Raw genomic sequence first — 58,843 nt, forward strand, 5'->3', positions numbered from 1 at the left:
GGCCCCCAGACCCCCCCCCCCCCCCCGCCAGCTCTGCTTCCCGTCCCGCCCCCCTCCTGGCCAGCCCCACCCCCGTCCCAGCCGGTTTTTGGCGGGGTCTACCTGGCAACCCTAGCCACACACTTCTTCCTCGGGTGCTGGGGTGGTGTGAGTACAGCGGCCAGCTGTGAGCAGGCACTTGAAGCCTGCGCAGAGCAGCCCGGCCAGCCAGGAGCACGTGCTGGGGACCGTGAGCAGAGCAGCCCAGCTGGCCGCGAGCAGTTGCTGCGGTGCCGTGTGTAGAGCGGCTGACCGTGTGTGATCTGCACTTGGCCATGTGCTCCGAGCAGCCAGCAGGCCGCACTTTATCCTTTTATAAAATGTAGTGGTGGGCCACAAAAAACTTCGATCTGGCTGCATGTGGCCCTCCAGCCGCCTGTTTGACATGTCTGGTCTAGATGGTGTTGAGTCCGGCTGTGAGGGCAGGGGACTGGACTCGCTGTCCTCTCAAGCTCCCTTCCAGGCCTAGTGGTCTATGATTCTATGTCCATCCACGGGCATAGGGCCTGACTGTGAAATGCTGCAAGCGGAACTGTACTTGCGACCTCTGGAGCTTAGTGCATTAACCTCTAGCACAAGGGGGGGAGGCAATAATTTTTGGTGGGGCCAGGATGCTTCTGGGCTACCCCAGCCCCAGACCATGATTGGTCTCGGGGTGGGGGAACCCCTTTGCCCCCCTTCCCATTAGGCACCCATGCCCCTGGCAGGGCGGGAAGAGGCGTTGCATGCTCCCCCAACCCCAGGCCAATCAGAGCCTAGGGGTGGGGAAGTGTGCGAAGCTCCCTCCCACCCTGCGAGGAGTGCATGGCACTTTGAAGTGCTGCAGGACGAGGGGAGGGCAGAGGAAACTTTGCGCACTCCTCCCACCCCCAGGCCAAGCAGCACTTGGAGGCGGGGGAGCACGTGATGTCTCCTCCCACTCTGCAAGGAGCGCATGGTGCTTCAAAGCGCTGCATGGTCCTGCCAGGGTGGGAGGAAGCTTCGCATTTCCCCACACCCAGGTCCTAATTGGCCTGGGGGTGGGGGAAGCGGCAGGGCCTCCGTGGGCCAGATCAACCCACTCGGTGGGCCGGATCTGGCCCACGGAGGCCCTTTTGCCCACCCCCAGGAGTGGCCTGAGGCCGGCTGTGGCAGCTGGCGCCCTAGGCGGAAGGCGCGATCAGCGGCCCCGCCTGCACTGCCGTCAATGGCCGTGACGTAATCATGGGGCGCCCCGGCCAGCGTCGGTCTAGGCTATTGCCTAGTTTGCCTAGGTTCATGGGACGCCCCTGCCCTCCCCTGCTCTAGCACTTGAGCTAAAAGTCAGTTGGATCTCAGCTAAGGCTGTAGAGCAGACTCATTATTCTCTCTGCAAGTGGTCTCAGTGCCCCAGCTGGGACCATGCACTATACCCAGTCGGGGTGCAGCTACATACAGGGGAGGGAGCAGGCAGGCAAGGCTGACATCACACCCTAGGGAACATTATGGGGTACAGGCTGACCAGGATATGCGAGTTGCTCTCTGGCCCATGTTGGGATGTCGGATGGTTAGCCCTTCGAGGGGGGACTGCAGGCGGAAGCACTCGCCCTTTGCAGCAGGAGGCCCAGTGCAAGGGGTGGTGGTGCTGGGGGCCACAGCCAGCTGTTTTACTCCTATAGCTGCTGGGGGGTGGGGTTGCCCAAGTGTGCCAGGTCCTAAGGATGGGGGCTCCCTGCCCCTGCAGCCAATGCTGCCGCCGGCAGGGGGCGCAGCGAAGCACCCTCAGCGGCGCATGCGCAATTGCGCGGCAGCGCCCCTTGTGGCCGAGACCCGCAGCTGCAGCTCCGCTCCTGGCTCCCGCCTCCGTCTCTCGGCGACGTCAGTTTGCTGGGACGTGCCCCTTAGCGACCGCCGCGCAGCCTCCCTTCCTGCGCGCCGCAGACGGCGCTGCCTGATTGGCTGCGGGCGCTGTCGGTCGGGAGCGAGGGGGCGGGGCGCGGTGGCGCGGGGCGCGGCGATTGGCCGGCGCTCCCAGGGGCGGGGCGGCTCCGGTCCGCTCTGGTTGGGGGTGTCGGACGGTGGCGGGTGCAGCGTCCCGAGCGCCGCGGTCGCTGTCCCGGTGAGGCCCGTGAGCGCGCCCAGCCCCCCTCCCCCCCGCCCGGCTCCGGGGCGCGGAGCGGAGCCGCCGCGGGACCATGTCGACCAAGGACGAGCGGGCCAAGGAGATCCTGAGGGGATTCAAGCTGTATCCGCCGGGCGGGGGAGGGGCCGGTTCGGGGGGGGAGGGGCGGCGAGCAGGGCCCCCCCCCCCGGTGCTGTCACCGAGCCCGGCGCGTGCTGAGGAGCGGGGCGCAGATCCGCTGCCCCCCCCCCCCCGGCCAACTGCGGGGGGGCCCGCCAGGCTCCGTGCCGGGTTACACCTGTGGGGGGGGGGGGGGGCAGCGGCTGCGCCGTCCCGCGTCTCCCGCTGCGCGGCGGGACCCGCCGTCCCCCCGGACCCCCCATCCCTGCCGAGTTGATCCGCTCGCGGGAGCTGTCCAGGCGTGGCTGCTGCTGGACAGCAGGTAGGGCAGCTGGCGAGCAGCCGTGCCTGGTGCTCCAGGGTTGTGGTTTCATTTTTGCTCGGGAAGCAGAGCTTGGGCGAGGGAATGAAAAGTAGGCAGGTGTGTCTGTGTGGGCAAAGTCCTGAGACGCGGATGATCACTGCCTCTCACCGCAGTCCTATCCCTTCTTTCCCAGCCTTACGCTCTGAATAGTGGCTGCAACTTAAGGATCCACCTCTGCTTGGCAGGGAAACGCCTAACTTCAAAGTCCAAAAGAGGTGTAGATAAGTAGCTACCTTGTTCCTTTGGTTGACCCAAAAATCCCCCCCTCTTTTGCCTATCAGGCAGTGGGATGTGGTACAGCTTGCTATCTAGAGTGCTTGTTGTGTGTAATCACTAACATGGTATACATTGCCCTTCCATGGGGCCCGCTGATGCTCATCTTAAATTTGTATGTGCTTTGTTTAACTGAGCAAGAAGTGAAACCTAAGGCAAGAAGGAGAATTGAAATCCTGGATTCCTCGCCTACCCAGGATTTTAGTAAAGGGTGGAAAGATTCCATTAAAAAGGAGTACATGTGTGAAAGGAGTAGGAGAAATAGGGTAAGTTTATTTTAAAAGACCCAGCCTTTCATTTTTCAGTGTAATGAATGTAAAGTAGGAAGGTGCTGGTCTTGGTCTGGACGCTAGGGGAAACTGTAGTTACTGATCAAATTCAAGAGAGCAAAAGTAGTAGTGTCTACTGTGGTACTGTAGTATTTTTGGTTATTTTGCTTGCTGAGATTTTTGCTGCATCAGTTTGTATATAATCTCTAACAGCTGTGGAATGATGTTCTGAGCTGTTCTATGTAGGATTTAATCAACTAGCTACCATCTGAAAGTGTGAGCAGATGTTTCTCCCTGTGAAAGTATGGTATTTCCCCCCCCCTCTTTTTAGCAGTGATCCCCCTGTATCCAGTCAGTCTTAAAAATATTTTTTCTGGAGTAGCAGCATTGGAAGTTCTTCCTTGTACATGCAGCTGTCATGTTTCAGTTGTCAAGAATATTGTTACCAAGGCTGAGATGTTCAGGCTATTAGAGAAGATTAAACTTTTGACAAATTTAAGCTAACAAGCTAGAGTCTTCATTTCCCACTAGCTCAAGACCTCAGACGTGCACAGGGCATAAACTCCAGCTGCTAGTTTTTATTTGGCCCTCCAGCATTTGCGGGCTAGGAAACTTAAGCAGCAGCTATATTTCAGTGATGGATGGGACGGATACAATCCCTGTGTATAGTTGATTAAAATAATAAACTTTTTCAGTTTTAGCAAGGGAAGATGTTGTGCAAATGTAAGGGTGCATCTGTACAGCATTAAACACCTAGAACTAGTTTTACTTCAATGGTGAGAAGCAGCTTTTATCACTTATTTGTATTTTGCTCTGGCAATGTGAAGTGAGTGTAAAACTGCCATAGTGGAATAAAAGGGTATTGGTATAAACCAGACTCATGCTCAATGAGTTTGATGAACTATGCTCATTTACATGGAGGCCTTGTCTGTACTAACATGAGCCTTTGACCTAGGTTACGCAGGTTTTAACTTGAAATAAGGCTACACAAATTGAGCTATGTGTAGCATATTTTAAAATTGGGAGCATCTACATAGAACTTTTTCCTTCATGGAGAAGGTCTAGGTTGGATATTAAGAAAAACTATTTCACTAGGAGGGTGGTGAAGTGTACTGGAATGGATTACCTAGGGAAGTGGTGGAATCTCCATCCCTAGAGGTTTTTAAGTCTCAGCTTGACAAAGCCCTGGCTGGGTTGATTTAGTTGGGATTGTTCCTGCTTTGGGCAAGGGGCTGGACTCAATGACCTCCCGAGGTCTCTTCCTGTGATTCTGTGATTCTATTCCCTTATGCCTCGTACAATGAGGGTTACAGGAGTAGGAGTAAGAAACCCTTCAGTTTGACAGTATTTTGACATTCTTTTGAAATAACTGCCTGCTTGTGTAGATGCAGACTAAATTATTTCAAAATAGCACTGTCGTGTAGACTTACCCTCAGAGATAGTGTAGGCAAGGCAATATCTTTTATTGGAGCAACTTCTGTTGGTGAAAGAAGTTAATCCAATAAAAGTTATTACTTCACCCACCTTCACTCCCTCTAATTCCTAGGACTGACATAGCTATACTACCACTGCATATGCAAATGTGAAATTAAATAGTTTCCAGTAGACCAGTGTAGGACTAATGTAATTAATTTTAACACACATTATGGCCCATCTTAGTAGCTTAATGACAATGCTGAGCACCATCATTTGGGAGCAACATAAGTTCAGTTTCATTTGCTCCTTCAAAATGACAGGGTCTTGGAATAGTATAGAAATTGAGCCCTGATGGAGGAATTGACAAAAAGCAAGTATCACATGGAAAGTGATGTCTTTTGATTCATTAGAAAACATCATTTAAATACTTAAAGAAGCATGATTTAGACTTCATTTGTAAGGCTGCTGTCTGATGTAATAGCTAGATAGCAGGGAATAAAGATCATTCAGCGGATGTTGTGAAGACGAACTTTAACAGAAGTTCAAAAAAGTTCAAAAAAGAGCTAGATAGATTCATGGAGGTTAGGTCCATTAATGCCTGTTAGTCAGGATGGGTAGGAATGGTGTCCCTAGGCTCTGTTTGTCTGGAAATGGGTGACAGGAGAAGGATCACGTGAAGATTGCCTGTTGTGTTCCCTCCCTCTGGGACATCTGGTATTGGCCGCTGTTGGCAGACAGGATACTGGGGTAGATGGATCTTTGGTCTGACCCAATATGGCCCAGTACAGACATTCTTCATCTCTGAGGAAAATAATGAGGCATTGCTCCCTCCATACAGGAAAATACGATGTACAGAATGTGGTGGTCAAATAAAAATTAGGATTTTCTCTTTAAAAAGTGATCATATATTCTAGAAAACATTTAAAAGAAACACAAAGTTGCTGCTTACTCAGCAGCTATTTGCACACATCTTGTTTCCTTAATAGGAAGAGAAAGTTCTGAAAGTTTGTTCTCTAGGAGATGTGGCTGCATTTCCCCTTTCAGTGCTGGAGAGAGAAATGTTCAATTTCCTCAGCGTAATGGAAGTGTAAAGAACTTGTTCAGTTCAAGCTAGACCTGCTTTTAGCATGTGAAACTGATATGATGAGGCCTAAGATATTCTAGTTTCTTTGTGTCATGAGATGAATTTATAGAGTAGAGAACTTCATTGGCAAAGTAGGCGTCTTAAATTATTGCTTATTGTAACATAGAATAGACATGTTAACTAGAAGTCTAGTTCACCTTGGCTAGTTAAATGTTTCCTCAATTAGATTCTGTTTATCTATGGTTTTCGGGATAAGTCAAATGCAAGGTTTCCAACTGATTATAGATAGGATTCCATGGAGGTTAAATTATTATAGAAATCTACCCAAACTTGAATGGCTATGGCATGATTTCCTTCCTTTGTGACAATAGCACCAAAACATGCAATGGTTACAGTGTATAAAAACTCAAGCGAGAAGTTTCTGCTCCAGTTTCTTGCAGGCCTAAAGTTTGCTATTTTGTTTGCTTTCAAGTTTTTTAAAATATTGAATATTTAAGGCTCTCAGGTAAATTTGAGAATAGATGGGAGTAATCTCACCTGTGTGTCTTAAGTATTTATATAACAGCAGGTAGGCATTAATCTGCATTATCTGAGTATGATTTGTACAACTTGTAGGTTGGTACCAAGGAAGAGATGGAAAACCTTTAGCTAACAAGCAGCTTGATACCTTTTTTTCTCTTGCAAATGAAACCTGATTGATTTAACAGTTTAGTCTGTTTATAAATTCTTTGAAGATATTGCCCTATAGCAGCAACTCTATTACACTTAAAGTGTATCTGCAAGTTAGTTCTTCCTCAGGAAAGCAGCCTAGTTGCCTCATGCTGAACAGGACGTTAGTTCTAGGGGTACCTGAATTATGGTCCTTTTGGCAATATTAGCCAAGATCCCAGCTCTGCAAGTGTTTGTGTGCACAAGTAGTTTCGTTAACTCACATGTGTAAAGTTAAGCCTGTACTTAAGTATTTGCAGGATCAGTGCTTAGTGTCAAACTACAGAACACACTCTGAAGGTGCTAGTATATCTGGAGAGGAAAGAGCCTTATGGGCTACTTGAGTGCATCCTTCATGTTTATCTGAACCTCATTTGCTTTTGTCACAGAGTATCTGTCAATATTTGTTCTGTCACCTTATCTTTGGAACAAGTTTATACCGTTAAATTTCAATGTCTTTATTTAGCAGCCTTTCCCATACAGGAGTAGAGAACTGAAGGAAGACTCAGTTTCCTTGACTTATGTCCTGGTGATTGAATAGTTTCTCTAAACTGTTTTTTTATCATCCCTTGGTGATTTGGAATCTCTGTATGGGTTCCTTCCACATCTCTAGCTAATAATCAATTGCATGGGACAACTAAGAAAGGTTGATTATAGGCAAATTTGGTTCAAGTACAATAGACCTATTTTAGTGGCAGCATCTGTATTGTTAATCGGATATATTTGATCGCAGTTGGGGTGGTTGATATGTTTGACTCTTAATGCAGCATCTCCCAAATTGTGGATTCTGACTTGGTGTGTCCCACATTGTTCAGATGAGCTACCAACCTCCTGCCTTGGTGTTTTCATTTCCTCTGGGCAGCAGTGTACAGGATCTGGGCAGCAGTCTCTGGGGCATATGTGGACTGGGAACAAGCTGCTTCTTTCTTTGCATTGCTACTGCTGCCTGGATCCCAATTCTCATGACACTGCCTGCAACTCAGAGGCAGAGAGAGTGACATGGGTAACAACACAGAGGAAGTGTCTGGAGCCAGAGAGTAGACAGCAACCTGGTAGAGATTGTGGCCTGGACCTGGAGAGAGGGAGGCAGCTGGACTGTAGGAGGGGGCAGGTTTGGTAAGGGAAAGCAAGGGTGCTAGCGGGGAGCAGAGTAGTGCAGTTGGTGGGTTATCTTAGTAAGGAATTGGATAACCACTGTCTTAAGAGACTACAGTTCAGCTCCTAAGAAGCTGCTCTTAGTAATGTCTTACTCCAAAATACAAAACAAAGCTAGGGTTTTTACTATCTTAATGTTTCTAAATGAAACTATCCAAGATGCTTAATAGTAAGCAAATGCACTAAAGCTTCTTTTGTCCACATACAGCAGTATTTTTATTTTCTTGTACTTGGTGCTATGCAAACAGTTACCAGGGTGGAATAAAGGTATGCATGTGGGTTTGCATTTGAGGCAGTAGGTTGTCAGTGAATGGCCAGGCTCAGCCTCCAGACTTATGGAACAAATATTTGTTCTTTTTCATTTTATTTCAGGGACTCCGTGTATGTCCCTCTCCCGATTCTTCCCTCCACCACATGCTTGGGGGTTCTGTCAGCTAATATCTCCCCCATGGTAGGGGCTCAGTGCTCCCTTGTCCCCCTTCTTCCCGTTCATGGGTCTTCATCTTTCCCATACTCTGGGTTTGATGTACCTCCATTCCCAATATTGGGCCTCTCTATACTCTTCTCCCCCATGCCAAGAGCTATTTGTTCCCCCTTATCATTGTTCCTTCTTCCCACTCCATGTCAAGGGGAATGGAGAGCGAGAGAGACACAGACAGACAAATCCTATGCCTCTCATCAGTGTTTCTTTCTTGGAAAAAATCATTCAAGGCCTCAGCATGTTCAGTTGTATTGGGAGGATGGGCAGAGCTAAAGTGGAGGTATTATGCTGGAAGGTGTTAATGGCTTATTTGATCTGTAGACAATTACAGACCTCCATTTTCCCTCCTGCCTGTTTTTCAGATTTCACCAAAGTCAAGAGAGATGGGTCACTAGATTAAAGGAGGGGGAAGAGTACTAAGTAGCTAATTATGATTTCTGTAGTGCTCTGCCTTCCTCATTAAAGGTATTCCAACTAGATGAGCACATTCCAAAACTGTGCTGTACACTCTGGTCACTTTATTTTGGATTTTAGCACTTTTAAATCAATCTTCATGCCTCTCAAGTGGCAGGTATCATGGTTCCATCACTGATACCTAATCCACTAGGCCACTATCTCCCAGACTTACACATCTTTTGTCTTATTTATTTCAACTGAAACTTCTGGATAGTAGTTCTGCTTTTGCACTTATGTACCACTTTATCATCTGTGTCAAAGTACTTTACAGAGGTGAGCAAGTTATACTTAGGATACAGTTTGCCTAACTAAATGCAAGGGACCAAATTCTGTCCCATTCCAAGTAAATGGCAAAACTGTTATAAGATTTCAGAAGCCAGGATTTGACTCCGAAATTTTAGTCAATATGTACAAGCACTGTTTGGTAGATTTTGTATCTTACCTCTTTATAGGAGTCTCCTATTTCCAGCTCTGCCAGCAGTTTGTGGATAATCTGTTATTCGGCTCACAGAAAACAGAACTGTCCACATTTTGCACAATTATAGATCAAGGGGCATACTGATGAGCAGGGCTCGACAAATAATGTAATCTCCTTGCCCGTGGCGAATAGATTACAACCCGGAGGAGCCGGCGCAAAGCGAGTGGGGCTTGCCGCCGGTTAGCAAGTCCTGCTGATGAGGTATGCAGGAATAGCAATTTTACCGGATTCTAGGGTGTCCTTTCAGAGGAAACCTCTTAAATAGGGTGAAGCCTGGGCAAACTACCCCTTTTGCCCCACCCGTCTGAGAGAATAACTGACAATCTATTTGAATAGTGTTCTGTGTGATGTTGTCCCTATTTTACAGTAGTGTGGATGTTTGTTTGTTCATCCAGGCTCTGAGTAGTACTGTGAACATGTCCTTACATTTTAATCATAAATTGATGTGTGCAAGCTAAAGATAAACTACTGAATGGACAGTCAGCTTCTGAAACATCTTTTGGATGAAGTATAAAAGTTTTTTTTTTTTTTTTTTAAACTCTAGATTGGATAAAAGTCAAGAACACACACCCATCTGTGCAAATATCAAGGCAGGGTGGCAAAGATCCAGTCTGTGGGTGGTGAATCACAAAGTATGTTACTTCCCTGGTTTTACTAAGAGGAATATTTCTATTAATGCATTTGCCTGGACTGTTGATAGTTCCTCATAAGGATGGGGCTCTGAAGAGCCCACAACTTTCCAGAATGCAGCCAATCAGTTGAAAGAAGTTTGTGTAAATAGCTACAGGAGCAGACTGAATAGTTTGCAAGCCAAGATGGTAAAGTAGTTGTCACTTTTTGTGACACATAGGAAACTCTTCCATTGCAATTCATGTTGTTTAGGGATGTTAAAATGCATGTCATTAAGTAACCCTGTAACAGCAGAAAATTTCACAGAAGACCAGGTTCTTTCCCCTAAGTGGAATGTAACTGCCTGACCCCTGATTTCCCTGGTGTAATGTGGGCTGTGCACATTCCTGGGGGCCTGTGCATGCAGGTGGGGATTTTTTTAATCTCTTGACAGTCCTACTTAGAAAAGATGTTAATATATAAAAATCAGGCAGGAACCAAATGCAAATCCTTGTTGCCACACTCTACAACAGTAAACCTGAAAATTAGATTTACTCACAGTTCCAATGTTTTGCTGAAGCTGTTGTCCTAACTTTCTCTCTTCTGCAATGACCTTTCCAATCTGTAATAGACTCCATAAATTCTTATTGTAATTAACTTGTAAAGTGACTAATACAAAGCTGCAAATGTAGGTGTTTCTTGTACGTTATCACTGTAATTCTAAAAGTACAAATGCCTGACACCTGTACAGATGTAAAAGACACATGTACAAATGCCTGACACAAAGTACAAATGTAAAATGGACCTTTTTGTCCTTTGAACTCCCTGCTTGTCCCCTTCCCCTCTATGTACATTGTCTCTTCTTTTCCTCCTTCACTGTTCTCTGCTTCGTGTGCAGAGTAGGTATGTGAATGGTTAACTGGTAAGCATCACCCTTAATGGTTAACCGATGGAGGCTGGAGCAGCTCCCCACTTGCTGTGGGCAGAGGGCTGCTCCAGCCCCTCAGGGTCTGCCACGGACAGGGGTGCTTCAGCCCTACAGCAGCAGCCCATGTCCACAGCGTGCCTGCGTACATTAACTAGTTAAATATTACATTTAGCTGGTTAACCAATTTAAATGGGATTTTACATCCCCTAGTGCAGAGTTAGTTCCTTCATGCAGTTGTCATTCAGATCCCATCCTGGTATATTGTCAAATCTGCCTTTATTCCCCACTTAAATTTCAGACACCAAGACCATGTTTATGCGATTACAAACTACAAGGTCATAAATGTGGTGCCATAGCAATGCCGCTGTAAGCCTGTAGTGGAGATGCAGACTACAGGGACAGAAGGAGGTTTTTCTGTAGTTGTAGGAACGCCGCTTCCTCCTTGGTAGCTAGTTTACCTGAAACATTCTTCCATTAGTGTAGCTATGTCTACACCAGATGTCAGAATAGCTATGGTGCTCAGGGGGCGTGCATAACTGTGTTCACCTAAGCCTTAAGTGTAGACCAGTCCCCTGGCCTGTTCTTCACCAGAACAGGCAGAACGGTGCCCTGGCTTTCCTTGATGTTCTACAACTTGTAAGGCTTGATAGTGAGAGGCTGAGAATTGAGTCAGACTTTTATATTGTAGCGTGGAGCCCTTTCATTAGGCTACCCTGTTGCTTTAGTGTTAAATAACTTCTGTCTCACATTTTCCAGTGACTGATTTTATTTCCTGTATTTCCTAATACCACAGATACCAGAGTGACTTTTACTTCTTGTTCATGTAAGCAGCATCACATAATGCCTGTAAAATTGCGAGTAGATTTTGAGAATTAACTCATTGTGCCATGTCGACAGAGGAAGCATAAAAAAATGTTGTCATGTTTTTTGTAGATCCCAGAAAAGTAACCGTGCTTTCTGGGTCACCTTTTTTAAAGACGTTCAAATCTGAAGCCATACATTCTGGATACCGTCACACTAAGGCTATGTCTACGCTGCACGGCTACTTTGAAATAAGCTATTCCAGAAGGAAGCCTCAAAATTAGTCCAAAGCAGGCTTGTCTAATGTAGACGTGCTATCTTGATTTAGAGCCCCAGGAGGCAGTGAGGAGGGATAACTTAGAATGGCCCTGGTGAAGGCTATTTCGAAATAGCAGCATTGGAGCATCTACACATGCCTTATTTTGAAATAGCTATTGTTATTCCTCGTGGAATGAGGTTTACAGATTTCAGAATAAGCTGCCTGTTATTTTGAAATTATTTCAAAATAATGGAGTGGCTGTGTAGATGCTCACATTTTTATCTCCAAATAACGGTGCAGTGTAGACTCACCCCATGAACCTCAAACTCTAAATTGGAGGGTGGCCCTTTAAGTTAAGGGGGCTTCCCACTGTAGCGTATGTTGTTGTATTCTTAGTCAGAAGGACTCTAGGGTGGTGGTGCCACTCTTCATTAGGAATAGGCTTATGGAACAGTAAGCATGGTACAGTAAAACCTGCACTATCCAGAACTTAAGCATCTGGAACACTGTAGAAACCAGCAAATTTCTGACACCAGGAAAAGTAAAACAAAAAACAAAAAAAAGGAAACTGGCCCTTTAAGTGCTGGGCCGCTCCTCAGAGGAGCATGCAGCATGTACCTGGGGGAGGGGCGAATGGCAAGCATCTCGGCTCCTGGCACCCCCAGCAGGCCAGCCACCCGCCTGCCATCTCCAGCTCCCGCCCCCTGGCTTCCGCCCCCTCCATACCAAGCCACATTTCCTCCCCCCCCACCCCCCCGCAGGCCACATCCTGGCCCTCACATGGCTCCTGTGTGCCTCCTCCCCCCCCCCCCCCATAGGCCCACACAGCTCCCGCCTATTCCTTAGATAACCAGAATTTTTAGGTTACCGGCATGCCCTAATCCCCAAGCATGTCAGATAATGCAGGTTTTATTGTAATTGAAGTCCTGATTGCCTACATGCTTAGTCTGTCTTCTATGGCTGTTTTCTGTATGTCTGAAAGACACTTCTCCCTCATACACATTTGGCCTAACTTCTAGACCTGATGGACATCCACAGCTGTAGTGCAAGTCAGGCCAATACCCTATGGATAGTACATCAAAGGAGTAATTTACTATATCAGAAAAGGGTGGGGTTTTTTCTCTGCTGTGCTGCATCAGCAAATATATGACTTGTTTGTCAATGTAGACTTTACAGAAGTGCTTGCTTTAGCAGTTTCTCTAGTTGATTTGAATTTTTATTTTGTTTGTTAAATGCACAGTGCTACTGCCAGGGCTAAGTACATTTTCTGTAAAACCTCAATAAGATTAAGTCCGCTTGTGACTCTTTAATTATGTTTCAAGGATACTGAGTCCCCTTCTCCAGAACGGCCCACATTCTTTAGCATTCTCCCTGCTCACAGAATAACATATCTGATTGAAACGGTGGGAAGTGATGCAAGGTGAATAGGTGGGCAAACAAATGTACATAAATTCAAGGAAGCTAACTATCTTTAGCAGAATCAAATATCTGCTGGCATGGTTAACCATTGATTACAAATATATTGGAGGAGATATTTAACTATTGCTGTAGTCTTAAAAGACAATAGAGTTTTGCTCAGCCAATATGATTTCTCCTGGAGTAGTTAATTCACTACTGTTACAAACAAAAGTCCTTATGGACTAATTAACAACTGTATGCAGCAACACCATTCCCTTGAAGGCTTCAACTGGCATTTGCTGTGAAAGCAACTGAAATCTTGAGTTCTTAAAGGGGACTTTTCAGCATTTCATTTCAATCTGTAACTTGTTCACATTACTTACGATAGAAAAACACATGCCTGGAAAAATGTGGCTCTGATCATTTGGCATACTTTCCCAATTAGCTTGTAGAATTGTACTCTTGATTTTGGGGTGTATTCCCTTTCTTCATGCCAGTTTAGAAAACTGTTGAAGGGAAGACATGGGGCTAGTCAACACTAGGGAGTCTTGCAGATACTGCTGCAGAGCTCCAGAGTAAATGTTCAGAACTGATGGGAAGTGGAGGTTTGCATTGGTACCATTTTACCATACCAGTTCAACAATCCCTAATGGAGCTAATGCCCTACTTAACTCAGTTATTGAGGGGGAAATGTTTTTAAAAGCAAATGTAATGCTGATAGGAAGTTCTGGGAGACTCAAGTCCTCATTCCACAGAACAGGGAGAGTCTAGACCGTGTCACTGCATCTGGGAATGCAAGAGGAGTTCAGTCTTTGACCTTTCATTCCTTTCGCTCTCTGCTGAGACTGATAACAAAGATTACATACAGTTAGTGCCAATTTTAGAGGTGACTTCTGTGATCTGAACACCTGTCTACTAGGAACTGAATTAAGACTTGGCAACTCCTTTCTTTCAAGCCAGCAGTCTTCAGATGGCAGTGACTTAGATTATTACTGACCTGGGCTGGATTTGAAGTGCTCTCTTAGAGATGCAAAGTTTCATAGCCCAGTGAAAATTCATGTGAGTCGCTGTATTCCTTTCCACAAATCATTTTCTTCTTCTTTGAGGGCGTAGGGCATCTGTGGAGTCACACACGTGGTACTTTGTGCTACTGGTACTGAACTGCAGAGCTGCCATGCCCTTTGGAGGGGGATGTCTAGCACCGTACTGTATGTAAAGGAGTGTGCCCCCTGATTTCACCTCCTTCCCCCAGTTTCTTTGCTGTTTGAGGTGACAGTTAATGGAACTTGCCTTTGTGTCCTCAAGCTAGATCTTCCCTTAGTTTAGGTTATTATTATTTTTGAATAATTTGCATAGAGCAGGGTAGGATTGTTTAGCATATATAGCTTGCCCTTGTCCTGGAGCCTTTAGTCCCTCACCGGGACCATACTGCAATGGCTTCAATAAGTGTGTCTCCTGCCTGGCGCTCATTTGACACTGGTGACCACATCCAATGCCTCCTGGTTTTGAGCAAGACCCAGGCCATAATGCAGTGTAAAATTTTCTGCACCTTTACTCCTTGCACTAGATGGGCGATACCGATAGTCTGATACTCCCAATGGCCCCATCCAGGGTCTTGAGACCAGCTTCTGTGCCACAGTTAAAGACACAAGACCCAAGAAGTATCTTAGGCCAGAAGTTATATTACAACATTTTTCTTGATCTCAAAATCAGTGTTCCATGTACGGCTCTTTTTACACAGTAATTGGCCTCCCTGATGTTTTACAAAACAGCTTGTATTGTAAGACTCGCATGGTAAACAGGTAAACTCCTGTTCAGTAGCATATATTCAGTGGGAAACAAAAGGCTTAGAACAGCTGCGTGACTTAACTCTTTGTCCAACAGAAGTAAGTGCCAATTAGTGCATCTGTGATTGATTGCCTCCTGGCCAGACGGGGCAGAACTAGGTAAGGATCATTAGCACATGGTCTTATACAGAAGTGGAGGGAATTCTAGGGAAGGAAGTGAAGTGGAGATAGGAAAGAGAAACCTGTAGGAGCAGATCAAGCTCCAGGGAGAGCTCTGGGTTAGGGCCCAGGCAGGTAGCTAGTAAGAGGCTCCAAAGGGAACAGGTTAGGACCCCGTGGGACAGATCCTGAGCAAGTGTGTTCTCAAGATATGGGAACTAAGCAGATCCCACTTCCCGAAAGGTGACATCTCAGACCTGCTCCTTCTAGCCAGGAAATAATGTATTTTAAGAACACCCTTATCTCAGCTGCAACTTCACAAAAAATGGGCATGTCAAATAGGGATGTAAATGGTTAACTCACCTGGTGAGTCTTACCAGGTCAGGTTAATAGGTAGGGGATAAAGCAGCTCCCTACCTGCCCCAGATAAGGGGCTGCTCCAACTCTGGGGCCCACTGCAGGCAGGGGCAGGCCCAGACCAGTCCCCCACCTCAGATTACATGTTGGCTCCCTGGGAGCTGGCTTTGCTGTGGGCTCTGCAGTATGAAGCTTATATACAAGCTGTATACTGCAGAGCCTGCAGCACATGCAACCCTTTAACTGTTAGGATTTTTAGCAGTTACGCGGTTACGTTTTTACATCCCTATTGTCGAGGTAAGTGAGGAGTTCGAGTGTCCAAGATTCTCAAGCAACTGTAAATACTGAAGAGAGTCGACCACCTGAGTAGTGCACAATACTTTCGAGCCTACAGTTGGCTAAGCCTTTGGTGTTTTCTAAGCTGTTCACATTCAGCATCTCATTCATTGCACGTGTTGCAAGGAATACACCCATTGTCAGTTGTAACTGAGTATGGCATAAAGGCATTTTTGGCTCTACATAAAAGTACTAGGATTAGATATTCAAATAGCAATAGCTGCTTGACTGCTTAACTTAATGACCTCTCCAGGTGTGCATAAAGGGGAAGGTTGGGGGTGAATGTGATAGGGAGGACTTGAATGAGATGCAGAAATGGAAGCTCCTTCGATCCAGATGGCACTTGTCTCTTTTTGTAAAGCTTTTCCTTCAAGTAAAACTACTACATTGCCTCCCAGTTTTTCTTCAGGTGTTGAACAGTCCTTAATAATACAACCCATCATGTTTAATACCTGCAAATTTATTTTAATGGCATCTTTAGAGGTTGCATAGGTCATCTTGTTTTTTAATACACAATGTTCAAAGGAGATTGACTGTCCCTTCTCAGCTGCTCCACTTGTTTCGCTGGTGGGAGGTCAAAACCAATGTCTTCTAGGAGTATCCTTTTTTTCTCCTTTCCCATCACAATAGCCAGCTGTTCTGCCAGCCTTGGGTGACCATTATCTTGCCCTCCAAGAATACAGCTTATGAAACATGGGAGTCCAGATGCCAAGCATGATGGACCTCAGGGCATTGCAGTGAACCTTTAAGACCTTTCACCCATCGTTGTAGCCTCATGTAGTATAGGAGTTTACAGACACCCCATGAGCATAAACTACATCGACAAGCTGGGAGATGCACATTACCAGTTCTTGTAAGTGGAGGCAAGTGTGATGCCTCTAAAAACAAATCCACTAAGTAGTTCATTACTTTGCTAGGGCAGATTCACTATGGGCACGTTTAAACTACCTTCCTCTTTCGAAAGAGGAATGTAAATGAGGCAAATCAAAAGTGCAAATGAAGCTCAGATTTAAATATCCCATGCTTCATTTGCAAATTCATGTCCGAGTGCTTTTTCAAAAAAGGGTTTTTTGAAAGTGAAAGTGCCGTCTATATGGGGTTCTTTGGGGAGGGGGAGAAACCCTTTTTTTGAAAAAACTCGTACTCCTGAAAAAATGGGGAGTATGGGTTCTTTCAAAAAAGGTTGTGTTTTTTTTTTAAAGAACCCCGTCTAGACTGCACTTTCACTTTCAAAAAGCCCTTTTTCGAAAAAGCGCTCGGACATGGGATATTTAAATTCACGCTTCATTTGCACTTTTGATTTGCCTCATTTACATTCCACTTTCGAAAGAGGAATGTAGTTTAGACGTGCCCTTAGCGTAAGGGCTCAGGATCATTGCATAGGTGGTCCTTGAAATCCCCATGGCCAGCACACTATTTCACAGATGGGGCCACCCAGTAGTAGACCTCTTCAAATCCAAAGGACACAATAAGCACCAAGCATGATGCACAAGATCACACACAAAAGCTCTCTGTGATACAGTTCTACAAGATGGGAGCCACCGTCTTTAATCCAGTTTTCCTGATCCTTGGTCATAAGGAAGATGAGGTTATACAAAACAAACATTACAGTAGCTTCAGTGTGGTCTTATCAGGGTGGGCTGCTGGGGTTGGAGTAGCTCTCCACCTATGGCAGGCTGTGGGCAGGGGGCTGCTCCTGTGGAACTGGTTAACCATCACCCAGTAAGCATCACCCAGCAAGGTAATCAGTTAACCAGTCACCCGTTCACATCCCTAAGACATACCACATCTACCATTTATCCTATCCACAAGGCTTGTTTCACTGTCAAAGAGAGCTATGAGGTTGGTATGACATGATTTGCTTGTGACAAATCCATGCTAGTTGTTGCTTACCACCTTCTAGATGTTTGCAAATTGCTCAGTTATTTGCTCCCTTATTTTTCTGAGTATAGAATTTTTGCTGGCAGGTCTGTAATTTGATCTTATTTTCCTTTTTATAGATTGGCACTATATTTGCCCTTTTCCAGTCTTCTGGAACCTCTTCTCTATTCCAGGATTTTTCAAAGATAATTGTTAATGGCTCAGATATCGCCTCTGTCAGCTCCTTGAGTATTCTGTAGGATGCATTTCATCAGGCTGACATTTCATGTAGGTCAATGCAGGTGCTTTCATTGTGGTCTAGGTATAATGAGTGGCGGTCGCTTTGTTCTGTCCAACCACCATTAAGACAGAAGCAAAGCTTGTTCATTAGGAGCTATGGAAAACCTGCAGTTGGAAATCTGGAGGAAAATCTTTAGTCTGTTTTAGCAGTAGTAGTAATAAAAAAAATTCTCTGATGGAAGCTCTGTGAAGTGTTAAGGCTTTTGCATTTTGATCAGTGCCTCACTATCATTTTCTTACTATCTTAAGTAGATGAAACACATTATCATATTAATTTCTCTTTCTGGAGGACTCAGTATCAGACTGATTTCTCCTGTAAAGGCTAGGTATAAAATTCTCCATCCAAAACTTGTAGATAACACAGGATGACAAAAACCCTGGAAATTAATTTTAGTAATATTTAAGCTCAGCTGTGGTAAAAAAGAAATGGTCTAGTTCCAAGATCAGCTCCCTTTAGAACAGTTGCAGTATGTAAGTGATAGCAAAAACTGGATTGAGAAGCATGAATTATTTCATTTGCCATACTCGCAACATCAGTTGGTCATTTCAACCTCATTTGGTCAATTCTCTAAAGCAGAATTACAAAGAGATTAGGTTCTGAAGCAGGTATTCTTTTAAAGGTTTAGAATCTGGATGGCAAAGAAAGTTGTTTTTTTCAGTTGTGAACAATATTGGGGCTGAGCGACTGCAGAGAATACTGATCTCCCTGTCTGGATTTCCTCTGTCTCACTGACACCGTAATATCTTCCTCTGTGTTATGTGTCACTGGGGGGAATTTTCATCAAGGGAAGAGACTGTTGCTATAGTGAGTATCGTATTTCTCTTCCTCTTCTCTGTTCCCTCAATATACACATTGCTATGGGAACATGGTCATGGAGGGAATCTTTCCTAACTGTGTCCCTTTGAGGATACTTAAGAGGCTTACAATGCAGTCTAGAAAGACTATTTGTATGTGCCTCTTCATGCTTCTTGTGCTGCTTGTGGGTCACAGAATCATAGTAGAAATGTCAGGTTGGAAGGGAGATTGAGAAGTAATTAAATCCAATCCCTGCACAGTAACTGTAGGCCAGCCCTGACAGATCTTTGTCCGACCTGTTCTTAAAAACCTCCAGCGATGGGGATTGTACAGCCTGTCTTTGGAAAATTATAGCAGATCTTAACCGTTCTTATAGTTAAAAAGATTTTCGTAATATCTAATCTAGATCTCAGATTTGGCCCACTGCCTCTTGTCCTACCTCCACTGAACAGAGGGAACAGTTGGGCTCCTCTTCTCTTTATAAGGGCCCTTAAAATATTTGCAGATTCATCAGAGTCTCGCTCAGTCTTCTTTCCTCAAGAGACTGTGCCCAGCTTTTTAATCTTTCCTCATAGGTAAGGCTTTCTAAAGCTTTTATCAACAGTATCGGTTGCTGTCCTCTGGACTCTCTCCAATTTGTCCAGTTCCGGACCACTGCACTTTACGAAAGATTTGAACACAAGACTTCGGCTGAGGTGTCATCAGTGCTGAGCAGAGCAAGACCGTTATCTCTCTTGCGTAACATGCAACACTTTGGTTAATACACCCCAGACAACATTAGCTTTTTTTGCAACTATGAAGTTTCCAGGTACACATTTACCCCGTATCCCTTGCTCCTTGTATGGGAATGTGTTCCAATTGACATCGTCCCAATCTGCATATCCATTCTTTGCAACTTGCATGTGGATTGGGACGGACATGAATCAGAACATGTTTCCCTATTTAAGTGACGGACATGTAGTAGATGTGTAACCATGGGTGGGCCTGGGTGGGCAGTGGCCCGCCTGCTTATGATTCAGGCTCCCCCCCCCTCCCTGTTTGGTCCCAGATCTGTTCCTGCCCCAGTGCTTGCCCTGCACCACTTGTCTGATGCTTCAGCAGGAGGAGTAGAGTCAGAGCGTGGGGGCTTACCAAGCTGCAGAGTGGGGTTGGGAGCATGCCCTGCTCTACTTGCTAGGTCCTTCTGCACGGGGTCTTCCAAGCTCCTGACCCCCACTCCCTAGGTGGAGTACTGGAGTGGGGGCAATCCCACACTCCCTAGTCTCACTCCCCAGATGGAGCAGAATGAGCCCCTGTGCCCCAGTCACATTTGCCCGCAGGAGCACTGGGCAGACAGAACAGGACAAGCCCTGAGTGCCAGGCTGGGGGGCAGTACAGTTGAAGGTGTGGGGGTGCACATTTTTCCTGGAGCCCCCGGCCAGAGCATCTATGCCTCCCTCCACCTGCAAGGCCGGCTGGTGGGATGATCCTACCACTCTACGTGTCATTGTCCAGCCGCACAAGTGTCCCCTCCTGCCTAGCCACTACTGTACCAATGGGTCTCCAGTATTCGTTGTTTTGGTATCGCCCTGTTCAAGAACACAGCTGTGGTGTGCATCAGGGTCCCCGGTTCCTCGTATTGCTGACTGTTGCAAGATATTTTCATCAGGTATATCATAAAAAGACCACTCTGTGACAGTTGAATGAAGGAATGTGTCTCTGTGCCAAGGATGAGAATGTGTAGCCTTTTGCTAACCAATAGAGTTCAGCAAAATTTGTAAACATTCAATGTCCAGTATAAGTGATAACCTAGGTGATTAAACTGTTTTCTACTCTAATAACCTCTTGTGTTAATTATTCATAAACCACCATAAATCTACATGGTGCTTTACATGCATGGATGTCTGTATAGTACTTGTATTTGATTCATGTGATCTACTTTCAGCTGATCTTTGGCATGGGGGAAAATCTTAACCATTACCTGGAAGCAATCCTGTTTGGCAGCCTCTCGTGGGGGCTGGGGGAGGGTGGAAGCAGGGAAAGAGGGAGTGCTGCCGGCTCCAGCACTCAGGGGCTGGGAGTCAGTAGCCTTGCGTGGGATGGAAGCCTCTCCAGCCTTCCCCCAGTTATTTAGTTATTAACCTGTTAAACTTAATGTTTAACCGGTTAACTAATTAAACAGGATTTGACATCCCTAGTTCTCACAGTAAAGCACAGATCCATGAAATAAGAGGCAAAACATAACTTGGATGACAGCAGTAAAAAGGAAACAGAGCCTGATTTCTCTCCAAGTTCTTCTTACTCTTCTCTGCCTATTAACACTGATCCCAGTAGTCGGGATTTTCCCAATCAACTTGATGTGGAAACATCTACTCCTGAAGAGTTAATTCTGTAGTGGAATGTTGCTGGGCTACAGATGAGTTTGTGAAGTCCTTGCTTTGGTCATTTGACATTCATCTTGGAAGCATCATTGCGGTTAGAAGACATGAACTATGTTTAGTAATTTAACCAGGAGTTGGCATGTTCATGAATGCTACCATAGACTGATAATGCTGCAGCAGTGGTGTCGAGTGCCAAGATGGTGGTATAAATCTTGATTCCCAGAGCTGAAAGATTCATGTTTGCAAGTGCTGATGAAGTGATAATGCGAGACTATCTGGACATATTTATATAAATGACATTTAAATTGGTTCAACTCTTTACAAGTTCTTTTGAAAGTTTAATCGCTGAAAAGGGCTTACTCTGTACAGAATAGACTCGGGGCAGGTCTCTGCAAGAGGCCCTGAATGGTCATTCAGTAAGTGATCTGTCATCATTACCTATCCTACATTTAGAAGGAGAAAGATTAATAACTAACCAAGTTTTGCAAAGCTAGCACTACTGCTGTTCTAGCTGACAGTATGGAAGGCAGTTAGTCTAAGGAGTATATTTGGTATGACCTCATTCAGAATGCATTCCCTTTTACCGCTTAGGGTAAGGGAAGTGAACAGTTAACCAGTAAGCATCCTCCTTAATGAGTGATACTTACCACCTCCGGTGGGAGTGGAGCAACCCCTGTTCAGGCCACAGCCCCTGCCTTTGGCAGTGGGACCAATCCAGCTGGGCTGGAGGGGCCCCCTGCCTGCCTCCCTTAATTGACTATCTGGTTAAACATTATGTTTAACCAGTTAAATGGGATTTTACATCCCTGCTTGGGATGTATGCCTTATGTAAAAAGGAGCCATTGTGTGTTTTTAAAATGTATATATTGATAACTGAATTCCAGGGGCATCTCCTCTTGTCCTTAGGATGGGGAACCTATGTCTGGTCCCTGTTGCAAAAACAAAAGCTCTAAAAATTATGTGAAACGTGCCCAACTTACAGATTTTATTGAAGAGTCTGACTAAATCTGGATTTAGTAAAATGTTTGCGACACAAACTTCAGAAGGCAAAACTCTGAAGAGAAACTGAACACTTGAGTGTGGGAACTCCATTTTGATTAAGAAAACCGAATTGAAGAACAGTTACATGTTTTTGCATAATTTTCCAAATAAGAGCTGGGTGAAAGCATGAAGGGCTGTGTGAATACAACAGTACTAAGCTATGGATGTGCTTGGTATGTTTTGCTCACTTTTCTAGTTAGAAACATTTTGTTACTGTTGGAGCTGACAAATCACACTGTGTTCTGTTTTGTACCGCTTTAGATCAAATGGAAACCAGTCATCCTATTTCTTTCCCTTCACGCTCTCCACTCTTTTACTAGTGAATCAAAAATCCATCATCGCCTTTAAAAAAAAAAAAATGATAGTGAATGGAAACCAACAAAAGAAAGAGAAACATGACCTGAAGAAAGCCACTGGCATTACTTCTGTAGCATGATAGTAGCAATCTGTGCTACTGTACCAAACTTTCGAGTGAGTTAGTTTCCACTAGCTCAGGGACCACAATTACTGGATGTCTAGGGGGAGAGGCAGCATTGTTTAGTAATGAAACATGAGACTTGGAGCCAAGAACCTCCTGAATTCTAATTTCTGTTGTCTTTATTCACGGTGTGGCAGTGGGCAAGTCTCTTATTTACCAGTCTATAAAATGACAATGATTGCCTGTCTTGTAAGGTTGTGTTGAGGATTATTTAAAGTTTGTAAAGCACAACATAAGTGCTAAGTATTAGATGACATGGTTAGTGTATAAGTAGCTTGTTCACCATTTTAATTTTCTTTCTGGCAAATTAAAATGGCGAGGAGAGAAAATTTCGCTCCTGCCCTCATTAGCTGTGGGGGAGATTGCAATTAGGGTGTGGAATTGTACTAGTTGGTAGTATACATCATGCTGAGATTGTGCTGCCTTCCATGTCTTCATAAGAACTGCCTGCTCTGATTTTTGAATTAGATGTTGTATAATGAATTCCAATAAATTACACGTTCTTAAAAAAATCCTCTAATAAATCTGTGGACTGTCAAAAGTAGAGGAAGCCCATTAAATTAGTGTGCTAGGTGTGCTCTCACCTGAGTAGAGACTAGTTAAAGGGGGGAGGGATTAGTTACTCAGATAAGAAAGATGAATGGAACAAAAGGCATGTAGTCACAACATAAATATTGGTAGTTGGAAAGCATCTGGAGTGTTTGCTGCCAGGTTTTTTTTGTTTTTTTTTTAAAAACCAGAGGAACACATCCAGACTGAGTTGTTGCTTGGAGTTCAGTGGACGAATGAACTGAACAGCAGGGAAAACTGCTGCTGTTGCGCTATGCTATTTTCAGTAAGTAGCACCTCACTCAGGGTACGGCTAGTCTATAAGTTTTGGTCGGAAAAAGGTACGCAAAATGCGCTCCACATTTTGCGTACCTTTTTCCGATTCATTTGTTGAAAGAGGCTTTTCTGACATTTGGCCCATCTAGACTGGGCCAAATGTCAGAAAAAAACCCTCTTTCAAAAGCCCCCTTCTTCCTTTTAGAACGAGGACTACAGGAGCTTCCGAAGTAGCATGTTAGCTCTTCCGCCAAAAAAAAGCGGAAGAGCGAACGTGTTCCCTGTACGCTGCAGAATTTTTTCGGGATACCTCTGGTATTCTGAAAACCCTTCATAGTCTAGCCGTAACCTCAATAGAAAAATGATTTCAGGGGGCTTCCTGGTACAAAGAAATGGTCTGACCACAAACAGCACGATAAGAAGCATCGCTCTTTGGAAAACTTTGTAATTGTTTTCATATACGGCTTTAGGTCACTGAAGTGAGACTGTAAAAATTGCTGAAGCAGCCATGTTCAGCTTGTTGTTCTGTTAATAATAGTTTATACTCCTCAAGTCTATCCTCTGCTAGTAGGGGAAGTGTGAGGAATCACTCCAGATGTTAGTCAAATCCTACTGTTTAGTGCAGAAAACCAAAATGAAATCAAATCTCTTTTTTGGGGGATAGAGGGGGGTTAAGCCACCACCTAACCTCAAGATGATTCTTACCAACAACCACAGGACATACCACACTAATACCAACCCTGGTACCTTCCCTTGCAACAAACCCCGTTGCCAGCTTTGTCCACATATTCACTCTGCTGATACCATTATTGGACCTAACCAAGTGAGTTATAAGATCAAGAAGACATATTCCTGCGCATCCAGAAATATAATTTATGCTATCATGTGCTGAAAGTGTCCATCTGCTATGTACATTGGACAAACATCTCAGACACTTCGCCAAAGGATCAATGGCCACAAAACAGATATTAGACAGGATCACAAAGAAAAAACAGTTTCTTGCCATTTCAACCAGAAAGGACACTGTCTCAACGACTTAATTACCTGCATCCTGCTTCAAAAGCCTTTTAAAACTGCACTTGAAAGGGAATCCTCTGAACTGTTATTCATGCTAAAATTCGACACTTTACGCCGGGGTCTTAACAAAGACTCTAGTTATCTTACCCATTACAAAGATAGCTTCCCCAATTATCACCTCTAATATCATTAGCTCACAGACATTTACCTCCCCCCCCCCGCATCCCTCTTCTGTTCTGAAATTTGATTTGTCCTTTTCATATGTGTTCATTTTTTTTAATTGTATCCTTTGGTATATACGGTTGTGGCTATTTTCTTCGACTATTTGTTCTGAGGAAGTGGGTCTGGCCCACGAAAGCTCATCATCTAGTAAACAATCTTGTTAGTCTTTAAAGTGCTACATAGTCCTGTGTTTTGTTTCAACTAGAAATTAAACTGCTAAAGGGGTTGAGACTGAGTGAAGTTGATCCAGTTGCTGAATCATTTTGAAGGCTGACTTGCAATGAGAGGAAAAAGGGAATGTGGTGTACTGATTCCTTTGTGTGCCTTACAAAAACCAGTGTGCTGCAAACCAAAAAGGTTTTGTGGATTTGAGTTTGAATCTCAATATGTTTATTTAGGTCTTTGTGCATTGGAAGATCCTTGTTCCCTCAAGTATGATGGGACTCCTTGAAGAATTATTATGTTGCAGCAAATATAGACTTAGATGGCTGTGTGCCAGCCTGTGAAGCCCTGATTGTGGCATTGATTTTACTATGCCCCTATATTGATTTGCATAGTAGTGTTGAAAACTCATAGGCTGTGTATACACTGGGCCACTTATTCCGGAAAAGCAGCCGTTTTTCCGGAATAACTTGCCAGCTGTCTACACTGGCTGCTTGCTTTTCCGGAAAGGCAATGACGATCTACTGTAAAATTGTCAGGCTACGTCTAGACTGGTCCCATAAGATGGAATAGTCATGCAAAGCAGGCAAGTCAGAATAGGGAAATCCGTGGGGGATTTAAATATCCCCCACGGGATTTAAATAAACATGGCCGCTGCTTTTTTTCCGGCTTGGGGAAAAGCCGGAAAAGAGCATCTAGACTGGCGTGATCCTCCGGAATAAAGCCCTTTTCCGGAGAATCTCTTATTCCTACTTGCAAGTAGGAATAAGAGATCCTCCGGAAAAGGGCTTTATTCCGGAGGATCGCGCCAGTCTAGACACTCTTTTCCGGCTTTTCCCCAAGCCGGAAAAAAAGCGGCGGCCATGTTTATTTAAATCCCGCGGGGGATATTTAAATCCCCCGCGGATTTCCCTATTCTGACTTGCCTACTTTGCATGCCTCTTCCAGAGAAGGGGCCAGTCTAGACGTAGCCTCAGTGTCTTTCCGGAAAAACTATGCTGCTCCTGTTCAGGTAAAAGTCCTTTTCCGGAAAAACTGTTCCGGAAAAGGGCCAGTGTAGACAGCACAGTAGTCTTTTCCGCAAAAACGCCCCGATCGTCATTTTCGCGATTGGAGCTTTTTTCCGGAAAAGCGCGTCTACATTGGCTACGGACGCTTTTCCGGAAAAAGTGCTTTTCCGGAAAAGCATCCTGCCAATGTAGACATGCTTTTTCCGGAAATACTTATAACGGAAAACTGTTCCGTTTTAAGCATTTCCGGAAAAGGGTGCCAGTGTAGATGTAGCCATAAGGGTTGTGAGGGAGTTACATGCCCAAATGGGTGAGCAGTATTCATCAGTAAAGTAGACAAAGGCCAGTGAAGAGATAATATAAAAATGATAGCAAACTCCTTAAGTTATTCCTGCCAGTTTCTGCATGAAATTTAAGTACATCTTTATTTTGTGTGTGTGTGGGGGGGGCATATTTTCAGGTACTGGTTGTATGAGAGGCTTTGGTCTAAGGTCACTCAAAGATCCCAGAGTGGGACCATTTCTTATCTGCTGGTCCCAGAAGACCTGTACAGTTCTATCCTAGCTTTTTGATGGTTTAGTTGGAATTGTGACACTGCTATCTTGGTGTGTTTGGTTTTAGCCACTGATATCAGAGACATTCTTCCTTGGTTTTAAGGCCCTTTTTAATGATTTGTTCTATAATTGTTAAATCCCACACCTGTGTAGTTAGAGCAGTGCCCTCATCATAGAGACATTTTAGTGGTGTTTGGGGAAGATCGCGGTGTAAATATCAGTCTGGATTTTGGCCTGATAAGACATCATTGTGTGTATTTGGCCAGTTGATTTGGTAACCAAGGAAAATACAAAACCTGTGATTTGTCATAACTTTTCAGAACAATTTTATTGTTGCATTGCATGGAGTAATGTTTTCAGAGGACAGAAAGGTGTACTTAAATGAAGATGCAGAGGTGCAGAATCTAACATACAACTTGTCTCAACTTCTTGGGACTTTTAAACATCTATTTAACTCTACTTTACTTTAAATAATTTTCCATGTGAACCAAATTTGACTTGCCAGGGGTTCTCTCTTCTGATTTGATTCTCAGGTTCCCGTCATTGTGGTATTTATTGGAATGGGAATGATTTCTCAAAATAATGCTGCATGTAAAAATAGGCCTCATCTACTAAATCAGTGGGAAGGGTCTCTGGAATCTGTTTTTCATGTGAAATAAGATCTTCAATTTGTCTCTCTCATTCGGAGGCAATCCAGTGTTTTGTTCTTCCATTGACTTTTCAGTTACCCTGTGTATATGTATTGTCCATTAGTTTGCTCTATAGTGGCATTCATTTCTGTTCCTACTGTTGTTCCACCTTAAAATTATGATCTGATAAAGTCCTCTGGATTTTAAAGGGCAAGTTCTTCCCTTGGATGCACACATCATTCCCATCGACTCCCCTGCTGTGTGTGGAAACTTCAGAGTGTTCTTAACTGCATTAATTATGGTGGTATTCAAAGGTTTCTTTGCGAGAGTTGAAGCTTTTCTGACATGCTAATTATAAAGATCAATTTAAATGTAGGCAGAATGGGTAGGAATTGCATATTGTCAAAGTTTAAAAGTCATATTTTGTTTATGCAATTTATGCTTCTGTGATGGTCCTGTAAACAACATTGTTTTTTTTCTCAATTAATAAATTGTTTTACTGGCTAGAGTACAATGATGTCCAGATGCAACTTTTTCTGCTGGAACACTAGCGTAAAAAATATTCTGGCACATGAGTTCACAAGAGCCAAAGAAAGAAACCTAACAAACATAGGCAGTGGAAAGCCAACATAAAAGCATGTATTGTTTCATCTTGTTTTTATTCGTTGGCACTGTAGTCTGGTTCCATGAACCACTTTTACCACATCTGTTTCTCATGGAAACAAAACAAATTCCTAATAGCGAACAAACCATTTCCCCTGCTATTCAAGGCAACTGGTCCATCTGCCACTAGCACCTGCTGTAAGCTAAAGATTTTTTGGGGGAGTTTGGTATAAGAACTTATTCTCCCTTAACAATATTTATATCTATAAAGCACAAGCGTATCATATTTTTCATTTTGTTTGTTCCTTGCATGGCAACTCAAATGCTAAAGTTTGCAGCTTTGGAATCTTTTTAGATTGGACTTAGAAGGGTTTAAGGCAAAAGTGCACAGCATCTCTTGCTCTGTTGGGGCTGTTGGCTAGACTTTCTGGTACATACTGATAACAAGGAAGCCTTCTCATTTGCTGCAGAGAACTACTACTGCGGGATGTTACAAATTGTGGCTTTTGTCTGAAGAAATCAAAGGCTGTTTGCAGGCACCAAGATTATTTTCTATTGCATAGTGGTGACTAAAATTGCTGAGGCCTTGGAATTTATTTAAAACTTTCCACTAAATAATAATAATGATGTAAGGGGGCTAGCCTTTGGGATGCCAACTTAGTTTCATTTAAACTTTCCACTAAATAATAATAATGATGTAAGGGGGCTAGCCTTTGGGATGCCAACTTAGTTTCATTTAGACAGGTACATAATTTAAACAATGGCATCTAGTTTCTCCTTTACTTGTGTGTTTCAAGCTCTGATACTGAGGCTTTGTGCCACATAAAATACAATAACTCAATGACCTTTTGCTTCTCATTAGGTATGTAACTCTTGTCTCCAAAGCTCAGTCCTTCCAGTTATTCCCCATTCAGTATGTGGAGAAGAGAAAAAAGCTAGTGAAACTGAATCATGGCCTATTTTACAATATACCTACCTGGGAGTGGCTTAAAACTAAAACATTACACTGTGATCTTCTCTTCCTTCAAAATTTTAGATGCCCGTCTCATTTCATAGTGTAAGAGTTCTAAGTCTGCAATATAAATGTGGTGTTGTTAAGGACACTAGTGCCCCAAATTCTAGCAAAATATTAAATATTTGTTTTCCTGTAACTTGGGAAGTTTTAACTATGAATATTTTCAGACAGTAGCACTGACCAGAAGGAATATATGGGGAAACTAACTAAAAGTAGTTTCCCCATGCCCAAATTCCAGTAGTGGACATGGACAGGATTGCTCTGTCTTTTTAGCTGTAAAAATAGTGAATGACAGTTGGAATCCTAGGTTGCATGTTGAACTTAGTTGTTACATCAGCTAAGCCTTGTACTCTAATTCTTTCCGGACAGAAGCTAGTTATGCTTTTATTGCATTAACAAAACATGCCAGTTAGATGGCTTCTGTATTTTTTCCAGCTTGTATGGTTAGTTGCACTTTTACTGACTACAGGTTACCCTGGGCTGGCTTTTAGGTATTATAGTTTTTTATGGTTACCATAATACCCATGCACCACAAAAATATTTGTGGATTTATCTTTGTAGCATTCCTTTTGTAGGGAAGTAGATTGTCTCTAGGTTCTACAGATGGTAATCTGACACAAGGAGTAAGTGACTTGTCTGAGATCACACAGGAAATGTGTGGCAGAGGAATGAATCTAATTTACCTCACCTGTGTCCTCGGCCTGTGCTTTAATCACAAGACCATACTTCCCATATAGTAGAGGTGGTAAAATCTGGCCTGGATTCTGCTTCACAGTAGAGCTAAAGCAGCAGTATTGACTTTTCTATTACAAGTGGTCACTGGTTAGCACACTGCTCTATTGAAATGAATCTATATAGTGGTGACTTGTTGTTTCAGTAATATCACTTGATGCTTTACCAAGTGCCGTCTAAGAACTCTCCAGTTGATTGAGGATTGTATGATGTAAGATGAAAGCATGTTGTGGCAGACATGAGATCATATAATCAGCAATTGTTGGTAATGATGTAAGGGGAAATGTAAAAACAAAACAAACAATCCCAGAGCCTTTGTCACATTTTAGCCAAGACCAACTGCTTAATATCCGTCCCGCTCTTTTTCTTAATTGCCGTGAGAGTATAGCCATTATATATATCCACCTGATTACCAAGTTACTGTCAAATGGCTGTTGATTGGGGAGAATTTCTGCCATATCCAGTATTATGGTTCATATCAAAATTTGGGTTTTACTGTCTGCAGTTCAATTGTGATTTGTTCTGTACAGGAAACTTAAGAGTGGCTTCCTTCACAGTTAGTACTAGAGTCAGAGATGCTTTGAAGGCCTACTTGGTTTCTTCCCATTAAGGCAGGAATCGGGAACCTAAGGCCTGAGGGGCCAGATGTGTCCCCTGGCTTGCCTGAATCCAGCCTCAGAGGCTCACTGGGGAGCCCATGCTGGTGATTCAGCCCCCACCTTCCCCGCTGTCTTCCTGCAGGGCTGGAGCATGCAAAATCTACTAACCCGGGCCACCCAAGACTCTGCATGTGCAAGGGGAATGTGGAGAATGTTTTTAATCCTTCCCAGTCGGGGGCCTCCTCAGTGAGGGTTTGGGTTTTTTGTTTGCTTCTCACTTGTGTGTGGCTCCTGACTGATTTTTTTTTTTTCTGTGGGTGAGTGGCCCCCAACCCAAAAAAGGTTCCCCACCACTGCATTAAGGGATTTAATAGTTTACCTCTATTGTTCCTAGTATAATGAGTCATTCTTGGAAGAGTGCAGTGATGGTTGTGTTAAGGACTTACTGCTTGTCCATCACCCCACCCCCCCTACAAAAACTGGCTTTATAATAGCTGAGTTTAAAATGCTATGTTCATAACGTACAAACATTCGTTTTGTTAATCTGGAGCCCAGAGGGTGTGATGTTGCCTGATAGTAGGTGGAGGTGACAGTGTTCCTTAAAATATCCAAATGTTGGAAAATACACGAGCAGCAGCTATCAGTTTGTATATCAGTTGCAGCACTTATTACCAGACAAACTGTATGAGCAAAGGACTTCACATTCTTCCCGTTTCTTCAAATATGGTTTTACACTGAACTTTTAGTCTTTGGCTCTGAAAGGTCATGTTCCTGACACTCTGCCAGAGCCTGTAGATACTGCTTATTAAATCTTCAAGACATCAGTGGTCTTACGTACAAGCAGAGTGGACTCTATGGCTGAGATATAACTTAAGGGTATGTCTACTGTACAATTGGAGGTGTGATTGCAGCATGTGTGGAGATACCCTAATTTACTTTACTCTAGCTAGCTCCAACAGCCGTAGCATCCCAGGAACTAGCATGGGCTAGTCACCAGAGTCCTGGACGGGTTTGTACACCCATGCTGCTATGGCTTCACTGCTGTTATTCAGGCCAGTTAGATCATAAGCACTTTGGGTATCTCTAGAGATGCTTCGGTCACATCTCCTGCTGTAGTATAGGATGTATCTTAAGTACTTTGCTGAACTGTGGCCTAGGGCTGTAACAGACAGCAAGTGCGTTGGAGAGGTTACAGGATGAATGACTGGAATGGAGGGGAAGCCCCAGACAATTGAGGTGCACTGATCCTTAATCCAATGGCCTTCTGACCCTCTCCTGTGTTTCAAAGCCCCAAAGGGCTACATCCTTAAAAATCAAATGCTGTGAAGGAAAAATCAAATATAAAAATGTTCTGTCTGGTAAATCCATATCTGATATAAATAGGCTACTACCCATTCCTTTTTACTACTCAACTGAACGGTTGTCCTCTCAACTAATATGCTGATCCATGCCATGAATACCCAGTTGTTTAGATTTGCTACTGTAGGCAACATAATAAAATCAAGAATGCAAGTTAGGTGGTTTAGAATCATAGAATCCTACGGCAGGAAGAGACCTCAGGAAGTCATCGAGTCCAGCCCCCTGCCCTAAGCAGGACCAACCCCAACTACATCATCCCAGCCAAGCCAGGTCAAAAACCTCTAGGGATGGAGATTCCACCACCTTCCCAGTGCTTCCCCACTCGCCTAGGGAAATAGTTTTTCCTAATATCCAATCTAGACCTCCCCCACTGCAACTTGAGACCATTGCTCCTTGTTCTGTCATCCGTCACTACTGAGAACAGCCTCTCTCCATCCTCTTTGGAACCTCTCTTCAGGAAGTTGAAGGTTGCTATCAAATCCCCCCTCACTCTTGTCTTCTGCAGACTGACTAAGCCCAGATCCCTCAGCCTCATAGGTCATGTGCTCCAGCCCCGTAATCATTTTGGTTGCCCTCTGCTGGACCATCTCCAGTGCGACTGTATCCTTTCTATAATGGGCGGGGGGGGCCCAGAACTGAAGGCAGTACTATAGATGTGGCCTCACCAGTGCAGGACATAGAGGAATAATAACTTCTCTAGATCTGCTGGAAATGCTTTTCCTAATGCACCCTAATATGTCATTAGCCTTCTTGGCTACAAGGGCACACTGTTGACTCATATCCAGCTTCTCAGCCACTGTAATCCCCAGATCCTTTTCTGCTGAACTGCTACTTAGCCAGTCGGTTCCCAGCGTGTAACAATGCTTGGGATTCTTCCATCCCAAGTGCAGGACTCTACACGTGTCCTTGTTGAACCTCATCAGATTTCTTTTGGCCCAATCCTCCAATTTGTCTAGGTCACTCTGGACCCCAGTCATATCCTCCAACATATCTACCTTTCCCCTTAGCTTAGTGTCATCTGCAAACTTGCTGAGGGAGCAATTTATCCCCTCATCCAGATCATTAATAAAGATGTTGAACAAAACCGGCCCTAGAACCGATCCTTGGGACATTCCGCTAGAAACTGACTGCCATCCTGACATCGAGCCATTAATCACTTTGGATCCAACAGTCGAGCCAGCTTTCTGTCCACCTTACAGTCCGTTTATCCAATCTATACTTCCTAAACTTGCTGATAAGAATATTGTGGGAGACTGTATCAAAAGCTTTGTTAAAGTCAAGTATATCACATCCACTGACTTCCCCATGTCCATAGAGCTAGTAACCTCATCAGAGAAGCTAATCAGATTGGTCAGGCTTATAGAACACAAGCTTATCTTTGGGGAAGGCATTGCTTATACAAAGCTAATGTAGAAGCTTTTTGGCTTTGCGCACACATCCATTATTCTCTGGGATATTCCTGTGTACTTGTTGACACCCAGATCACACCCGATGTATTGTGCACAGCTTTTGAATGCTGTATGGTATGGATAAGAAAAGCTGGGGAAGAGAATGAAAGACTAGGTTACAAAAAACAGGTTTTCTTTCATTATGAAAGATAATGAGGTGTGCAAAAATTCCTAGAGTGTGAAGAACAGACAAGATGGCATAGGCTGAAACGAAAAGACCTATGCATTCATGGAAGACATGATAGCAATTTGGCTGCCACAGCCTATGAGGTAATCAATAAAGAATTAGACATGCACTGGAGTAAAATATCACAGGGTACAAACAACAGCAAGGTAGAAGCATGGATTCTTTCACCATATCCTACTATATACGTAAAGCATTCCTCCTTCAATGTCATTCTTAATTAGCAGCCTTTTGCCATGCCAATTCTAAATATGAATCTGTACGTACTGACTTTGTGAAGAAAAACCGTGTCTTTGACAGAAACAAAAATAAAAAGCAGCAGCATTTCTCTTCATAGGTCGGAGCTGTTCAAGTAGCAGTTTGGGGGATACTTCTCTTTATCAGGTTAAGCAAAGTATGTCTGTGAGGATGTTAATTTGTCAGGTGTCTATAAAGCAAGTTAAATTCCAGCTATTGCAGAACATTTATATTAAGGCTCTGCTGACCTGGTAGGTGGTGGAATATGAATAGATCAACAGTGCTCCCTTCTGCTGTTAATTGTTCTCTGCCTCCAGGATTGAAGGTGATATGACATACTGAGTCTTCAATCCCATAAGAACTAACAAAAGCACGAAAACAGTATTGGTAAGGAAGCTTATGCTTTTTGATGTTGCATGAGGACGCTAGATTACAGATACACTATTGTTACCCTTCGTTGTCTAAGCTTCTTGAAGCCATAATTCGCTGCGTGTGGATCTTCTCAAACTTTTGAGACAGGCTTTTTTCAAGAAGAATGACTGTGTTAAACCCATATTGATATACTTTCCTACTTTGTAATACTTCAGATGCCCTCCTGATCCTGCCTGCAAGTTCCATGGTTGCTTAGAAGATGGAGCATTTTTATTTTTAGTGACAATATCTCTCCTACTGTGATGGAAGAATCTTAAACCAATTAAACACATTAGGAGATAACAGCACATGTGGGTTTGGTTCAAGGCCTCCATTTTCTTCACTATGGGGTATGTCCTAGTGCTTAGCTTTCCATGCAAGATGACAGAAATAGTACAATAATCTGCTAAGTAGGTCAGCAGTGTGGCAGCTGCTTTGTGAGGTATTCCCTAACCAGTGACTTTTAGCCCATTGTCGTAGTCTCTGTACATGAACTAAAATGTTGTTAGGATATAGTTTTCTGATTTCTGAGTAATCTGAATTTGAGGTTGTTTGTCCAGTTCCAGATGATCTTCTGTGTGTAGGTGGGGATACATTGTTTTTCCTTTTTAATAATGCTTAGCTACTTAGGAGAAATATCTTTGTTTATAGAGATGTTGGTGGTATTCATTTTGTGTTCCTAACTATGGCCAGGTTGGTTTTTAAACGTATTTTTTTCATTCAAAAAAGTCTACAAGAGCTCGTGCTGGGTTCACACACAAATCCATCATGGTTGGGAGTTCTTGAGCCGCATTGGTGTTAAATTTTTATTCATTTGGTACTTCAGTTTAAGCCTAGATTGTTGAAATATAAGGTATCCGCTAGGAATTATGGCAAGGATTGCTGACCTACAAACTCAGGACAGCCAACATCTGGTTAAGCTTTTTACTTCTACTTGATCTTTAAGTTGACAGAGTACAAAGCACAGAGGAGACAATCACACTCTGTTTTACCATTACATGGAAACATCAATATAGAACACAATTTGACAAGGATACTACCAGGATGGCTAACTCCTTTATTGTCAAAATAGGTTGCAATGTCCAATATGCAGCTGAAACTTAAATTGCCAGTTAGCTTGGATTTTAAGTAGAGGGAAGTCAACCTCTGTCCTTTATGGCTATCCCAATATTTTTACTGACTGGAAATAGAAGGTCAGAACAGCTCCATAACCCTGTGCTTAGAGTGATAAAGCCACATTCATCCATCTGTGTTGTGTTTATGCCAGTAATTGAGTTTTAGGCTATAGTTTGAAAGAACCCACTCAGGATTCTCTTTCAAGTGCATAATTCTGTTTTGAAAATAAAATTTAAACTCCTAAATCACTTTGCAGTGCTGAGTGGAGCAATGGCTAAATACCTTTAAAAATCTTCATCTCCCTAACTCCCAGGTGTGTTGCAAAGTTAAATACGTTCAAGCTTGCAAAGTGCTTAGATACTGTGGCAATTGGGTCATAGAAGTACCTTAAAATAGAGCAGTATGGTGTCATTCATGGTGATCCTCTGGTTTATAGGCGTCTGGATTGCATACAACTAGCTAAGCAAATCTCTCTCATCTAGATCTGTGTAAGATTGTCTGCTGGAAACTTTATATTTAAACGTTATTTGAAATTTTAACTCAAATTCCTCCCTCCTCCAAATACATAATTTTCAAGCAAACATCTCTAAGTAAAATAAAAGCTACTAAAACATGTGTTTTCTCTCCCAGGCTCCATAAAAACCTCGAGTGCTTTCAATACTGTTAAGCAATATAGAGAATGAAGAGTGTTGCAAATCTGTCCAGAGATTAAATATATTAGAAACTGATATAAATACATGTGTATAACTCTGCCTTACGCTACTTATTCTTCCTTGTCAAGTTTCATGATACTCATAGACTTTAAGGTCAGAAGGGACCATTTTGATCATCTAGTCTGACCCCCTGCACAATGCAGGCCACAGAATCTCATGCACCCACTGCTAGAATAATCCTCTCACCTATATCTCAGATATTGAAGTCCTTGAAGCGATGGTTCAAAGACCCCAAGATGCAGAGAATCCTCCCGCTAGTGACCCGTGCCCCATGCTATAGAGAAAGGCGAAAAACCTCCAGGGCCTCTGCCAATCTACCCTGGAGGAAAATACCTTCCCGACCCCAAATATGGTGATCAGCTGAACCCTGAGCTTGCGGGCAAGCCTCCCCAGCTCAGTGCTCCACCAATTTTCCTACCCTCACTTGTTTGTCATCACCTCACAGAGTGTCCTTCTTCCAGACAGCCCTCTGGACACAGTATAACTTCCGAGTCAATCTTCAAAGGTCCCTATGCCTCCCTTTGGCTGTGCTGTTACAGTGAACAGCGTTGACTTAGATAAATAATCTACAAAAGCGACGAGGAGTCCTGTGGCACCTTATAGACTAACTGAAGTGTAGGAGCATAAGCATAAGCATATGCTCCTACACTTCAGTTAGTCTATAAGGTGCCACAGGACTCCTCGTCGCTTTTGCAGATTCAGACTAACACGGCTACCCCTCTGATAAATAATCTAATTATTCTTCTTCTTTCCCCAAACTGCTGTCTTGGAATGTGGGTTTTGCATGGCAAGGGATGTCCCTTCTTGAGTGCCTGGAAAGTGCCAAGCACATAGCAGGCACTGACATGAACTTACCAGTGTCTAGGAGGAAATGCCATTACAATTTCTGCTGCATCTTCTCTGATTTTCCATAGGCTCACACTGCAGCTATCTTATAAGGGCAGAGGTCCTGCTATGCTCTGATACTTCAGCATGTGATGTGCTAGTGACTTCCTGAATGCCTCTCTGATCAGTGGTGGAAGCAGAGAGTGTGTTTTGGGAGATATGGCAAGTTTGCTTAAGCCTTTTGGAAGGATAATCGTTTATCAGGGTATAGGATATTGACAATCAAAATGGCTTTGCAAATTCCATATGGGTGTGTGCACAGCATACAGTGTGGGAGGGCTTTTTCAACCGCACAAATGACACTTAGGCTAATTGCTATTTGTGCCTTTGAAAGTGTCTGTATTCCACGCTCCTGTATAACTTTCACGAGTATTACATCAATGCATACCATTAGAAGGCTGGCACATAACACTTACAAACTTCCTACTCTTCTTACTAGGGGGGTTTACTCTCATTCCTCGGGGAAATGCCATCACATGTGCTGTTCTTGTAACTCCCATGTGAACTGGTATTCTCCTTATGCCAGAAATGTTAGAACAATGCTCTTTACCACACTCTGCAGGTCAGGAAAATTGACCCAATGTTCTTTCTCTAGTAACAGGTGGGATGTTTTTCTCTTAGGTTTCTTTGTCCCATTCATCTTGAGAGGTGGGGGGATATGTTGAGGAACTGTATTATTGAATTATCTGCTCAAGATGCTAATACTGCCACTTGCTTCCCTGCAGCACTGTGATGTCTGTCTGATCCAGTATACATGAGTAGAATATAGTCAGCAAGGCCAAAGAGCATCAGTTTTAAGTGAAAACATGAGTGGATGCCCTTCTCTTGTTGCACCAAGTCGGGTCTAATGTTGACTTGTTTTTATACCATAAAAGGAACTGTAACTCCAAATACATGGCGTATCAAAATCAGGTTTAGTATAACTTAACTGCTTATTGCAGCGCTAGGCAAAGAACGATGGGCATAGAGCCTAAAAGCACAGTTTGTTTTCCTTAATCCCCTCCCAATCAGAAATTGGATGAATCTTCGTGATGCAGAGACGGGGAAAATCCTCTGGCAAGGGACAGAAGACCTGTCTGTACCTGGAGTGGAGCATGAAGGTAAGATGTGGCCTTGCTGTTGGGTGTGGTAATACAGTATCTACGAGGCCTGGCAATCAGCATGGTGCTGCTTTTGAAGGATGGTCTGTTTGCTAGGAATGAGTCTACAGCCCATGGAACAGGTGGGTCAGCAGCAAGCAAAGGAGAAATGTTAAGACTGAATACAAGAAGTTAATTCACTTCTGCACACCTGATTGTCCAACTTTTCATCTATTAATAAAGTCTTACCTTGTGAATCTTCGTAGAACAGGCTTTATGCAGATGCCTGCTGTGAAGGGAAAGGTTCCAGCAGTTTTAAGTACAACTGTGGTAAAACAATGGAAACATTAAAAAAAAAAAATGCTGCAGCCTGCCGCTTCTTTGCTTCAGCTATGGGGTAGTGCCACTTTGCCCTCTCTGGACTGAACTAGAAGCTGTACTGGTTGGGGTGAGGCACAGTGGGAGATAGGGTGGTCACTTGTCCTCTTTATAGAGGCCAGTCCTGTTTTTTGCTACTTTGTCCTCTGTTGATACGCAATGGGACGCCTTTATCTCCTCTATTTTTCTCTTGAGAACAGAGGTGAAAGTAACGAGGTATGGCGCTCTAACAAGAAGAAGCCAGCTGGCTCGGCTCCCAGCCCAGCTGGGCTCCTGGGGCTCTCTTCCTGAAGGCTGCCTTGCTAAGCAGCAGGTAGCCAGGCAGGTGAAAGGGGCCAGCTAGGGATATATGCCCCACCCCTAAGTTCCTTTTGGGAGGGCACAGGGGCTGCATGTACCCGGTTTTCTTCCTCTTCCCCTGACAATCAGGGAGCAAGGGGAAAGTGCTCAGCTTGTGCCTTCCTCTCACTCCCTGCTGCCGAGGGGAGCACAGAGGAGGATGCAGCAGGCCATGAACTTTCCCTTCATTCCCTCAGAGTCAGAGAAAGAGGAAGAAGAGCAGCAGCGACCTGGTATGCGTGGCTGCAGCTCCCCCCTCCGCATGCTCCTGAAATGGCACCCTTGTCCCTTCACCCCCAGCCCTGACTCCTGTGCCCCTTATGCACTAAATGCAACTGTCCCCTATTCTTGAGGTACCTTGATGACCGTCTTAGTGGGAGCACTGTATGGGAAACCATGCATCCTGTCTGCCCTCTGCTCACTCTCGACCAGGTCCGTTACTTTTTCCAGCATTAAATTCTCCCGGTGCTCTGAAGTGGTAAATGGGATGCTTTTGTGCTCTCCACTTCTGTCTGCGGCTTCTCTTCCCTTTCTGCCTTTGGTGTCTGCTCCCAGAGGCCTAGCAAAGTATTCCATTGTGCATTGCTCTGCATAGCTATCTTATACCCCTGCTAGAGTGGAAGCATGTCAGAAAGCGATAGTGACGGAAAGCAACCTTAACTCAGTATAGACTATTTATCGTATTGGCTCTGTATAGAAATCTGGGGCCGCAGCCAGTTTACTCAAAAGGCTTTTCTGATCACGTGAGCAGCATGCAAATGTCTGTGAAGAGTGGAGTGACCTTCATCATCAGTTTACTGCCGCGTTACTTACGAATTTTTGCTTAAACGACAAAGGCTGAATCCTGCTTGGTGATACTAGGGCAGTCAACTCCCTGTTAATTATACAATCTCTTACCGTGCATGGGCAGCAGGCAGTTTATAAAAGCATCTGACACCACGGAGTGGCAGCAGGAGCCAACTTTTACATTATTCCTTTGTAAAGTTGTTTTAAAGTGGTAATGCTGTCAGGGAGAGGCGAGGGATGGACAATTGGAGCTGCTTTAATGCAGTACACGCTGGGTAGAACACAGGGTTAACTGTAGTCTTTCAGCTACAGAGATTTGGTTTCAAAGCTCGCTTGGGTCACAAATGAAATGGACTTGCTACTCCTAATCAGGTCCCCAGGCGATGCTCTCCCTCTTCACACACACAGTGCGCAGTTGGGCATGACAGTCTCTGCTCAAGAGAGGCCTGATGCTATAATAGGAAGGGTGTGGGTCTGAACAGAAATGCAGTTAGGCAAGAGAAGCACTATGGAAAAACATTAATCTGGCCTCTTCTTACCTCCTCCACTTGGGTTAGCAAGTCTCTCCTGGTCCCACTCCAGTGCTTTTTTAGCAGCAAATAGCTGCAGTCTTGTTATCATCCCTAGTGACACCCTCTGTATCGCACACCTAGCAAAACCTGGAAATGCTGTCATTACAAACACAATGGATCATGTGGGCCTGGTTCTGAAACCAAGGAAATAGCACAACCTCTATAGAACAGGCTTTTTCCAGATGCCTGCTGTAAGGGAATGGTTCCAGTAATTGTAAGTACAAGTGTAGTAAAATAATTGAAACTGATTTTTAAAAAAAAGGCAGTTCTGCAGCCTGCTGCTTCTTTGCCTAAATTATGGAGTAGTGCTGCTTTGCCTTCTCTTTAGCCCCTGTGTAATATTGGGTGTGAAGGCAAGAAAGGGGCTTAAAAGAGACAATGGCTAATAGCAGCCCTGGGAGGAGCAAGATACCAGGCTAAAGGAAGCAAAAACTGTAAATCCTGACGCATTTGTTCCCATTGTTCTTTGACTTCCTCTTACAACTTCCCGCAGAGGCACTGGCAGCTTCTGAGCGATCTTCTGTCACTGTAGCTAGACAGACTGTTACACTTTCTTGGCTCGATGCAGTGTCTGGTGTATTTTCTTGTAGATAGAAGAGAAGTTGGGGCTCATGAGTTCTGTTGCCAGCTCTGTCACTTGGGCAAGTCCTATTGCCTCTCTGCACTGTAGATTTCCCCAGTGGATAAAACTGCGATAATGCTTGCCTGCTTCGCGGGTATACTGGGACTTAATTAAAACAGTCTCCAATGTCTTTCAGACTACCCTGTGTCAGAAGTGTATAGTACTAATATCATTGCTGTTGTACTGTCATGGCAATTCATAGCAAGTTGCAGTCTGGTCATGGTGAGCATAAAGAGTCAAAAAGGATGACCTCGCGAGGTCCCTTCCGGTTCTGTAATTCTATGACAGGTCAGTTGGTCCAAATGCAGACTAAGAAAAGTAATTTTAAGACAGTTACCGTCGTTAACAGCAAAACATCATGGGCCCAAATAAATACAGTGCACAATGCTTCAGTGAGGTACTATATCATTGAATGGATGGGCCATATTCACAATAGGCTGCAGTCTGTACTTGGAAGGAATAGAGCGGGATGTTGTTAGGCCATGGAAAATATCTTAAAACTGGCAGTGGATTAGGGAGGTAAAACATCTAAACAGCTTCATTGTGGTTTTGTTTTCTAAATTATGGGATCTGTGTCCACCCTGGGACAGTGGTAGCTTACATCATGATCCCCGCTGCTCTCTAGATCAGCATCCTATCAAAGTCCCAGTCTGTTAAACTGCTGTACATTCGATGGATTTGCCTGGTGTTTGATGGGCTTTTCCTGTTACTAAACAGCAGCTGTCTGCTTGTGGACAATGATGGGCTTTCTGTGCAGGAGCAGTTCTGCTTGTAGAATAGAAATTTACATGAAAAACTTTCTAGTACAATAAGGCCATATAATTACACACTAAGAGTAAAGGGCTTGGTAGCTAGTTAGCGAATGGATTATGCCCCTTTATCCTTGTGACTGGGACATTAACGTATGCTCCCAGACTTCCTCCTCATGTAGTTGGGTTACCCCTATAGGGCTAGGTATTTTGGGAAACACTTCTGTGCTCTTACAGAATGGTTCCTTTGGTTCATATGAAATCATCAGAACAGCACGCACTTGATTAGGAAATGCCAGTGAGGGTTTGATCAGGACAGAGACCCTGGAAAGGGGAGTTGAAAGGGGAAATGATGCTAGTTTAATGTTTGCCACAGGAAAGTAAAGTAATGTGTCATGGCGCAGGTCACGTTTTAGCCTGAGGCAATGTGGCTGCAGGAGTAGATTGCCAAGAATTGAGAGTCTAGAATGCTGGGTTTGTTTTTGTTTTCTCTGGCGCTGCCATAGACTTGTTGTGAGATGCCAGGCTAGGGATTAGGTTAAAGCTGTCTGTTCCTTACAGGCCACTTCTGTAAAATGGGACTCAGATTTTTGGTTGCGCGCAGACCTCTGTATTCGCCTTGGTTAGCATTTCAGAGGATAGCATAATCGCGCATGCAGCGGTACTTGTCAGAGTAATGGTTGTCTGGCTTGCTTTCACAGCTCGAGTTCCTAAGAAAATCCTGAAATGCAAAGCAGTGTCCCGGGAGCTAAACTTCTCCTCAGCAGAGCAAATGGAAAAATTCCGACTGGAACAGAAAGTTTATTTCAAAGGGCAGTGTCTAGAAGGTATCATCCGTTCTGTGTGGACAGACAGACTCTAATGTGGTGAACTGATACTGTGTAAAGGGACTGGGATTGAGGGTAATGAGATGGGCTGAACGTGGTGGGGTTGGTTTGTTTTTTTTAATTTTTAAGAGTAATGTTGAGGTGGGGTACTAGTCAGACTGAATGAGCCAAAGCATTACAGTGACCATTTTATAAGCATGTTAACACTCATGCAAGTAAGACTTGTATGTGTCACTTTGTAACAGTACGATCTAAAATGCCTTGTTGTAATATTATACCTAATCTAGGTCAGTGTACCAAACTTCACTCCCTTGGTTTATTAGTTACACTCCTACTTTGAGCTGTCCTGACATGGGAGAGTTTTTGAAGAGGGGGAGGATTTAGAACACTCTAAAGATGGGTTAGGAACAACGAAATCTAACTTGGCCCAATTTCTGCTCAGTGTTAATCACAAGAAAAACTGCAAGATCTGCTCCTCAAGGGCACAGTGGAGTAAGGATGGGGGGGTTAGTGCAGGTTGCGTTGTACTATCCCAGTTTTTAAGTAGCATTTCCTTTGTTCTGAACGTAAATACAAACTGCAGGACGAGCATGAGGTGTGTCAGTTAGTGGCAGTGTTAGGAGTTGGGTGTGCCCTCAGGGCTAGAACCGTAAGACCACTGTGTTTTTCTTAAAAAACTTTTGAATCTTTTTCACTTTACAGAATGGTTTTTCGAATTTGGCTTTGTGATCCCTAACTCCACAAACACTTGGCAGTCCTTGATAGAGGCAGCGCCAGAATCACAGATGATGCCAGCTAATGTTTTAACGTGAGTCGCTTGGGGTTGGAGACTCGGAGAGCATGGAGGGTGGGGGAAAGCAGTGCTTGGCATTGCCATAGGTGCAGAAAAACAAAAGTAGCGGATGATTTAAAACATGAAAGAGGAGGGTTGTCGGTTTTGGCTTTGAGTCTCATTCCATAGTGATAGCTATTGAACATAAGAACATAAGAACGGCCGTACTGGGTCAGACCAAAGGTCCATCTAGCCCAGTAGCCTGTCTACCGACAGTGGCCAGCACCAGGTGCCCCAGAGAGGATGGACTGAAGACAATGATCAAGCGATTTGTCTCCTGCCATCCCTCTCCAGCCTCTGACAAACAGAGGCCAAGGACACCATTTTATCCCCTGGCTAATAGCCTTTTATGGACCTAACCTCCATGACATTATCTAGCTTCTCTTTAAACTCTATTATAGTCCTAGCCTTCACAGCCTCCTCTGGCAAGGAGTTCCACAGGTTGACTACACACTCTGTGAAGAAGAACTTTCTTTTATTAGTTTTAAACCTGCTACCCATTAATTTCATTTGGTGTCCTCTAGTTCTTCTATTTAGGGAACTAATTAATAACTTTTCTTTATCAGCCCTCTCCACACCACTCATGATTTTATATACCTCTATCATATCCCCCCCCCCCCCCAGTCTCCTCTTTTCTAAACTGAAAAGTCCCAGTCGCTTTAACCTCTCCTCATATGGGGCCCGTTCCAAACCCCTAATCATCTTAGTTGCCCTTTTCTGAACCCTTTCCAAGGCCAAAATATCTTTTTTGAGGTGAGGAGACCACATCTGTACACAGTATTCAAGATGTGGGCGTACCATAGTTTTATACAGGGGCAGTAAGATATTCTGGGTCTTATTTTCTATCCCTTTCCTAATAATTCCTAGCATCCTTGTTTGCCTCTTCCCCATAGGCCTAATTTGCTTTAATAGAGCTGATAAGACTTTTAAAAAACTGGACTTGATTCTGGATTAAATGCTGGAGCTATCTCTCAAGGTGACTGTGAAGAAGTTTAAAAAAATTCTAAAGTAGCTACTCAGTGCATTCCCATAAAACCAGCTGTTACTGACTGGCTCTTGCCCCAGATCTCTGCAGGCAGCACTGAGGTCATATCAGCCGTGACCTGAAGTTGGCTTCTGGTGCTTGTTTTAACACTGAACACACTTGCCAACCTTCAGATATTTTGTCCACCCCTGGACATCAAATAGCTCAGTTACGCAAAATAGTGTGTGAACAAAATAAAATCCCTTTAATTGATTCCTTACCTATTGACATCCTCTGAGATCAGCGATTCATGGGCTTGGATCAGGCTAGTGAGTACCAAGGTGTCGCTTTAGGAGGTTTGATGGGACGAGGGAAGAGAAGCCTAGAGACCGACCCTTGGGGAAGCAGTAATCCCTGAAAAAGGCCATGATCCGTTTAGGAGCTGTCCTGGCAAAACATTTCTCATTGCCTGTCAGCTCAGCAGCAGAGACAGGAGGATGTTGGAATCCTTTTGTCAAGTTGAGGCGGATTGCAGAAAGCCAGTCACACCAAGATGGGTGTGCTCCTAGATCAGGGGTGGGGAACCTTTTTTGGGTTGGGGGCAGCTGATGCACAGAAAAATCAGTCGGGGGCCGTACAAAAGTGAGAAGCAAACACCCCCCCCCCCCAAACCCTCACTGACATGATGCCCTGACGGAGAAGGAGAAAGATACTCCCCACATTCCCCTCACCAGAGCCTAGGGGGGCCCAGCCTAATAGATTTTGTGTGCTCCAAGTCTGTGGTGGGGCTGAAGTACCAGCACAGGCTCCCCAATGCGGGAGCGGGGGGGCCTGAGCTTCAGGGGCCACATCTGGCCCCCAGGCCTGAGGTTCCCCATGCCGTCCTAGAAGATCCTTCTTCTCAAACTTCCCCATTACTCCCTCTCTGCCCTGCGAGGGAACTGTGGTTATAGGTGATCTCTGATGTCACAAAAGTCTGTGACAGCACTTTCAGAAAGAGGAAAGGCTCTGAAGAGGGAAGAAAGAACAGTAAGTGGAACTGTTAGAACAGTGCTCTCAGGGCAGGAGCCCCAGCACACACCAGGGAAGCCAGATGCAAAATCCAGAACAAAGACAAACGCTCACCTGACAAGACAATTCTCCCCACCCCAGGAAGCCAAAAGTTTTCAGGACCGAGCCCTGTGGAGGGTGGCAAAGGTACATGAGTGTGTTCCAACCCCCAGTTCTCTGTATTCACCAATCTTACGGGGCCTCACTTCTCCATTCCACTCTCCAAAGGCTTCCTAAAATTAGAGCCTTGAAACCTGAGCTAGACCCAAGTACAAGAGCTGGGTCAACCCAACAACCCACCCCTCAGAGCAGGAAGTGTGGTGCTGCTGTTCATGGCCCCCGGCAATGAATGAGTAACATGGGGGCACCAGCCATGCTGCTGCTTAACCCCTGACTTGGCAAACATTGTACCAAAGTTAGCCCTTCGTAGGAATTGTAGATATCCCCTCCCCTGCTCTGCCTTCTGACACAGCCCATGTGACATCCCCCCAGTGAACCATCTCATTTTTATTGGGGAAGCAGCTCCCCACAGGAATGCAGCGGGCAAATCTCTTGTTGTCTGCACAAGATAACCCGTAGTTGATGGCAGCAAGTCACAGTACGGGATCCGTTTGCACTACTCGGTGCTCCCAATAAATATTCTTAAAGGCAGTGTGTATTGTGGGGACAGGGAGTTAGCTGAAGCCGGCAAGAACACTGTTACCAGTCGTGTTCCATAATTGTTTTTGTCTAATATCTCCTGGCTTTCCTTTTAATTTCCCTCCGCAGTGGTAACGTTATTATAGAAACCAAGTTCTTCGATGATGACCTCCTCGTAAGCACTTCCAGAGTGAGACTTTTCTACGTTTGAGATAAGGGGGCGTTTGGGGGCTGTTTTTAGTTTTCCTCCGTACAGTTCTTGGTGCAGAACCCCTTGCCTATCCAGTGGAAGACACTTCCTGTAGGTGTGAGCCTGGGGACCAGCTCACCGGGGATTGTGATGCTTGCCCATCGGTTATTTTTTCCCCCTCCGACCAAACTCAACCCTGAGAGACACAACCATCAGCTCAGTGATGGGGGAAAATAAAGACTCTGTAAAAATGGGCAAAAAATGGTTGTGCAGAACCAACACTGTAAATTATGTTAGTTTCATCCTTTGTACTACTCTGGATCTTGGTACGTAATCGGTCACTCCCACTTGCACCTTCTCTCAGCACTTTTTTGGATTAAGTTAACCTTTTTCTTTCCCATGTTTAGTTTTTCTGCTCTCTCTGTATTTCTGTGTAGTGGTCTATTCATTCTCATACCCTACCCTTGTAAAATAGCCTGCTATTACATAATGTAATTAAAGCAAATTTCTGAATTAAAACATTCGTACCGTCCAAAGAATGGAGACGCTTTCGGCTGGTTTTTCCTCCCTTTATTGTAAAAATGAGAGCAAGTGACAGACTGCAGTTTGCAGAGCCATTGTCCGCAAGCCAACAGCAGCAGAACAGAGGTCTTGTTGGCACTGTCTTGCTGCGTTCTTGCTGGGTGCTTTGCTCCTCAAGGCTGCCTTCTAATGAGGTGAAAATTGTAGCTAACGACCAGGTCTTCCTTCAGATTTCCCCCTCCACTCTGACTGGCCTTGTTCATTCAACAGTGGTTAACCAAAGCTTACTCATTTCCTTGGGCAGCAGGGTATGTATTTCGGTTTATCCTAACTCCATTGGCTATGTCCAAAACTGTCTGGAAAATGGGGTTGTACGCAATGTTCCCTCTAATCTTTTCCATCTGTGTGCAGAATACATTTTTATGTGCTCAGAAGCATGTGCAAATGCACATGACACATAGAAACACAAATCTAGCTGTGGGCACTCTGCTAATCAGCTAGGTGGCATTTGAATTTCTCCTGAGCGGCTGCCCAGGCACCTTACAGGGATCGCTGGTTGTACTGAATATATTAGTGCTCACCTGCTCAGGGAGCAGAGGCATTAGCTATGATCACTAAAGGTTCCTCTCCTTGAGTGTACTAGAGACTGAAATGCTGTACTGGGGGCTCTTTGGGCGGCAGGGCCTAACATGCATGCCAGTGTGCACCCAAGGGTGATGATATATGAGGGCACATAAGAGAGACTCCTTAAGCTTTTCTCAGGCCACAGGAGACCATGGCCACAGCCAGTTGTTTCTACTGGGTTGCTTATTCACAGGCCTCAGTAGTTTTATGCTGGGGAGGACTCTGCCCTTTGTGGGTCATCTTAAGTCTCTTCTGCTGAGGATCAAGAGGAAGGTATGTGTTCAGCTCACCCAAACATACCTTCCCAGAGCCAGCTGAAAAGGAAAGAGGCCAACAGTACCTTCGAACTCCAGGGCTGTCTGTGTTGCCATCTTCAAGGAGTCCTCCTAGCTGGGTGGCTGAATGGGGCTTTCCAGGGGGCATAGCAGACTCCCAGGCTGAATCTGGACAAAGACTTCCGGCTGTGACTTAGGGGATCACTCCAACCTGTCTGCTCAGGGAGATCTTCCCCACAGCTGACTGCTGTTTCCTTCCTTCTAAAGGCCTCCTCTCTGCCCTAATGATTGACAGGGCCAGAGTGGCCGGGCTTGCCCCACACACCAGGCCCCTGGGCACCTTCCCCAGTGTGGGACAACCTCCCCCCCACCTCCTGCAAGGGGCTTTTCCAAACAGACTCACTCACTGCTCCTCCTCTGTTTTTCTCGCTGTGGCTTATCATTCACAATCTTTATTCCTTTAGTAAACAGACTGCTGCTCTCGGACATCACTGGCAGTTCTGTAAGTAGTGGCCCTTGATGAACTAACTCAGGTGGATTGTGAGGTCAAGCTGCCCTGTGAATGACGGCTGATTCCGAAGCAAATGTGAAGGAATGAGGGACATTCAGCTCCAGAACCCAGCATTGCCTGTGTGGGTTTAAAGGCTTGCATTCGTTTTCCTGCACTGAGGCTGGATTGTTAATCTGGGAGAAGGAAGTGCATTACCCCAGCTCCCAGTGTGTAAGCCTGTTGGACATACAGCGCAGGCAACTATGCTGTCCCCTAGGAGGGGACCACTGCTATTTGAGACTGTACTGTGTCAAAGAGCACATGGAACTTGCAGTGTGTGGTAGCTGGGCCACGTGCGCCTGAGCTGTAGTCACACTTTGGCTTGCTGTACAGTAAATCCCCATGGAGATCAGCCCTGAGAATCGGGCACGAGGGGACTGGGACTGGGAAGACAGGGAGATGTGCGTTGTTGGGGCCAGGACTCTCTCTTTGGAGGCAGTCTGTAAATTGGAAGTGGAGTCTCGTCTCAAACCATGAAATGTAAACCTTGTGCCAGGCAGGCTCACAGCCCAGGGCAGGGTCACATGCCCCAATCCAGCAGAGGTAAATTGCATGTCCATTTCCTAGGTCTATAGCACTGCCTCCTATCTTCAAACTCAGCATAAGCCACATGCAGCAGGTGAAATCACAGCACACAGCTGCCTCCAGCTGCCCTCCCTTGGGAGCTGCTCGACCCCATTTCAGTGCTTACATGGTACTGTATTGTGATGTTTACAACTCTGCCTCCAGCTGGTGGAGTTAGCCAGTGCCCTGTGGCAGAGGCTTGTCAGCTCAAACAAGCTACATCATAGTAGCAGGGTGAGTTTCAGATTTAATAAAATGGGCATGCCCCTGATTTTGCAAAAGTCCCCTCCATTTGTGGGGGCTGGTACTAGCTGAGATTACTTTCTATAGCTTAATGTCACACGCCAAACTTGCTCCGCTTGAAACAGTCTTGGTGTGCGATTACCTCCTTGGGGACTTGCGCCTGTTCCAACCTGTTGCTATGAGAGCAGCTTCTAAATCGTATCCTGCTGGTATCGGATGCCAGCCTGCTCACCAGTGTGATCTGTCCCTCTGGTCCAGGCTCCTGGGAAGCCCGTGCTGGAAATGCAGCAAAGCAAGGGGGCGGAGCTGCACCGGCCCTTTTGACTTTGTTTCTCTGTAGCGGAGGTGAGTTTCAGTGAGGCTATGTCTACACCGCAGGGTATTTGGGGGAAAAGGTAGGCCAACTGCAAACCACAAATTGTACCTTTTTCTGATTCTTTTTTTGGAAGAGGCTTTTCCGACATTTGGCCCCGATGTGAGGCCAAATGTGGGAAAACCCTCCTCTTTCGGAAGAGCCCTTATTCCTCATAAAATGGGGAATACAGGGCTTCTGAAAGAGCGCACCTGCTTTTTCGGAAACTGATCTGAAAAAGCGGACGCATGCCCTGGACACGGCAGTTTTTCTGGGATACTCTGTCGTGTAGACAGAGCCTCACTGTGGAAGAGGTGGATTGGAACGGGCTTGTTGCGCCCTACTCCTGCACGGCTGCCAGTGCTGGGATTGCAGCAGCCTAGGCATGCCTTGTCCGGGTGTATCCCCTGGCGCCTGCCTGAGGTAGTGATTGCCCCACTTCACTGCTCCCTGCCAGTTTCCCCTCCCAGCCCGGAGAAGCTCACTGGGGCAGGGACAAGGCTGGGATATGACACCCAGCCCAGGGGAGCCCAATCTCAGATGAGGACCGGGTGCCACAGTAACGTCATTGCGCCTGGTGTCCATGGCACGGTTTCTAGGTGAGTGTAACGCTGGTAAACGATGCTTCATTGATAGACGTGGAGGCAAAGCTTTTAGCTTTTAGCACTGGGGTTCTCATCCTCTTCTACCTGCCCAGCTAGCCAGGCCCCTGCCTTAGCACAATGGGCAGGAGAAGGTTGTGATCAGTGTGCCCTGTGTGCTGGGCACTTGGGCGGCTGCTCAGGGCAGATTCCACTGTTGCCCAGCTGGTTAGCAGTGTGCGCACATCTAGGTTTTTTGTTTGTGTGTGGTGCGCATTTGCACATGCCTTGGTGCACATAGCAATTTTATTCCACACGCGGATAGAAAAGATTAGAGGGAACATTGGTTATAAGTCCTGACTCAGAAACCTCTGCTAGCTGCTAACACTCCCCCACTACCATCCTGCCTCAAGCCCAGCTGCGTTTAAGGGGCAGCACTTCTTGAGAAAGCAGATGGGTGACTCCCTCTCCACAAAAGGCTGAGAAAAAAAATGTAGATTGGATCATGAGCTTTTGTGGGGAAAACCCACTTCTTCAGATGAATGGAGAAAAAAACCGATTGGTTGCTTTAATAAAGTTACAGACTAACACGGCAACCCCTCCGGGTTGTACTTAACTCATCCTGCGAAACAGTCTTGCTGGGTTAGGGTGGGCACGTCCTCGTTAAAACTGGAGGGGCCCATTGGCCGCCTCAGGAATTGTGGTGCTAGGTCATGGGATAGCTTTGGACAGACGCTATGTCCCTGCATTCCAGGAGCAATGTAAGCTCTTCAGCATGGGGCTCAAAGCTGTCGGCATGTTCAAGTGCTGGGGGCTGAGGTGGTGGGGAGGGGTGTTAGTAATGGAGCCTGGTCTTAAACACTTCCTGATAAGAGAGTCTGACATAAGGCTGGTCAAATTATCAGCCAGGGCCCCCTTCCAGAGCTCAGGCAGGCTTCAGCCTGAAATCTTGTTCACACCTTCGCTGTTAAGTGTGACATGCCTGCACCCTTACCCTACACCAAGGTCAGTGGTGTCCTGCCAGCCCTGCCCACTGCAAGGCAGGTTTCTTCGGAAATGCACGCTGGGGCAGGCCCGTGTTCTGTGCCCACTGCTGTGATCCCACGTCCCAAGCCTTCCGCGTGGCCTTGTGGGCATGAAAAGGACAATTCATCCACAGGCCTGTCTGCCACTGAAAGCCAGATGCTTTTGTGCTGTGTGTGACTGCTGCCCCCTAGTGGAAATAGCTCACAACAGCATGTTCTTTCCTGGCCCGCCAACCATGAGTGGTTAAACTCTCCTGGGTCGAGCCCTGCAAATCTGCAGCTCTCCGCTTTACAGCTGTGGGTATCCATATCCGCAGGTGTCAGTGCAGAGATCCACGGCTCATCGTGGATACACATTTTGGATCCGCGCAAGGCTCTACTAGTGAGCCGGCCGAGAGCACCTAGGCAAAGCTTGTGGGGTTTGTAACCAATATTTGTCAGTGACCAATTTAAAAAAAGTGCCCAGCCAAACTCCTCTCCCCCAGCTGCAAGAGTCCCGCCAAGAGCCAACTCCTCCAGCACGTCCAGCATCTGGCTCAGCAAAAGTGTAACAAGTAAAAGTTCGGTGACCCTGGCCTGAGCCGTGCAAAGCTAGGCATGATGATCACGCTGGGAGAGCCGGAGTGCAGTGAGCCACTGCAATCCACCCTCCCGAGCAAACGGGGCCTGGTGTACCAAATACTCCAGCATGCCATGTCAGCTGGCCACGTGGTCGCTGGAGCACAGTGTGACGTACCCTGCGAGGGAATGCACACCCGCAGCAGCATCTGCTACCCCCGGACACCTGAGTGGGGTTTGGCTGTAGCCACCAAGCGATCCCCTAACCCAATCAGGCACTGAGAACAGGGCAGTACGGGTCACTGGAACCAGTCTCAACTGGAGTGATGGTCAAGATTCTCAAAGATATGTAGGTGCCTTGAAATCAGTGGGCATTGGGCACCTCCATACCTGTGTCCCTAAGCCAGTGGTCCCCAACCTTTGGGGGCTGCTGGGCGCCTGGGGGCGGGGCCGCTCACGCGCTGTGCGTACGGGGGCGGGGCCACTCACAGGCCACGTGACTGGGGGCAGGGCCAAACATGCGCCGCATGCCAGAGGCCGGCAGCGGCATGTGCCACGATCCTGGGCAGGGGCTGCTCAGGTTCCGTGCAGCCGGGGCCGGTGTGGGCACGCGCGGCGCCCCCGGGGCCGGGGCCAAGGCCAGCGCTAGGGCCGGCAAGGGCACGCGCGGCGCCCCCGGGGCCAGGGCCAAGGCCAGCGCCAGCAAGGGCACGTGCGGTGCACCCAGGGGCGGGGCCAGCGCCAGGGCCGGCAAGGGCACGCGCGGTGCACACGGGGGTGGGGCCAAGGCCAGGGCCGGCAAGGGCACATGCAGTGCACACGGGGGCGGGGCCAAGGCCAGGGCCGGCAAGGGCACGTGCAGTGCACACGGGGGCGGGGCCAAGGCCAGGGCCGGCAAGGGCACGTGCAGTGCACACGGGGGCGGGGCCAAGGCCAGGGCCGGGAAGGGCACGTGCAGTGCACACGGGGGCGGGGCCAAGGCCAGGGCCGGCAAGGGCACGCGCGGTGCACACGGGGGCGGGGCCAAGGCCAGGGCCGGCAAGGGCACGCGCGGTGCACCCGGGGGCGGGGCCAGCGCCAGGGCCGGCAAGGGCACGCGCGGTGCACCCAGGGGCGGGGCCAGCGCCAGGGCCGGCAAGGGCACAAGCGGTGCACCCGGGGGTGGGGCCAAGGCCAGGGCCGGCAAGGGCACGCGCGGTGCACCCGGGGGCGGGGCCAAGGCCAGGGCCGGCAAGGGCACGTGCGGCGCACCCGGGGGCGGGGCCAAGGCCAGGGCCGGCAAGGGCACATGCGGCGCACCCAGGGGCGGGGCCAAGGCCAGGGCCGGCAAGGGCACGTGCGGTGCACCCGGGGGCGGGGCCAAGGCCAGGGCCGGCAAGGGCACGCGCGGCGCACCCGGGGGCGGGGCCAAGGCCAGGGCCGGCAAGGGCACGCGCGGCGCACCCGGGGGTGGGGCCAAGGCCAGGGCCGGCAAGGGCACGCGCGGCGCACCCAGGGGCGGGGCCAAGGCCAGGGCCGGCAAGGGCACGCGCGGCGCACCCAGGGGCGGGGCCAAGGCCAGGGCCGGCAAGAGCACACACGGCGCACTCGGGGCCGGGGCCGGCCCTGCGCCCGAGGCTGGCACCTGCCGCACGCCCGGGGGCGGGGCCAGCCCAGATTGCTCCGTGGGCGCACGTAAAGGGCCTGGCGGGTGCCATGGCGCCCACGGGCACCAGGTTGGGGACCACAGCCCTAAGCTGTTTAGGGGCATTCAAAAAGCCTGCCTGATCCCTCGCTGCACCTTTAGGCATTGCAGTAGCATTGTAAACCAGCATCTCCCTCAGGGTCTCAGCTGATCAGGGCACAGCTACAACACACCAGGGCTGTGTCTAGACTGGCCAGTTTTTCCAGAAAATCAGCCACTTTTCCGGAAAAACTTGCCAGCTGTCTACACTGGCCGCTTGAATTTCCGCAAAAGCACTGACTTCCTACTGTCTGAAATCAGTGCTTCTTGCGGAAATACTATGCTGCTCCCGTTCAGGCACAAGTCCTTTTGCGCAAAAGGGCCAGTGTAGACAGCTCAGATTTGTTTTCCACAAAAAAGCCCCGATCGCGAAAATGGCAATCGGGGCTTTTTTGCAGAAAAGCGCGTCTAGATTGGCCACGGATGCTTTTCCACAAAAAGTGCTTTTGCAGAAAAGTGTCCTGCCAATCTAGACGCTCTTTTCCGAAAATGCTTTTAATGGAAAACTTTTCCGTTAAAAGCATTTCTGGAAAATCATGCCAGTCTAGACACAACCCAGGTGCTTTCAGAACCTCAGGGTAGAATGCTGGGCAGCACCTCAGCGGGCCAGAGATGAGGGCTAACGGCTGGGTAAGGGAAGTCCCTTGGCCTTTAGACTCTGGACGCTGTCTGAGGACAGAGATGGGTCTTCACCCAACTCCAGCTAACCCAGCAAAACTGCCGGCCAGCTCTGCTCCAAGCCCAGCTCACTGGTAGAGTCACGTGGGCGCAAGACTAGAATCCGCTGCTGCTTCAGATAAGGCCTGTGGGGTTGAACAGGGGCCCTTCCCCGTCTCTGCCCCAGTGAGGAGCAATCTGGGTGTGGGGCCCAGGACTGGGCTAGCGTAAAGAGCAGGAGCTCGGGAGCAAGGTGCAAGGGGGAGGGGGCTACCCTAGCAAGGTCAGGGCTGTGGGTGCCTCTTGGATCAGCTGCAGGGAGCTTCATTTGGAGAGAAGCCCGTGAACCGTCTGGCGTGTCCTGTTCAGCTCCTGCTCCCACGACAACGGTGGCTTGACACAGCAAGGGAGATGCCATACTTCTCTGGTTACCAGGCTCCTGCAGGAGAAAGCCAAGCCAGGCCAATGGAGCCTCCCTCCTCTCCCCCCTCCCCCACGCTCATGGGGGGCTCTTGCTGTTTGATCAGGTGCTGCCAGTGTGTCAAGCTGGAAGAAACTCCCAAAGGGCGGATGAGAACGCAGAGCCAGCCCCCCGCAGAGAACTCCCACCCCACTAATGTCGATGGGAGCGTTGGCCTGGACTTCACGAGGGCCAGGATTTCATGCCGGGTGCTTGGTTCTCTCCCAGCCACGCTCTAGGGCTAAGTTTGAACAACTGTTGGCAGCAGGAGACACGGAGGATGGCACACGGCTGCAGACTTTTCTCCTTGCGTTGCCGGCTGGCTCCGTGGCAGCACGAGGCGCAGGCCCGGTGCAGTGAGAACGCCAGGGCCGCAGGCTGGGGAGATGTTTGTGGAGGGCTTTGAAGCTCCTTGGGCGGAAGTGCTCTAGAGCTACAAGGGGGCAATTGGCACAAGGTACTTAGGCACCTAGTCCCAGGGATTTGGGAGCCCCACCCACACGGACTTATCAGGCTGAGCAAGAGCCACTTTCTACCAGCTTGCTGCCCAAGTGACTGGATTCGCTGCGCAAGGCAATGGCCACACCTGCCCCCGAGAGCTGCCGGCGTCCCGGTTCTGTCCCCGCGCTGGCTGGGCTGAGCTCCCGCCCTGAGTTTTAGCAAAAGCCGCAAGGCCGTGGGGCTCAGCAGAATGAAGACCTCTCCCCGGGGGCCTGCAAGCCTCTGCCTTGCCACAGGTGCCAGGGACACCCAGCCTCCGTGTCTGCGGAGCAGGCGCCGAGGGGAGCGCCCTGCAGGGAGCAGAGCTGGCTGCTGGTTCGAAGGAGGAAGCCCGCCCCTGTGGGTAGGTGGCTGTTGTCAGTGCGGGGCCCCCCATGCAGCCATGTAGCAGGTGGTTTGTGTGTGTTTTGGGCTGTGAAGGGCCAGTGGGCATGGCCCAGCCTGAGCAGCCCAGCCCTTGTGTGGGGAGTGCGCAGGGCAGGGATGTGGGGCCCATGGGGAGGGTGAATGCATTGCTACCCCCCAGAGAACACCAAAATCCCCCTGCGTGTGATGGAGAGAGGCAGCTTCATGCTGTCGCCCAGCTCACACCTCTAATGGGGGTGGGGGGGCAACGTCCCATGTAAGGGAGGGTCACAGTCTGTGCTCCCTGCCAGCCCTCAGGACCCTGCTTTGGGCACCGGTTCCCGCTGGGGTGACCTTGGGGCAGCAGCAATGGGAAGGAGCCTCACACGACAGGCCCGGAGCTGAAGGCTGAAGGGACAGGCCAACCCTGATTCGGGGAGACTGGCTACCGTGGGTCTGAGCCTCCCACACCGCCCGCTGGCCACGCCGGCATCCCACATGGCCCCTTCCCCACAGCCAGCGAACGCCACTCTCCCATTTCCTGATGAAACATGGGCTGGTTTGGAGATGCTGAGAGCAGGTGTGTCCCATGTGCATGAGTTGGCCCAGCCTGGGCCTGGCCTATCCAGGAACTGTGTGTGTGGTGGGGCAGGGGACTGGACCCAATCCGGATGCTGGCCCTTATATTTCTGCCAGGGAGGCACTTCTCTTCTGTCAGGCCAGTGGCTAGGAGCCCTTTCTGCAGAAGCCCGGGGAGACCAGGCCTGCACTGCGGCCGGCTGAGCTGGCTGCCTGTTTGGAATGCACCACACAGGGCAGCCGGTTAATGAGAGCTGCTCCTGACGGCAGTTGTCTGGGTGAACTTGCTATTCTGAGCAGCCGGCGCCGGGCCCAGAGCGTGCGCCAGAGGCTGCAGAGTCAAAACAGGAAGCAGGGGAGGGAGGGAGAAGCAGCACAGGGCTGGGAGCTGGGGCTGAAAGGTACCCAAGGGGCCAAAAGGGTTAACAGGCTCCCAGCTGCCAATTCCAGCAGGGCACCAGCTCCTGCCTAAACCTGGCAGCGGCTCTGTGACCTCAGGAGGGCTGGAGGGCTGGCAAGGCAGGTGGGACAGCAACCTGCAAAGCTCTGGGCTCTTTGTGCATTTCTTTTGCCTCTTAAAGAAGAGGCCTAAACGCTCTCTTTTTCCCCTCCAAAGTTAGGGTTTGTGTCTTTAGCCTTATACATAACAAGCCTCCCGCTCCTGACCATTTTCCTGAAACCTCCTTGAAGAGGGAGCAATCAAAGCCAGGCAGTGTCTTTAACTGAAAGGACTTTTCTCCCAACAGTATAGTGGGTGTTTGAGTTATCTAAGGACTACCACCATTTGCTTAACCAGCAGGGCTAAGAATCCTTTGCCTAGTGCTTGTGACGTAAGAGACTGGCTGGATCTCCACGGGCCTGTATAGCGCTCCAGGAAAGCCAGGCATTACCACCGTGCGCGCCATCAGCAGGAAGAGGTAGCACCTGTGGGGAATCTAGCCTAGGCACCGTAGGATGGGTGGAAAGGGCGCTCAAACCAAAGGTGGCTTCGAGGCCCGTGAGAGAGCCTGGGGCTGTGCAAAGCGCATGCTCCCTGGTCCTTTAGGCCAAAGCGGGGGAGGAGTGTTTAAACTACTCAGACCCTCTTTTTCCTTTCCATACAGATGAATGGGGGGTGGGTCTGGTTGGCTGGGAGGGGAGGGGAGAGGACATCCCAGGGTGGATAAGAGGCTGGGAACCCCTCACCCCCACTTCCTGGGGATTTGGGGAAGCCATTGTGCATTTTCTAATGGGGAGGGATGGCGGGAAGGAGCAGGGGTTGAGGCCCATGAAACGTGTAAAGCGGCGCAAAGCTAAATCCACCCCAGATCTGCCTTCCCTCTCCCCATATCACTCCAGCCCCCCACGTCCGCTGCCAGCACACCTCGCCCGCTGCCATCCAGGTTTCTCGCTGGGCCTCCTGTCCCCGCCGGCTGGCAAAGTCGGGAGCGCTTGAAAAGCGAGCTCCGCGTCCTTGCTGGCCGGCTGCCCTGCATCTGTTCTGTCTGCTGCACTCCGCCGGCTCAATTGAGCCTTCTTAATGAAGTTAATGCTCTGATTCAGGAGGCTTCCTGGCAAACCCAAGGTGCACCGATGGCCCGAGGGCACATGACATTCGCTTTGCTACTCTTGCTGCCTCTCCAATTGCTCATGCTGCCCGGGGCGGAGAGGAGGCCAGGGCGGGGGTGAAGTGCAGCCTTGGGAAACGCCACGTCTCCAGGCCATGGAAGAGCAGCGCACCTGGGCTGGAGGCAGGGCACACCTGCTGCCTCCATTTCCCCACAGGCTGGATGGGATATTCCCTCCCCCCCACCACCATTCAGGACAAAACAAGAGCCCAAGAAAAGCCAAGATGCCCATCAGGGCTCCTCCCGCTGGTGCAGCCATCCCCTCGGTAGAGGGCATCATAGGAGGGACCTCCGGCCTCTCTCTGGGGTGGCCCCCAGCTCTTGTGCACCACAACATGGGCCACAGCCCTGCTCTCCTACCAGCCCAGCCTCCTCCACCAGGCCTCTCCCTACGGTGCCTGCTGCTGGGCAGCCATCTTGTCCGGCTCCCCCAGGCCTTTGGCTGCCTCAGCTCTGGCTCGTTGCTAGCCCCTGCACCGCCACACGCCCGTTCCTGTGACTCCTGCTGCCTCCTGTCCCCAGCGGCCTGGCTCCCCGGTCACTGCACAAGGGAGCGGGTTGGCGAAGTGGCACCTGAACACCCTAACGGCCCAGCTCCCCCCGGGACGGCCCGATGAAGTGAAGCCATTGGAGTTGGGGGTGGAAGGGACATGTCAGTCATACATGCTGGGGGAGGGCACGGGGGGACAGAAATAATGCAGTGCCGGGAAGCCGGGAGGGAGGGGTGTGAATTGCTCGGGATGGGAGAACACGTGTCGGTGCCCACGTCCCCCAGAGCCTAGAGAGCCAAGACCGAGGCTACACCGTGTGGGCAGCACAGTCCCTGCTCCCCCGTCCCACACCTCACACCCGAAGGCGAGCTCTGTCTAAGAGCCAAAGCTTGTCTCCCGCACCAACGGGAGTCAGTCCCCTCCCCCACTTTGTCTCTCTCACTCCTCTCTAGGGCAGCCCCACAGACACCTGGGCCCAGGGCCTGCACAGCAGGAGGTAGGGGCCTCTGTGCCCTGAGGAGCCAGGCCCTGCAGCTGTCCGTGTGCTCCCCAACCTGGGCAGCAGCCCTGCCCTAACCCCAAGCCCACCAGGCCACGGAGAACTGGCCGTGCCCAGATTGATATACGGCCTTGTCTGGCGCATCACCAGCCTGGAGATGAACATACGCTCTGAATAATGCTGCAGCTTTCCGTGGGCGAAGGCCTGACGGTGCCTTGATCAACCCATGGCTCGTCCATGCCCTGTCCTGGAACAACCCGCCTCCCCCGCTCTGCAGCATCCATGGGAATGCAACTTCGGGACAGCGGGGGGGCAGATTCGGCCCTTGTTTACATTGGTGTCATCCCAGCGTCACTCCGGAGACATTTCTCTGGTGCACCCCGGTTCTGTGGAAATACCAAAAACCTGGAAAATGTCGGGAGGGAATTAATTCCAAACGTTCCCCACCTCAGACCAAGTCACCTTTGTCCATTCTGCAGCGTAACATCATCAGGGCTGGGGTGGTACACCGCACCGGGCTGGCCCTGACGTTGCTGTGCGCTTGGAGGAGCCACAGGACGGTAGGAGAGGTGATGTTATCTGGAGAGCTGAAAAAGGGGAAGGCTCTTGCACACACAGGGAGACAACGGGATGGCGTGATGAAGGGGGAGGGCTGTATTAGATGAACACAGGAAGCGGAGGGAGGAGGTTAGCTCCCGCCACACTTGTGGTTACTAAGGGGATGGGGGTCTAAGCACCTGTAAAAGCAGCGACAGGCACAAACCTCCCTTGTTGCTAGCTTTGTCCTGGGGGAGCCATGTTGCAGTTAGCATGAAGGTGATTTTCCCAACTCAAAACCTCTCCTTCCCTGTGTACAAAATTCCCTGTGGGTCTGAAGAGCTCCCGAAGAAGACATCTGCCCAGAAGAGAACTGGATCGGTGTCGAGCTGGAACGTGCTCAAGGCTTTGACTTTTCAGCAGGTCAGACAATGATCTAATGGCCCAACCTGGCCTCAGACTGAAACTATGAGCACGCGGGACCCTGAAGCAGGGTGGGGATGGAGTTTTTGCCCAGCAGTGAAGGGGAATGGGCCCTGAGAGAGATTAGATGAAGTAGGCAGTGTTTGTGAAATGAGCTGGAGAAAGTCCAGCAAATTGTTTGGACTGGGGATTAGCACAAGAGTAAAAGTGGCTCCCACCCTACAACGGTTTTTGAGATCTCTGAAAAATTCCCCCATCCCGAAATGGAACAAAATGTTGAAATTTCACTTTTTTTTCCAAAAAAACCCAAAATAACGTACAAAATCAGTTCAGGTCAATCAAAATGTTTGATTTTCCCTCTGGCCATTGCTTAATATTTTACTTTCTTTTTTCTTTACTAGAATTAACTTTCTAAACAGAACATGCTCTGGAATGGGCATACAGGCATTTTTTTGTTCCAGTCAGATCAAAACAAAACATTTCAAAGCTACTGTACTCCAAACTTTTTCCAAGTTGGGGGAAAAAAGAGGCCTTGACCCTTGACCCTTTCCCCGAACGGTTTCGGTTGTGATGACTTGGCATTTTCG

The 58,843-nt window shown here is 47.2% G+C and overlaps 1 protein-coding gene across 1 annotated transcript; it reads left to right on the forward strand.

Annotated features, from left to right (window-relative positions):
- The first annotated feature begins 2,024 nt into the window (after window positions 1-2,024).
- On the forward strand, window positions 2,025-45,679 carry PDE6D (phosphodiesterase 6D). The gene is made up of 5 exons (XM_075938155.1): window positions 2,025-2,242; window positions 37,125-37,213; window positions 41,340-41,465; window positions 42,168-42,273; window positions 45,080-45,679. Exons 1-5 carry the CDS (start codon window positions 2,193-2,195, stop codon window positions 45,159-45,161), a joined length of 453 nt encoding a protein of 150 aa, XP_075794270.1. The 5' UTR covers window positions 2,025-2,192; the 3' UTR covers window positions 45,162-45,679.
- The last annotated feature ends 13,164 nt before the right edge of the window (window positions 45,680-58,843 follow it).

Source organism: Pelodiscus sinensis, chromosome 10 (genome assembly GCF_049634645.1).
Source record: "Pelodiscus sinensis isolate JC-2024 chromosome 10, ASM4963464v1, whole genome shotgun sequence".
Classification (NCBI taxonomy): Eukaryota; Metazoa; Chordata; order Testudines; family Trionychidae; genus Pelodiscus; species Pelodiscus sinensis.

What these genes read in the sequence shown, in the direction of transcription:
- PDE6D (XM_075938155.1), top strand. Translation starts at nt 2,193, where the DNA reads ATGTCGACCAAGGACGAGCGGGCCAAGGAGATCCTGAGGGGATTCAAG. An exon ending in ATCCTGAGGGGATTCAAGCT is followed by an intron (nt 2,243 to 37,124) that starts GTATCCGCCGGG and finishes CCTCCCAATCAG; the next exon opens with AAATTGGATGAATCTTCGTG. An exon ending in ACCTGGAGTGGAGCATGAAG is followed by an intron (nt 37,214 to 41,339) that starts GTAAGATGTGGC and finishes TTGCTTTCACAG; the next exon opens with CTCGAGTTCCTAAGAAAATC.